At 43.9% G+C, this 70,981-nt stretch overlaps 2 protein-coding genes across 14 annotated transcripts; both read left to right on the forward strand.

The window, feature by feature from the left end:
• The first annotated feature begins 1,206 nt into the window (after positions 1 to 1,206).
• ctc1 (CTS telomere maintenance complex component 1) lies at positions 1,207 to 32,098 on the forward strand. 3 transcript variants are annotated; one of them, XM_078164208.1, is made up of 24 exons: positions 1,207 to 1,358; positions 2,037 to 2,136; positions 2,226 to 2,313; positions 2,397 to 2,619; positions 2,804 to 3,048; positions 6,485 to 6,614; positions 6,707 to 7,015; positions 7,098 to 7,220; positions 7,454 to 7,683; positions 7,977 to 8,130; positions 8,679 to 8,881; positions 9,453 to 9,616; positions 9,709 to 9,823; positions 11,632 to 12,055; positions 12,252 to 12,341; positions 12,701 to 12,838; positions 12,955 to 13,001; positions 13,914 to 14,126; positions 14,241 to 14,309; positions 14,410 to 14,569; positions 31,020 to 31,075; positions 31,160 to 31,316; positions 31,403 to 31,517; positions 31,650 to 32,098. In XM_078164208.1, exons 1-24 carry the CDS (start codon positions 1,308 to 1,310, stop codon positions 31,742 to 31,744), a joined length of 3,699 nt encoding a protein of 1,232 aa, XP_078020334.1. In that variant the 5' UTR covers positions 1,207 to 1,307; the 3' UTR covers positions 31,745 to 32,098. The 3 variants fall into 3 exon arrangements, 2 of the variants coding, with proteins under 2 accessions (XP_078020334.1, XP_078020333.1); XM_078164207.1 differs by having other exon boundaries at positions 2,037 to 2,135; positions 2,219 to 2,313; XR_013488530.1 differs by lacking the exon at positions 31,020 to 31,075 and having other exon boundaries at positions 2,037 to 2,135; positions 2,219 to 2,313.
• A 16,863-nt stretch (positions 32,099 to 48,961) lies between these two features.
• LOC117246211 (H-2 class II histocompatibility antigen, A-Q alpha chain-like) lies at positions 48,962 to 61,114 on the forward strand. 11 transcript variants are annotated; one of them, XM_078164476.1, is made up of 5 exons: positions 48,962 to 49,847; positions 49,906 to 49,993; positions 50,135 to 50,383; positions 57,027 to 57,311; positions 59,037 to 61,114. In XM_078164476.1, the coding sequence occupies exons 2-5, from the start codon at positions 49,921 to 49,923 to the stop codon at positions 59,156 to 59,158; spliced, it is 729 nt and encodes a 242-aa protein (XP_078020602.1). In that variant the 5' UTR covers positions 48,962 to 49,847; positions 49,906 to 49,920; the 3' UTR covers positions 59,159 to 61,114. The 11 variants fall into 11 exon arrangements, with proteins under 11 accessions (XP_078020602.1, XP_078020603.1, XP_078020612.1 ...); XM_078164477.1 differs by having other exon boundaries at positions 48,983 to 49,737; positions 49,900 to 49,993; XM_078164486.1 differs by having other exon boundaries at positions 49,398 to 49,711; positions 49,900 to 49,993.
• The last annotated feature ends 9,867 nt before the right edge of the window (positions 61,115 to 70,981 follow it).

The following is a 70,981-nucleotide window of genomic DNA, read 5'->3' on the forward strand; positions in this document are numbered from 1 at the left end:
GCATGAATGTAGTCAAATTAGAAGCAGACAAATTGTTACCACTTGGAGGCCATCTATCTAAGGAACCATTCAGAGCAATGTTGTAGTCGCCACCCACGAGGAGTGCAGCATTTGGGTAAACTGATAACCAGTGTAAAAACCTAGATTCTAAAGCATCAAATAAAAAATCATTTTCAGGTTTTGCGTTATATCCATACAAGTTGGTAAGAAGGATTATATTGTTGTTAACATTAAGGATTAATATAACATAGTGGCCGTCTGGGTCACTTTCTGAGTGTAAGATAACACCACTAAAGTTGTTTTTTAAGATAGTAACCCCTGCTGATCTTTTTGAGCCATGTGAGAACCACAGGTCATTTCCCCATTGAGTTTTCCAAAAAGAAGCATCATTTACCAGTGTATGTGACTCTTGAAAAAAACAAAAATCTGATTTCTGTGGTTTTGCAAACAAAAATAAAGCTTTACGCTTAACATTATCTCTTAAACCCCTAACCCATTTAGAGAAAAAACGGATACGGACAATGTAAGAAGTGTTGTGAACACAGTAAACAATTTACACTCCTTAATAAATGTTGAGTCGTTTTAACCAGGAACGATATGATAATATAAAAATATAGTAACAATATAGAAATATAATTTTACACTCTCAGGCACTAGTGCTTAGAATAACTTAGAGCAGTGTATGTGCATAAACAATCAATCAAGAGTAACAACACTATGAACTTAAATACTCAAGCACCGAAGCTGCAAATAAGGCTACACTTATTAATAGTGTAAGTAGTGCACATAGAGGAGAGTAGGCCCTCTTTTTGGAACCACCACAGAGTCTGTCATCATCTCACTGTCAGACAGGCTTGTTGTTGCCGTGGGTAACAGTATGATGATGTATGTATATATATGTATGTATACGACATACGACATCCCTCTGTCCTTAGGACCCTCACAGCTGATCAGGAAAAACTCCCCAAAAACCCTTTAACAGGGGGAAATATATATATATACATATATATATATATATATATGTATATATATTCTTTTTTTTCTGTCAGACGTTTTACTGAGTGTGATGTCCAAAGTAAAAACTTTATCACAACCCATCATTAATAAAAACGTTAATAATTAATAACATGCGGTCATAAACCTGACCGCTGTGTGGCAGCAGAGAGACATCCTGTAAGCACTCCGCTGTGGACCGTTTGAGCCTCTCCGGACACCGTAGTTGAACAGGAAGTCCAGTTTGAAGACTTAGTGCGGGCTGGTGTTGTTGACAGTGCGGACACGGCTCATATTAAACACCTGATGAAGACATGGACTCTGAGCAGCTGTTCCTGGATCAGTTCAAACCCAGCGGAGACGCAGTCAGTAACTTCGATAGACGAACTTCCGTTTAAAATGTGTGGATTTAATAAAGTTTAGCGTCAGAGAGACAACAGACAGAGGACAGAGGGACACTGAAGGCGGCTCTGCAGTCTCTCATGTGTCCTGTTAACATCGGCTCACATGTGACACACCGAGCTGTAAACTGCGCCGAGCTATAATAGTGTTTAACTACACTGATGACGTCAGTGATGTAATGACGTGCGGTGGTTCAGATTTACCTGTGACCGTGTCAACAGGTGACTCAGCTGGACGTGTCTGTGGTTCATCCAGGTAGAGGACACGAAGCTGTCCTCGAGATGTCTCTGTGTCCTGTTTTTCATTATGTCAAACACAGCTGACCTGATCTGTCTCCATGGACTCATGTCAGAGGACACCTGGACACAGGTGATTGGTGGAAAACAGCTGTTGTCACCATGACAACCACAGACACATTCAGCTGGAAGTCACCAGGTAAATCTGACACAGCGAGGTTAACAGGAGTATGTATGGTGTAGACAGGTAACCTCAGGTGACTGACTGATGATGTCAGCAGACTGATGATGTCAGCAGATATTCAGGCTCATCCTGTAACAGACGTGGCGGCAGCGCTGTGTGTCAGACGTCAGGGTGGAGCCACACTGACCCTCTGTGTATCTAACCCTCTCTTCCTCCTGCAGGAGGCGCTCTGGTTAAAGGACATCTTCAGATTCATCACACTACACCTGGTTCCTGTCCTCTATGGCTCCGCCCCTCCTGCTGCTGACCACTTATCGACAGGTGAGTCAGCCAATCAGCTCATAGAGTGTTGTGGCAGTGAGAGGTTCAGGTACAGGTGTCGTCATCGGTCTGTTGTGTTCCGGCTGCAGGTGTGTGTGCTCATCAGCTGAGTGTGTGTGTGGTGAGGAAGATACAGGACAATATGGCCGTCACACACACCTTACCTGTCAGCTACAGGTATGACCATAATCATCATCATCATCAACAGAATAACTGTGGCTTTTATTTTGACCTCTGACCTCTACCGACCTCATCACCAGGCTGGTGTCCGTCTCTGAGCTGTGCTCCCGGCAGCACCTGGCCTGTGTCAGTAACCTGTCCTGGAGCACCAATCAGCAGCGAGCATGGGTCAAGGAGGCGGAGCTTTCGCTGCCGGGTCACCAGGCTCTGCCACGAGTCAACCTGCTGCTGATTGGCTGTCTGAGAGAGGGGCGGGGCGGAGAGTGGAGGCTGATGGATGCCAGTGGCAGCGTCAGGTGTGAGGTGAGTGTGAGGGACACCTGAGGTGTGATGTCATCAGGTGAGTGTGAGGGACACCTGAGGTCTGATGTCACACAGGTAAGTGATACTGATGATGAGTAAATACTGATTATAGATTTGCTCCTCCACTGTTTATTGAACGTCTGTCTGTCTGTCTGTCTGTCTGTCTGTCTGTCTGTGTCTCCAGTGCCTGTCTCCATGTCCTCTATGGATGAATTGTCCTGTCTTCCTCCCTCACTGGAACTACATCCCCCACAATGCCCCAGGGCAGGACCAGGACCAGGATGGGGGCGGAGGGTACATGGAGCTGATTGGTTCTCCCGTTCTGCTGTGTCCCGGTCCTGAGCAGGGATTGGCTGTTGGTCCTGGAGGAGGGGCGGGTCTTAGCAGAGCAGTCGGAGTCAGAGAGGCTGCTGGTTTACTGCACAACAGGTGAGTCACCTGTCACAGGTGACCTCTGACCTCTGTATGAGGACTGGAGGGAGGGAAGCATCGGGGAGCTGCACTGTGACTACCTGTCTCTGTCTCTGTCTGTCTCTTGTTATGACCCAGGCCTAGGGGCACCTGGGCCACACATGATAAAGTGCCCCCGCTCTTCCCACTCCCAAGAAGGTCAGCCAGCTTCCATGTAGAAAGTTTTAGTAGCAGTTTTATTTTTATAACTTCAGAGAGGAGCAATGCCAAAAATAACAAACAAAACAACTAAGTCCAGATCCCTACCTTACCTGTCAGAAAATAAATGTGGAAACAAAAGACAATCAAACTAACCTACCTCCCAACTGAAATAAACAGGAGAAAAGGGGATCAACAAAAATGGCTTCTCCCTCCTACTTTAAGGTTGCTACTGATTTGAACAAGATTATTTACAATATTACAATGCTTAAAATAAGCTGTTCTAATCACAGTCACAGGTAGCTTTAACACACAACTAAAGTTCAAGGTAACAGCTTCTGCAGGCAGATGCTCTAAATCAAAAATGCTACTGCAGCACATACAAGATCATAACACAGAATACCGGCTGCTGTCATGTTGGGAATGGGGAGAGTGAGAGGCCGAAGGCCGGCGTCAGGTAGAGTTTAAAACTGAGCAGTCAGCCAATCAGCGGCAGCAACCCGGTCACGTGGTTGATTGGGGAATCACACCTCCTGCAGCTCATCGCACACACACAGACAGGCTGATTGCTACTGCAGAATAGGGGAGGAGAGAGAGAGCTGTCAGTACAGACAACATAAACAACCAAGTAAATGACCACAGTCATAACACTCTGTGTCTGTGTCTGTCTGTGTCTCTGACTCTGTCTCTGTCTCTCTCTGTCTGTCTGTCTGTCTTTGACTGTCTCTGTCTGTCTGTCTGTCTCTGTCTCTGACTGTCTCTGTCTGTCTGTCTCTGACTGTCTCTGCTTGTCTGTCTGTCTCTGACTGTCTCTGTCTGTCTGTCTGTCTTTGACTGTCTCTGTCTGTCTGTCTGTCTCAGTTTCAGTTTTATTTTATTTATTTTTAGCATCATAGTATAAAATAACAATGACATAACACAGAACAGAATCCAGTCCAACAATGTACTATAGCCATATTGGACGCACAACACAATGATAAATAAGGTGCAGAAGCATAGCAGCACAGACAGTACATATCATGAGTAACATAGTAGCAGTAATATAGTTGCACAGATAGCAGCAAGCACAACAATTCACAAGAGTCATGCAGAAGCACACAATAGCAGAAGAAAGGCAAGCAGCACATAATCAGCCATGCAAATCAGAAGATGTACAGAGAAAGAAAGTTAGATGCAGAGCTAGACATGGCCGGCGACAAAGACACAGTAAGACTCCATTGGGATGACAATACATACCAAGCTGTATATCTGGTGGCCTATTAATAGATAAAAAACATTCAACAAATTAACAACATGTTAAAACTAGTGAAAAAAAGGTCATACACTTGTTACAGATGCTCACATATTTGGTTTTTTAAACACCATGCCTTAAGATTTTTTGTTAATGTATGATGCGTGGCACAGTTTCTGATGTCAGTTGGAAGTGTGTTCCAGAAATGTGCAGCTCTAACAGAGAAGCAAGATTGGCTAAAAGAACTGGACCTGAAAGGCACACTGCATTCCCCTCGCTCACTTGATCTTGTGGATCTCAGGCCAGATGTTTTTTGTTTTAATAAAGGCATTGAGAGGTGGGGGGGCAGTCCATGCAAGATCTTAAATATTAGACAGGCATCTGAGTAGTTTGTCAGGTTCTCAAAGCTGAGAAGGTTATATTTCTGGAGAATATTGCAATGGTGATAGGTATTTGGTTTTCTGTCTAGCACTTTGAGAGTCTGCTTGTAAAGGGAGAGAATGGGCTTCAGTGTTGTGCCCTTTGCATGTGTCCAGCTTGTCATGCAGTAAGTTAAATGAGAAATTATCATTGCGTTCATAAAAAGAAGTGCAGCCGTGGGTGTTAGACAGTTCCTCATGTATCTAAAATTGGATAGGTTATACTTGACTGACCGCATTACTTTATTTACCTGTGTTTTGAAGGATAGATTTGGGTCAAGAATAACACCAAGATATTTAAATTCAGTTAGTATTTCAATAGACTCTCCAGCTATAATAATTTCATGATTATTAGCTGGTGTCAAGTTTGATTTTGTGAAGTACATACCAACTGTTTTCTTCACATTAAGAACCAGTTGTGAGTCATTGAGCCAGGCATTGACATTTTCCATAACTGCATTCAGTTTAGCAGCTGCCAGTTCTTTGGGTTTTCCATGCGCATAAATGACCATGTCATCTGCGTACATCTGAATCTCGCACCCTTTGCAGACTGAAGGAAGGTCATTTATGAATAGGCTGAACAGAAGAGGGCCTAAGATGGATCCCTGGGGAACACCCATTCCATTGCTAAGGAAGGGTGATGTCTCGCTGCCAACCTTTACACACTGGACTCTATCACTAAGATAGGACTTCATCCAATTCAGTGCACCCGGGGAGAAGTTGTAGTTTGTGAGTTTGCGGAGGAGTATCTGATGGTTTACGGTGTCAAATGCCTTCTTAAAATCCAAGAATACAGCACCAACAGTTCCTCCTTTGTCCAGTTTGTGTTTGATGTTCTCTAAAAAGAAGCAGTTTGCCGTCTCGGTGGAGTGGTTGGTCCGAAAGCCAAACTGCATTGGGTCCAGAGTGTACGGGCTACAATTAAGGTGGGAGATTAGCTGTTCCGCAACACATTTTTCTGCAATTTTGGATATAGTGGGCAAGATGCTGACTGGCCTATAATTGCTCACCACGGTTGGGTCTCCTGTTTTAAAAATTGGTACAACAATGGCTGACTTCCAGTCATTGGGATATTTAGCTTCATTAATAGAGGCATTAACTATTTTTGTTAATGGGTCAGTGAGTGAATCTGCGTTCCTTTTTAGAAAAAGCGAGTCCAGTCCAAATATATCTTTGGATTTAGAATTTTTCAGGGAGGTCATAAATTTATTTATTTCAGATTTAGTGACTTCCACCAGGGAGAAGACTGGCTGGGTCTTATCTACTGGAGGTGGGACAAGTGGTCTTGTTTGACCGATGGGCACTGTCGCCTTAACAGAGTTAACAAAATATGTGTTGAAGAAAGTTGCGGTTTGTACTGGGCTTTTAATAAAGCAGCCATTATTTTTAATTTCTGGTTGTTTTTTTGTGCTTTGCCAGTTCCCAGATAGCCTTTTCAGGTTGTCCCAAATTTGTTTTGGGTTTCCCTTAGCTTCCCTCAGCATGTTAACAAAGAAGGTTGCTTTAGCAGCTCGAATATCTCTTGTAACCTTGTTTCTCAGAGAGGTGAAGATATGCCCATCTGTCACCAGTTTAGTCTCTGTCTCTGTCTGTCTTTGTCTCCCAGGACTCGTGGACAGCGTGTCTCAGTCTATGGACAGGTGGCTTCAGTCTGTCCTCTGCTGGATGTAGCAGGAACAACCTTCTTCTGCTTCTCGCTGACGGACGACGTCCACACTCTTCCTGTCCTCGTCAAGGTGAATGATGTCACTTCCTGAGAAGTTAAACACAGTGACAGTCTAATACCTGAGAGTCAAACTGAGGTCTCTGTGTCTCTGTCTCTCTGTAGGACAGCAGCAGGCTGTGGTGGACTCAGTGTATGTGTGTTGGTCAGAGTGTGTGTGTGACGGCACTGCGTGTGTGTGTCCTACGAGGCTGGAGAGGAAACAACGTCCTGTGTGTGACAGACCATTCTGAAATACACACAAACTACACACACACTCCTGCAGACGACACACACACTGACTCACCCACAGACACGCCCCCTCCGCTGATGATGTCACATGTCAACGATGACGACTGTGAAGAGGCAGAAGCTGACAGAGACGTCGTCCAATCAGCTGTCAGGATGAAAAAGTCCAGAGTCATCAGTTACCAGGTGAAGTACATAAAAACACTGAGCTCTGATTGGCTGTAAAAATGTTACCTGTGCTGTAAGCCCCACCTCTCTCCTCTGATAGGGTACTGTGACTGAGGTGGTGAGTGCGGGGGCGGGGCTGTACGTCATCGACAGGAAGGTGGGACTGTGCCTGGCCTATCAGCCGACTCTGAGGAGGAAACTGAGAGCAGGAGACTCTGTGGAGGTGAGTCACAGTACAGGTGAGTCAGAGTACAGGTGAGTCAGAGTACAGGTGTGAGTCACAGTACAGGTGAGTTACAGTACAGGTGAGTCACAGTACAGGTGTGAGTCACAGTACAGGTGAGTTACAGTACAGGTGAGTCACAGTACAGGTGTGAGTCACAGTACAGGTGAGTCACAGTACAGGTGAGTCACAGTACAGGTGTGAGTCACAGTTATTGTTTGCTCCCCCTGCAGCTCCGTCACGTCCACTTCCTGTACCGGCCCTGTCCTGATTTTCCTCCCAGCATGCTTTGCACCTGTCTGCGCTCCACCCTCAGGGTCACCACCTTCAGCAGGGTGGTGGGCTCATCGCTGGACTCCAGCTGCCCCGGTGATGGAGTGTTACCACGGTTACTGCTGGAGAAGAACATGGGCGTGTCTGAGTACCTGTGGACCTGTCACCTGAGCTCCCAGCTCACACACAGGTGAGGAAGCTGGTACAGTGAACACCTGCACAGGTAAATGATGACAAACAAGATCATGTGGAGTACACACGCCTGATCCTTAACGCTGTACAAACATGTCCCTCTGTCTGTCCCCTGTCTGTCCCCGTCTGTCCTCCTGTCTGTCTGTCTGTCCCTCTGTCTATCTGTCTGTTCCCCTGTCTGTCCCTTTGTCCCCATCTGTCACTCTGACCCCCTGTCTGTCTGTTCCCACTGTCTGTCTGTCCCCCTGTCTGTCCCTCTGTCTGTCTGTCTCTCCCTCTGTCTGTCTCCAGTCTGGTTCCCAGTGTGTTGAAGCAGCAGTGTGTGTGTGTGTTGTCCTGGAAGATGATGGAGTTTTTGTGGAGACGAGGAAGAGGAGGAGGAAGAGGAAGGCGGGACATCTACTCAGAGATGTTGGACGAGCCTCACACCTGTCCTCTAACACAGGTAGACAACCTGCAGTGTCCTCTGTGTCTCCACAGTATTGTGTCCTCTGTGTCTCCACAGCACAGTGTCCTCTGTGTCTCCACAGTACAGTGTCCTCTGTGTCTCCACAGCACAGTGTCCTCTGTGTCTCCACAGTACAGTGTCCTCTGTGTCTCCACAGTACAGTGTCCTCTGTGTCTCCACAGCACAGTGTCCTCTGTGTCTCCACAGTACAGTGTCCTCTGTGTCTCCACAGTGTCCTCTGTGTCTCCACAGTATTGTGTCCTCTGTGTCTCCACAGCACAGTGTCCTCTGTGTCTCCACAGTATTGTGTCCTCTGTGTCTCCACAGCACAGTGTCCTCTGTGTCTCCACAGTACAGTGTCCTCTGTGTCTCCACAGCACAGTGTCCTCTGTTTCTCCACAGCACAGTGTTCTCTGTGTCTCCTCAGTACAGTGTCCTCTGTGTCTCCACAGTACAGTGTCCTCTGTGTCTCCAGTGTCCTCTGTGTCTCCACAGTACAGTGTCCTCTGTGTCTCCACAGCACAGTGTCCTCTGTGTCTCCACAGTACAGCGTGGACCCTGCAGTGTCTCAGTCCATCAGTGTATCAGAGCTCACTCAGTCCCTCCAGTCAGAGTGCTGGTCTTCTTTGTCTCTGAGCTCTCTGCTGCCCTCTGGTGGACCCAGTCTGACCAGGTCTCAGATAAACACAGCACTGTCCTGGTCCTGTAGGACTCTGACCTCTGACCCTGAGACTGGAGACGCACTCAGGTAAAGTGTCATTCAGCTCAGATCAGTCTCTGTTTTTACCTGTGCACATCAGTCCATCAGTTCCTCAGTCCCTCGGTCCAACAGTCTGGCTGTTCGTCAGTCCATCACCCCTTCAGTCCGTCAGTCCTTCAGTCCATCAGTCTGTCAGTCCTTCAGTCTGTCAGTCCATCAGTCTGTCAGTCCTTCAGTCTATCAGTCCTTCAGTCTGTCAGTCCATCAGTCTGTCAGTCCTTCAGTCTGTCAGTCCATCAGTCTGTCAGTCCTTCAGTCTATCAGTCCTTCAGTCTGTCAGTCCATCAGTCTGTCAGTCCTTCAGTCTGTCAGTCCATCAGTCTGTGGAAGTTTTTGAAATTAGGCACAAACGTCTACTTTGACTCAAAAATGAACTGATTAGATTTTGGTGGTCAAAGGTCACTGTGACATCATCATGTTTTAACAGGTGCTGAGTCTGTGACTCTGTGTAATGAACCCTGTTTATCTCCTGATCAGAGAAGATCAATACCTGATCAAGAAGGACGCCTCCCTGTGTGTGTGTGTGTGTGTGTGTGTGTGTGTGTGCGCTGTGATGCAGGCAGCGCCCCCTGCTGGTGGTCGGCGTGTTGGAGCTGCCGTCACAGACATCTGAACACACTCTGCAGCTCAGAGACAGGACGGGAGCTGTGGCCTGCGTCGTCACGGAAACCAGCCAGGAAGAGGAGGGAGGTCAGAGGGCGGCCTTCAACACCGCCTGGATAGGTACCACACACACACACACACACACACACACACACACACACACACTGGTCAAAGGTCACTGCAGGTTTAGTAAATGTTTGTGTGTGTTGCAGGTTGTCTGGTGTGTGTACATCAGTTCACCATGGTAACAGAAAGATTCCTCCAATCAGATTTCCCCTCCCACCAACACCTGGACCAGGACCAGTACATCACACACAAACACTGCAGGTACACACACACACACACACACACACAGAACAATAATAATAATAATAATAATGATGCATTTTATTTGTAGGCACCTTTCAGGACACTCAAGGACACCTGACAGGACTCAGTAAAACACAAAACAAGCAGCAGTGTATCCATCGATCATAAAATCAAACAATTCAGTGATCTATGATAAAGTTAAAATAATGACGAGACAAAATCATGGTTATAAACATTAGTTATAAAATAATCATCATCAATATGTGAGTGTCTGTTAAATCAGACCGAATACGGCTGCTTGAAAAGGTGTGTTTTCAGACGAGGTCTGAAAATGGTGAGGGAGTCAATATTGTGACTGTCATGTTGGAGAGGTCGTCCAGAGGTGAGGAGCTGAGCGGCTGAAGGATCTAGAACCCATGGTGGTCAGGAGAGCAGATGGTGATGTGAGCTGGAGTGCAGAGGAGGATCTCAGAGTACAGGAGGGTGTGTAGATATGAAGGAGTTCAGACAGGTAGGTCTGGTGGACAGGTAGAGCTGGGAGTCATTGGCCTAACAGTGGAATTGAATACTACATTTTCTAAAGATATGGCCCAGAGGTAGATGAAAGGGGACCTAGGACAGAGCCCTGAGGAACACCACTAGTAACTGGAAAAGAGTTGGATCTGAATTTGCTGATTTGAACAAAATGAGTGCAGCCAGAGAGATGTGCCTTAAACCAGTTTAGAGCAGCGCCAGTGATACCAGTGGTAGCTAATCTTTCTGGGAGGACATTATGTGAAATGGTGTCAAAGGCTGCACACAGATCGTTAATGATTTTGACCAGCTGTCTCAGTGCTGTGACAGGAGCAACAACCAGCAACAACCAGACTGAACTTGTTCAGATTGTTGTGTCTAAGGTGAGTGTGGACCTGAGCTGCAACTGATCCTTCAAGTATTTTAGAGAGGAATGGTACATTTGAATTTGGTTGGAAGTTGCTCAAATTGTTGGGATCTGCACCAGGTTTCTTTAGTACTGGAGTCATAGCAGCAGTTTGAGAGATGTGGGCTCAAGACCAGAGGAAAGGGAGGAAGGAACAGTCACAGTCAGAAGGGGGTCTAACAGGCAGGTAGATGATTTGGATTTACGAATCGGACAAGATATTTCAGCAACAGTGGGAAGTTTCAAACTATATAGGGAAGCAAGGGGGAGCACAGAGAAGCAAATCAGGTGAGCTGTAGTTAGTGTTGTTAGACGTGGTCAGCTGCTGGTGAATATGTTCAGTTTTGGCATTAACAAAGTTGATAAAGGTGTTAGACTGGGCGGGACAGAACAGGTGAGGAGCCAGAGCATTAGGTGGATGTAGAAGGTTGTGAACAGTGGAGAGAGGGATCGAATGTTTCCTTCAGCTGACTGGATTAAATGTGCATCATGTGTTGATCTAGCTTCAGATAGTAGAGAAGTAAGTAAGTGGCTAGTGTTCATGTGTCTGTGCTCCACAAAGCCAGTTTATGCACAAAGGCGTTCAGGTGACGGCCTTTAGCTTTAAGTTGGTGTAACTCTGGTGTAAACCAGGAGGCAGAGTGGGTGAAAGAGACAGAGGAGCAAGAACATCTAGAGACTATGAAGACCATCATTGGAAAACAGAACCAGTTCATCAGGGTGGACAAGTTACCTCTGCTGGTGATGGACTCAGATGAAACAAACACACCCCACAGGGTCGACAGGTGTGAACAAACCCCAGGTTGAGCTGAGAGAAGTCACGGTGTCACTGCCACGTCTGTTTCACACATTAAATCATGTTGTGTGTGTGTGTGTGTGTGTGTGTGTGTGTGTGTGTGTGTGTCAGCGCGTACCTGCAGTTCTCTCTGGACCACGTCCACATCCTGAGTCCATCTGTTGCCATGGTTACACACCTGGGACAGAGGGGGGCGGAGTCAGGAGGTGAGGTCACAGACAGGAAACAGACTGCAGGGAGGAGGAAGAGAAGAAGAGAAGAAGAAGAAGAAGAAAGCTCCTCCCCCTCTGTCTTCTCCACGGTCACCATGACGGGCGGCGGCTCCCAGCCCTGCGTCTCCATGGTGATCCGGGTTGAGCAGAAGGACGGCGTGGCCTGGAGGAATACAGGGGCGGGGTTAAAGGGGGATGAAGCCGGGCTGTCGCAGTGTTTCTCTGTCAGAGCAGCTGTGATTGGTCCGGTGGTCAGCTGGGGGTGGGACCCGAAGAACGGACCAATGACAGACAGAGAGGTGGAGTCAGAGAGACAGGAGAAGGTGAGACATCTGAAGCATCCCATAATGGCCCTGTGTTCAGCGGGTTGTAACAAGCTCTGAGGTCAGCTGATGGGTGTGACCCAGCAGACGTTTGAATAAGCCCCGCCCTCTTAAGAAGAAGAAGAATACATCCCATAATGCCCCTGTGCTGAGTGTGTGTGTGTGTGTGTGTGTGTGTGTGTGTGTGTGCGTGCAGGTGGTCCTGGTGCTCTCAGGTGTGTCAGCTCGATGGTTTCCTCTCCTGCAGCCTGGATGTTTCTACAGACTCATCGCCGCTAACACACAGGTAAACACACCTGTGGTGATGTCACTGAGGGGGCGGGGCTGATGTCCTCTCACCTGTCGGTTCTGTTATTATTGTTATTATTCTGTCCAGCCCATGAATACAGGGTTCCTACAGTCCTGGAAAACCTGGAGAAGCAGCTCATTTTCAGACCTGGAAAACACATGGAATGAGTCAGGTCCTGGAAAGTTTTGGAAAGTCACTGAATATTGTTGCTGTGTAAAGAAGGTCATGGTCACAGTGATGTCATCAGCCCGTCATCACTCTGAAGTCCACAGATAACGTTGCTACGTCTTGTAGGTGTTTGTAGCAGTGAGACAAATACCTGACAGCTGATTGGTCCGTGTGTGTCTGTGCCTCAGGATCCCACCGTTCTGATTGGCTGTGGTGTTTCTGGGCGGAGGGGGGTGGAGCTCCACACTGACCCCACCCTGCAGGTCCCATCTGAATGGAGGTTCCATACTCTGATCCGCCCACTGCGGCTGCACACCTGCACACAGGTAACACACACACACACACACACACACACACTGAGAGCTGGAGCATCAATAATCAGTCATGTGTTATTGATCAGGTGATCATTGAGGTTTAACTGTGTGTTTCTGTGTGTGCTCAGCCTGTCCCGCCCTCTGTCCTGTCTGTCTCTGATGTGCTGGACTGCAGGTAAATCTTCATCCTCCTCCTCCTCCTCCTCCTCCTCCTCCTCTGACTGGTCTCTGATCTCTGATTGGTCGATGTCCCACTGTCTGACAGATTCACTTTAATGTGTTCAATAACATGTTTACATCTTCTACTTTGAGTTAGCGGCTAACTGCTAACAGCTGCTGCTGTTCTTCTTCTTCTTCGAGTTAGATGCTAACTGCTAACAGCTGTTGTTCTTCTTCTTTGAGATAGCTGCTAACTGCTAACAGCTGCTGTTCTTCTTCAAGTTAGCTGCTAACTGCTAACAGCTGTTGTTCTTCTTCTTTGAGTTAGCTGCTAACTGCTAACTGCTGTTGTTTGTCTTCTTTGAGATAGCTGCTAACTGCAAACAGCTGCTGTTCTTCTTCTTTGAGTTAGCTGCTAACTGCTAACAGCTGCTGTTCTTCTTCAAGTTAGCTGCTAACTGCTAACAGCTGTTGTTCTTCTTCTTTGAGTTAGCTGCTAACTGCTAACAGCTGTTGTTCTTCTTCTTTGAGTTAGCTGCTAACTGCTAACAGCTGCTGTTCTTCTTCAAGTTAGCTGCTAACTGCTAACAGCTGTTCTTCTTCTTTGAGTTAGCTGCTAACTGCTAGCAGCTGTTGTTCTTCTTTGAGTTAGCTGCTAACTGCTAACAGCTGCTGTTCTTTGAAAAAAACATCATGATTTGGCTCTTAACTCATACAGGAAGTGAAGAAGTGCAAGTTGCACACTGATGACACAAACTGACGCCACCCAGAGGTGTATCACCACCATGACAGCTTAACTGTCAGTGTCAGAACGAGAAGCAGCTGGAGTGTGACTGAAACATCTCACCTGGTGTGTGTGTGTGTGTGTGTGTGTGTGTGTGTGTGTGTGTGTGTGTGTGTGTGTGTGTGCGCACTTGTGTGTGCGCAGCTCAGAGCTGGTGTGTGTTCAGGCTCAGGTGTGTGACAGGATCAGTCTGAACGACAGGACCACTGACTCTGCTGCAGGTGTGAGACTCACAGTGTGTGACCACAGTGGGAGGAGCCTCCAGGTGTACCTGGACCTGAGCCACACCCCCTACCCACCTGGCTTGTTGCCTGGCAACACACTGCTGCTGTCTGCTTTCCAGAGGAGAGTGTCCAGGTAACATACACACACACACACACACACACACACACACAGGTTACACATTGTATATAATATCACTTGAGTGTGTTACCATGTGTGTGTGTGTGTGTGTGTGTGTGTGTGTTCCAGGTCAGGAGGAGTGTATTGCAGTTCTCTTCCTGTCAGCTCAGTAACAGTTATCTCACTGGGAGATACGAGGTAACCACACAGACACACAGATCAATGACAGTATTGATAATGTTATTGATTTACTGATTGATCCATGTGTGTGTGTGTGTGTGTGTGTGTTTCCTGTCAGCTCCACCATGCCTCCTCCTGCTCCCATGATGCACCTGGGTGTGTGGGCAGTGAGCAGGGAGCAGAGGAGCACTGTAGGTCGGGTCAAAGGTCACGTGGTGTGTTTCCTGTTCCTGCAGCTGCAGTGGAGCTGCTCGCTGTGTGGGAGCGTCTACACACAGGTGTTCTACTGAGTTCTACTTTGTTCTACTGTGTGTTCTACTGTGTGTTCTACTGAGTTCTACTTTGTTCTACTGTGTGTTCTACTGTGTGTTCTACTGAGTTCTACTGTGTGTTCTACTGCGTTCTACTGTGTGTTCTACTGTGTGTTCTACTGTGTTCTACTGTGTGTTCTACTGTGTGTTCTACTGAGTTCTACTGTGTGTTCTACTGCGTTCTTCTGTGTGTTCTACTGTGTGTCCTACTGTGTTCTACTGTGTGTCCTACTGTGTGTTCTACTGAGTTCTACTGTGTGTTCTACTTCGTTCTACTGTGTGTTCCACTGTGTGTTCTACTGTGTTCTACTGTGTGTCCTACTGTGTGTTCTACTGAGTTCTACTGTGTGTTCTACTTCGTTCTACTGTGTGTTCCACTGTGTGTTCTACTGCGTTCTACTGAGTGTTCTACTGTGTGTTCTACTGCGTTCTACTGTGTGTTCCACTGCGTTCTACTGAGTGTTCTACTGTGTGTTCTACTGAGTTCTACTGTGTGTTCTACTGCGTTCTACTGTGTGTTCCACTGTGTGTTCTACTGCGTTCTACTGTGTGTTCTACTGTGTGTCCTACTGTGTGTTCTACTGTGTGTTCTACTGAGTTCTACTGTGTGTTCTACTGTGTGTTCCACTGTGTGTTCTACTGAGTTCTACTGTGTGTTCTACTGTGTGTCCTACTGTTTGTTCTACTGTGTGTTCTACTGCATTCTACTGTGTGTTCTACTGCGTGTTCTACTGCGTTCTACTGTGTGTTCTACTGTGTGTTCTATTGTGTTCTACTGTGTGTTCTACTGAGTTCTACTGTGTGTTCTACTCTGTTCTACTGTGTGTTCTACTGTGTGTCCTACTGTGTGTTCTACTGAGTTCTACTGTGTGTTCTACTGCGTTCTACTGTGTGTTCCACTGTGTGTTCTACTGCGTTCTACTGTGTGTTCTACTGAGTTCTACTGTGTGTTCTACTGCATTCTACTGTGTGTTCTACTGAGTTCTACTGTGTGTTCTACTGCATTCTACTGTGTGTTCTACTGTGTGTCCTACTGTGTGTTCTACTGAGTTCTACTGTGTGTTCTACTGTGTTCTACTGCGTGTTCTACTGTGTGTTCTACTGCGTTCTGCTGTATGTTCTACTGTGTGTTCTACTGAGTTCTACTGTGTGTTATACTGTGTTCTACTATGTGTGCTACTGTGTGTTCTACTGTGTTCTGTGTGTTCTACTGCGTTCTACTTTGTGTTCTACTGTGTGTTCTACTGTGTTCTACTGTATGTTCTACTGTGTGTTCTACTGTGTGTGCTACTGTGTGTTCTACTGTGTGTTCTACTGCGTTCTGCTGTATGTTCTCCTGTGTGTTCTACTGAGTTCTACTGTGTGTTCTACTGCATTCTACTGTGTGTTCTACTGTGTGTTCTACTGAGTGTCCCACTGTGTGTTCTACTGTGTTCTACTGCATTCTACTGTGTGTTCTACTGCGTTCTACTGTGTGTTCTACTGTGTTCTACTGTGTGTTCTACTGCGTTCTACTGTGTGTTCTACTGTGTGTTCTACTGAGTGTTCTACTGAGTTCTACTGTGTGTTCTACTGAGTTCTACTGTGTGTTCTACTGTGTGTCCCACGGTGTGTTCTACTGTGTCCTACTGTGTGTTCTACTGAGTTCTACTGTGTCCTACTGTGTGTCCCACAGTGTGTTCTACTGTGTGTCCTACTGTGTGTTCTACTGAGTTCTACTGTGTGTTCTACCGAGTTCTACTGTGTCCTACTGTGTGTTCCAATGTGTGTTCTACTGTGTGTTCTACTGAGTTCTACTGTGTCCTACTGTGTGTCCCACAGTGTGTTCTACTGTGTGTCCTACTGTGTGTTCTACTGAGTTCTACTGTGTCCTACTGTGTGTTCCAATGTGTGTTCTACTATGTGTTCTACTGTGTTCTACTGTGTGTTCTACTGCATTCTACTGTGTGTTCTACTGTGTGTTCTACTGAGTGTCCCACTGTGTGTTCTACTGTGTGTTCTACTGTGTGTTCTACTGCGTTCTACTGTGTGTTCTACTGTGTTCTACTGTGTGTTCTACTGTGTGTCCTACTGTGTGTTCTACTGCGTTCTACTGTATGTTCTACTGTGTGTTCTACTGTGTGTTTTATGGTTTTCTACTGTGTATTTTACTGTGTTCTATGGTGTTCTACTGTGTGTTCTACTGCGTTCTACTGTGTGTTCTACTGTGTGTCCCACTGTGTTCTACTGTGTGTTCTACTGTGTGTTCTACTGCGTTCTACTATGTGTTCTACTGTGTGTTCTACTGAGTTCTACTGTGTGTTCTGCTTTGTCCTACTGTGTGTCCCACTGTGTGTCCCACTGTGTGTTCTACTGCATTCTACTGTGTGTTCTACTGTGTTCTACTGAGTTCTACTGTGCGCTACTGTGTGTTCTACTGTGTGTGCTCTACTGCGTGTTCTACGGTGTTCTACTGTGTGTTCTATGGTTTTCTACTGTGTGTTTTACTGTGTTCTATGGTGTTCTACTGTGTTCTACTGAGTTCTACTGTGCGCTACTGTGTGTTCTACTGTGTGTTCTACTGTGTGTGCTCTACTGCGTGTTCTACTGTGTGTTCTACTGTGTGTCCCACTGTGTGTTCTACTGTGTCCTACTGTGTGTTCTACTGAGTTCTACTGTGTCCTACTGTGTGTCCCACAGTGTGTTCTACTGTGTGTCCTACTGTGTGTTCTACTGAGTTCTGCTGTGTGTTCTACTGAGTTCTACTGTGTCCTACTGTGTGTTCCAACGTGTGTTCCAATGTGTGTTCTACTGTGTGTTCTACTGAGTTCTACTGTGTCCTACTGTGTGTCCCACAGTGTGTTCTACTGTGTGTCCTACTGTGTGTTCTATTGAGTTCTACTGTGTGTTCTACTGAGTTCTACTGTGTCCTACTGTGTGTTCCAATGTGTGTTCTACTGTGTTCTACTGCGTTCTACTGTGTTCTATTGTGTGTTCTACTGCATTCTACTGTGTTCTACTGTGTGTTCTACTGAGTGTCCCACTGTGTGTTCTACTCTGTGTTCTACTGTGTGTTCTACTGTGTGTTCTACTGAGTTCTACTGTGTGTTCTACTGCGTTCTACTGTGTGTTCTACTGTGTGTTCTACTGAGTTCTACTGTGTGTTCTACTGTGTTCTACTGTGTGTTCTACTGCGTTCTACTGTGTGTTCTACTGTGTGTTCTACTGTGTTCTACTGTGTGTTCTACTGTGTTTTACTACATTCTACTGTGTGTTCTACTGTGTGTTGTACTGCGTTCTACTGTGTGTTCTACTATGTGTTCTACTGTGTGTTCTACTGTGTTCTACTGTGTTTTCTACTGCGTTCTACTCTATGTTCTACTGTGTGTTCTACTGTGTGTTCTACTGCGTTCTACTGTATGTTCTACTGTGTGTTCTACTGCATTCTACTGTGTGTTCTACTATGTGTTCTACTGTGTGTTCCACTGTGTTCTACTGTGTTTTCTACTGCGTTCTACTGTATGTTCTACTGTGTGTTCTACTGTGTGTTCTACTGCGTTCTACTGTGTGTTCTACTGTGTGATCTACTGTGTGTCCCACTGTGTTCTACTGTATGTTCTACTGTGTGTTCTACTGCGTTCTACTATGTGTTCTACTGAGTTCTGCTGTGTGTTCTGCTGTGTCCCACTGTGTGTCCCACTGTGTGTTCTACTGCATTCTACTGTGTGTTCTACTGTGTTCTACTGAGTTCTACTGTGCACTACTGTGTGTTCTACTGTGTGTGCTCTACTGCGTGTTATACGGTGTTCTACTGTGTGTTGTATGGTTTTCTACTGTGTGTTTTGCTGTGTTCTATGGTGTTCTACTGTGTGTTCTACTGAGTTCTACTGAGTTCTACTGTGCGCTACTGTGTGTTCTACTGTGTGTTCTACTGTGTGTGCTCTACTGCGTTTTCTACGGTGTTCTACTGTGTGTTCTATGGTTTTCTACTGTGTGTTTTACTGTGTTCTATGGTGTTCTACTGTGTCTTCTACTGTGTTCTCCTGAGTTTTACTGTGTGTTCTGTGGTGTGTCCTACTTTGTGTCCCACAGTGTGTTCTACTCTGTGTTCTACTGTATGTTCTACTGTGTGTCCTACTGTGTGTCCTACTGTGTGTTCTACTGTGTTTTCTACTGAGTTCTACTGTGTTTTACTGTGTGTTCTACTGTGTTCTACTGAGTTCTACTGAGTTCTACTATGTGAAGCCAGTGTCTGGTGATTTGTTTTAGAACGGTTATACGCAGCACCCTAAGCAAGTAGTTATCATTTTCCTCATGAGGTGTGTCTATGGTCCTTCCTAACAACATATAGTCTGTGTTTAATTGAACAGCACATCTTAAAATATGACTGATTTCTTTCTGTACATTTTCCCAGAATATTTGCAGTACAGGACATGACCAGAATTATGTTGAACATTAGCGTATGATTCGCCACATTCCCTCCAGCAGCTTGATGATATTTTATTGTTATATTTAGCTTGCTGCACCGGTGTTATAAAGTATCGTGATTGTATTTTCCATGCATATTCTCTCCAGTACGGCGATACAGTAGTTGTATGGACATTCTGATTCATTTCCCTCCAGCTCTCCTCTGATATGCCTATATTCAATTCTTCTTCCTATTTCAGTTTTGCCTTTGTATCTTGATGTTCACAGTTATTTTCCAAAATGGTATATACAGCCGAGATTTGATGTGGGACTTTAATTTTATCATAATTCTTTATCAAAAATTGTACCAGTGGATGTAAATCTCTGCTGGTCTTGCTTTTTATTTCACTGTTTTGAATATAGCTTCTTATTTGTAAATACAGGAAGAAGTGGGAATGTGGCAAATGATACTCTTTGCTTAAAGATTCAAATGATATTAATCCCTTCTCGTTTAAGCACTGTCCAAAAATGGTCAATCCCTTTTGTGCCCAAATGTCAAAGGCTTCATCAGTTTTGTTAGGCATGAATTCGGGGTCTTCTTTTATCTCTCTCAGAGCCACTAAATCTTTCTTTATTTCAACAGTGTTTTTAATTCTAGCCCAAATTTCCAGAGTGTTTCTGATTGATGTATTATCTTTTACTGGTACTTTTCGTTGGTATTCTGTACAGAAAGGAATCGTTTTTATTGGACCCTGACACATAAACATCTCCATCGTTCTCCACTTTGCTTCTGAGTTATAATTTAACCAAGTGCGTATGTGCTGCATTTGCGCTGCCATATAATAGTGCTTCAGGTTTGGGAGAGCAAGTCCCCCCTTCTCTTTGGCCATTTTCAAGGTCTTCATTTTAACTCTCGGTTTTTTATCATCCCATATAAATCTACCAATCATTGTATCCCAGATTTTGAAAGTGTTTGCACATACATATAGTGGTATTGTCTGGAATAAAAACAGAAAACGAGGGAGTACATTCATTCTAATTGCCTCTACCCAAAGACCATATGGCTGATTTCCACCTATTCATGTCCTGTCTAACATGTGCTTCCAAACATTTATAATTCAGCTGGTACAATAATTTGTTATTCTCTGGTAGCACAGTTCCCAGGTATTTAATTCTGTCCATATCCCACTGCCATAAGTAATTACTCTTCACCTCTCTGCTTACTGGGGCTCCTATAACCATTGCTTCACACTTCTGTATATTTAGTTTATATCCTGACACATTACTATAGTTATCAATGACATGCATAAGAGCTGGTAGTGATTGTTCTAGGCTTGTAAGATATAAAACCACGTCATCAGCATATAAAGCCAGTTTTTGAGATTGCTCTGCTATTTTCACACCCTCAATTTCATTAGTTGCTCTAATATATGCTGCCAGGGGTTCAATACAAATTGCAAAAATTAAAGGGGATAGAGGATCGCCCTGTCTTGTTCCCCATTGTAATTCGAAACTGTCAGACAGAGTCCCGTTTACTCTAATCTGTGCTTTTGAAATACTGTACATAGCTCGAAGCCATTTGATAAAGGTGTTATGAAAGCCAAATTTACTGCAAGTTTCAAATATAAAAGGCCATGACACCCTATCAAAAGCTTTTTCGGCATCTAGAGTAAGAATCAGCGTTTGAATGTTCATTTTCTTTGAGAAGTCTATTATATTCAATGTTCGTCTTACATTGTCTGATAAATATCTATCTGGAATAAAACCAGTCTGGTCAGGATCTATGATGAGTGGGATAATCTTTGATAATCTATTTGCTATGATGCTGCTTAGTAGCTTCTGATCCACATTTAATAAAGTTATTGGTCTATAGGATCCACAACTTGTAGGGTCTTTCCCTTCTTTATGTATAACTGTGACTATGGAGTTACACCACGTATTTGCCCAATGACTATGATTTAACGCCCAATTGAAGGCTCTCTCCAAAACTGACAATAGTTCTTTGCTAAATTCTTTAAAAAAATTCACCTGTAAAACCATCACTTCCTGGGCATTTTCCCTTTTTTAACTTTTTTATCACCACCATAATCTCTTCTGGGGTAATCGCTGCTGTCAAATTTGCATTTTGTTCCTCAGTTACTTGCGGTAAGATTATTCCAGATAGATATTCTTTAACTCCATTTTGCTGAGTCAAATTATTGCCTGAACTATACAGTTGTTCATAATAGTTTGCAAATTCTTGTGCGATAGCCCTCTTGCCTTTAACAATTACTTCCCTTGTTTGATTTTTGATTGCTACTAGATTTGATTTTTCCTGTTGTTTTTTTAATTTATAGGCCAGGTTTTTCATTGCTTTTGCCCTGCTGTCAAAGTATTTCTGTTTTGTAAAAGTCAGAGCTTTCTCTGCTTCAGTAGTTAATTGTCCATCCAGTTCATTTCTAAGTTTATTTAGAGATTGCAAGTCAGAGCTACAACCTGTCTCCTTGTGCTTAAGTTCTAATGTCTTAATTGATTGCTCTAGTTCCTTTGTTCTTTTCTCCCTTTCTTTCTTCTTGTACGAGGCAAATGATATAATTTCCCCTCTCAAAACAACTTTCATTCCCTCCCACAATATAAGTGGGTCTACTTCCCCTGTATCATTGATCTCTAAGTAATTTTTGCTGACTGATTTTATTTTAGTCTTGAAGTCATCTATTTGTAGCAGGGAGTTGTTTAACCTCCATGTCCTCTGACCTTTCTCTAAGTCAAGGTTTAGTTTTAGAGATATCAAAGCGTGGTCAGACAATGTAATTTTGCTTATGTGGCATTCTGCAACCATTGATATGTGGTTCTTAAACATGAAAAAGTGATCCAGCCTTGAATATTTACAAAAAGATTTTGAAAAAAAAGTGTAGTCTCTCTCTTTCGGGTGGAGGGCTCTCCATACATCTGTCAGCCCTATTTCCTTCACTGCTCCTCTCATTATTTTAGCTGCTTGATTTGAACTATGTAGTCTAAGACTGTGTGTCCTTACTTGGGTCCATTATGAGGTTGAAGTCACCTGCAGCAATAGTAACTCCTTGACTTTCCAGTACAATCATTTCAACAACCTTTTTAATTAAGTCTGGACCTTCTTCAGGAGGATTATAAACATTCATAAATGAAACCATTACATCTTCAATCATTCCCATGACCATCACATATCTGCCTTCTTTATCAGCAGTTACTTTCTTCAATATAAAACCTATTTGTGGCATTATTATATGAAGAGTAATATACCTGGGCATTTGCAAGTTTCTTAAGCTTTTCATGATCTGATTTCACTAGATGTGTCTCTTGTAAAAAAATTATATCTCCCTTTTCTTTTTTGAGCTTTACTAATAGTTTCTTGCGCTTAATTGGGTTGTTGATACCATTCACATTGTACGAGATTACATTTAAAACTTTCATTTATTCAGAGAGGGGTTTGATAAGTACAGTTGATTATCATTTTTTACATCTTCCTTGTTATTAGTTAATATATCCTTGGTCCTACTATTTTTCAACTCATTGTCATTAACCATAAAAAGTGAGCAACACACATAAATTCCCTTAACAAAAATCAAAACAAAAACCTGACTTCCAAAGGTAGCAGTCCCTACAAGACTGCCTGTAGATTGATGATTCCTAAGAAAAATATAGGAATCTGGGGCCTCCACTAAGAACTGCCTCAGTTGAAAAAGCAACAGCAGCTTACCAAACACAAGCTGCATCATTCATGTCACTGTGAATACCCCCTCCTGCCCCCCCCTCTCAAAAACAAACTCCCACGTATCTTACTGAGGTGGGTTTCAGTTTCCACACGCATAAACGTGTTTTTTTTCCCTTTTCCCTTCTTCTTCCCCCCTTCTCCTCCCTTCCTCTCTCCTCTCCCCGCTTTTTAAAGCAAAGAGAAGAAAGAAAAAAAAAAGAAAAAGGAAAGAGTTATATCCATGTCCTTTCTTCATCTTTGCGCTACCAGGTTGTGTATTTGTGTGTGTGTGTGTGTGTGTGTGTGTGTGTGTGTGCGTGTGCGTGCATGTGCGTGTCTTTGCCAATATACGTATTTGTGTGTAAGTAAGGCAAGTTCAGTCACAGTACCTTTAAGGCTCAACTTATAAGTGTTCCTCTCAACTCCTTCAGCAGGTCTTCAGCAGTCCTATATTCTTCTCTCTGCCTCCTACGCTCTTCAAACGATGCTGCAGCTGGTGCGTCTCCGGCCTGTGCCCTGGCTCCCTGGTCTCCTTGTGGGTGTTGAACTCCGCTGACGATGCCTCGTGCGTGAAGGGCTGCCGCTGCCTCCCTCGCCGAGTTATACGTCTGCGATCCCTCGTTGTCAAAGACCTTTAACTTTGATGGGTAGATAATATACGATTTCACCCCTTTTTCTCGTAACTCTTTCCTTATTGGGGCATACAGGCTTCTCTCTTTTTGTATTTTAGAAGAATAATCTTGATCAAAGAAAATCCGGCTGTCCTCATACCTTATTACTCTCTTGGCCCACGCCGCACAGAGGACTCTTTGACGTGTGTCCCATGTCAGAAATTTGGCTATGATTGAGCGTGGAGCTGCTCCACTGTGTGTAGGTTTCCTCTGAAGCGATCGGTGTGCAGCGACAATGTCAAGTTGTGCCGCTGGTATCTCCAGCTTCTCCGATATCAGTATCTTTAAAAACTTAACAATGTCGCCTCCCTCTGCTCCCTCTTTCACCTGGTGGATCCTGATGTTGTTCTGTCTAGATTTGTTTTCCAAGTATTCCATTTTTCCACCAAGTGCTTTTCTTGCTGCAACAGGTGGGTTAATGCTCTGGCGTTAACCATCTCGTTCTCCTCCAGCTTATTCACTCTTTGTTCAACAGCCAGGATATTTTCGTTTGCGCCGTTAAGCGCTGTTTGCATCTCTCTCACCTCTGTTCTTAAATTCTGGAGCTCTTCTTTCGTTTCATCTGATCGTTGATGAAAGTCCGACCTGAAGTCCTTGATTTGTGCAGCAATATCATCTTTTATACTCAGCACCAGTCTTTCCAAACTTTTCCTGGCGTCTTCCTTCACGCTCGCCATTCTGATTGTTTGCTGTTGTCCGTGTTTGTCCTTTCTCTCTTTAATTTTTGCCACCTCGGTGATCGCACCGGAGCGCAAATTCATTCCACCTTCTTCCAGATAAGCAACTGCTAGTTTCTCATGGGAAAAGTTCAAGCAGATTTCCAAAATAACAAATCTTTGGGGGGGTTATGCCGGAGAGTATCATCACAGCCGCATATCCCGCATGTGCTCATCCGGAAGATCTGCTACGGTGTGTTCTAATGAGTGTTCAACTGTGAGTTCTACTGTGTGTTCTACTGTGTGTCCTACTGTGTGTCCTACGGTGTGTTCTAATGAGTGTTCAACTGTGAGTTCTACTGTGTGTTCTACTGTGTGTCCTACTGTATGTTCTCCTGAGTTCTACTGTGTGTTCTACTGAGTTCTACTGTGTGTTCTACTGTGTGTCCTACGGTGTGTTCTAATGAGTGTTCAACTGTGAGTTCTACTGTGTGTTCTACTGTGTGTCCTACTGTATGTTCTACTGAGTTCTACTGTGTGTGCTACTGAGTTCTACTGTGTCTTCTACTGTGTGTCCTACTGTATGTTCTACTGAGTTCTACTGTGTGTCCTACTGTGTGTCCTACTGTATGTTCTACTGTGTGTTCTACTGAGTTCTACTGTGTGTTCTACTGTGTGTCCTACTGTATGTTCTACTGAGTTCTACTGTGTGTCCTACTGTGTGTCCTACTGTATGTTCTACTGAGTTTTACTGTATGTTCTACTGAGTTCTACTGTGTGTTCTATTGTGTGTCCTACTGTATGTTCTACTGAGTTCTACTGTGTGTCCTACTGTGTCCCACAGTGTGTTCTACTCTATGTTCTACTGTGTGTCCTACTGTGTGTTCTAATGAGTGTTCAACTGAGTTCTGCTGTATGTTCTACTGTGTGTCCTACTGTATGTTCTACTGAGTTCTACTGTGTGTTCTACTGAGTTCTACTGTGTGTTCTACTGTGTGTCCTACGGTGTGTTCTAATGAGTGTTCAACTGTGAGTTCTACTGTGTGTTCTACTGTGTGTCCTACTGTGTGTCCTACGGTGTGTTCTAATGAGTGTTCAACTGTGAGTTCTACTGTGTGTTCTACTGTGTGTCCTACTGTATGTTCTCCTGAGTTCTACTGTGTGTTCTACTGAGTTCTACTGTGTGTTCTACTGTGTGTCCTACGGTGTGTTCTAATGAGTGTTCAACTGTGAGTTCTACTGTGTGTTCTACTGTGTGTCCTACTGTGTGTCCTACGGTGTGTTCTAATGAGTGTTCAACTGTGAGTTCTACTGTGTGTTCTACTGTGTGTCCTACTGTATGTTCTCCTGAGTTCTACTGTGTGTTCTACTGAGTTCTACTGTGTGTTCTACTGTGTGTCCTACGGTGTGTTCTAATGAGTGTTCAACTGTGAGTTCTACTGTGTGTTCTACTGTGTGTCCTACTGTATGTTCTACTGAGTTCTACTGTGTGTGCTACTGAGTTCTACTGTGTCTTCTACTGTGTGTCCTACTGTATGTTCTACTGAGTTCTACTGTGTGTCCTACTGTGTGTCCTACTGTATGTTCTACTGTGTTCTACTGAGTTCTACTGTGTGTTCTACTGTGTGCCCTACTGTATGTTCTACTGAGTTCTACTGTGTGTCCTACTGTGTGTCCTACTGTATGTTCTACTGAGTTTTACTGTATGTTCTACTGAGTTCTACTGTGTGTTCTATTGTGTGTCCTACTGTATGTTCTACTGTGTGTCCTACTGTGTCCCACAGTGTGTTCTACTCTATGTTCTACTGTGTGTCCTACTGTGTGTTCTAATGAGTGTTCAACTGAGTTCTGCTGTGTGTTCTACTGTGTGTCCTACTGTATGTTCTACTGAGTTCTACTGTGTGTTCTACTGAGTTCTACTGTGTGTTCTACTGTGTGTCCTACGGTGTATTCTAATGAGTGTTCAACTGTGAGTTCTACTGTGTGTTCTACTGTGTGTTCTACTGTATGTTCTACTGAGTTCTACTGTGTGTGCTACTGAGTTCTACTGTGTCTTCTACTGTGTGTCCTACTCTATGTTCTACTGAGTTCTACTGTGTGTCCTACTGTGTGTCCTACTGTATGTTCTACTGTGTGTTCTACTGAGTTCTACTGTGTGTTCTACTGTGTGTCCTACTGTATGTTCTACTGAGTTCTACTGTGTGTTCTACTGAGTTCTACTGTGTGTTCTACTGTGTGTCCTACGGTGTGTTCTAATGAGTGTTCAACTGTGAGTTCTACTGTGTGTTCTACTGTGTGTTCTACTGTATGTTCTACTGAGTTCTACTGTGTGTCCTACTGTGTGTCCTACTGTGTGTTCTACTGTGTGTCCTACGGTGTGTTCTAATGAGTGTTCAACTGTGAGTTCTACTGTGTGTTCTACTGTGTGTTCTACTGAGTTCTACTGTGTGTGCTACTGAGTTCTACTGTGTCTTCTACTGTGTGTCCTACTGTATGTTCTACTGAGTTCTACTGTGTGTCCTACTGTGTGTCCTACTGTATGTTCTACTGTGTGTTCTACTGAGTTCTACTGTGTGTTCTACTGTGTGTCCTACTGTATGTTCTACTGATTCTACTGTGTGTCCTACTGTGTGTCCTACTGTATGTTCTACTGAGTTCTACTCTATGTTCTACTGAGTTCTACTGTGTGTCCTACTGTGTGTCCTACTGTATGTTCTACTGTGTGTTCTACTGAGTTCTACTGTGTGTTCTACTGTGTGTCCTACTGTATGTTCTACTGAGTTCTACTGTGTGTTCTACTGAGTTCTACTGTGTGTTCTACTGTGTGTCCTACGGTGTGTTCTAATGAGTGTTCAACTGTGAGTTCTACTGTGTGTTCTACTGTATGTTCTACTGAGTTCTACTGTGTGTCCTACTGTGTGTCCTACTGTGTGTTCTACTATGTGTCCTATGGTGTGTTCTAATGAGTGTTCAACTGTGAGTTCTACTGTGTGTTCTACTGTGTGTTCTACTGTATGTTCTACTGAGTTCTACTGTGTGTGCTACTGAGTTCTACTGTGTCTTCTACTGTGTGTCCTACTGTATGTTCTACTGAGTTCTACTGTGTGTCCTACTGTGTGTCCTACTGTATGTTCTACTGTGTGTTCTACTGAGTTCTACTGTGTGTTCTACTGTGTGTCCTACTGTATGTTCTACTGATTCTACTGTGTGTCCTACTGTGTGTCCTACTGTATGTTCTACTGAGTTCTACTCTATGTTCTACTGAGTTCTACTGTGTGTCCTACTGTGTCCCACAGTGTGTTCTACTCTATGTTCTACTGTGTGTCCTACTGTGTGTTCTAATGAGTGTTCAACTGAGTTCTACTGTGTGTCCTACTGTATGTTCTACTGAGTTCTACTGTGTGTCCTACTGTGTGTCCTACTGTATGTTCTACTGAGTTCTACTGTATGTTCTACTGAGTTCTACTGTGTGTTCTACTGTGTGTCCTACTGTATGTTCTACTGAGTTCTACTGTGTGTCCTACTGTGTGTCCTACTGTATGTTCTACTGAGTTCTACTGTGTGTCCTACTGTATGGTCTACTGAGTTCTACTGTGTGTCCTACTGTGTCCCACAGTGTGTTCTACTCTATGTTCTACTGTGTGTCTTACTGTGTGTTCTAATGAGTGTTCAACTGAGTTCTACTGTGTGTTCTACTGTGTGTCCTACTGTATGTTCTACTGAGTTCTACTGTGTGTCATACTGTGTGTCCTACTGTATGTTCTACTGAGTTCTACTGTATGTTCTACTGAGCTCTACTGTGTGTTCTACTGTGTGTCCTACTGTATGTTCTACTGAGTTCTACTGTGTGTCCTACTGTGTCCCACAGTGTGTTCTACTCTATGTTCTACTGTGTGTCCTACTGTGTGTTCTAATGAGTGTTCAACTGAGTTCTACTGTGTGTTCTACTGTGTCCTACTGTATGTTCTACTGAGTTCTACTGTGTGTCCTACTGTGTGTCCTACTGTATGTTCTACTGTATGTTCTACTGAGTTCTACTGTGTGTTCTACTGTGTCCTACTGTATGTTCTACTGAGTTCTACTGTGTATCCTACTGTGTGTCCTACTGTATGTTCTACTGAGTTCTACTGTATGTTCTACTGAGTTCTACTGTATGTTCTACTGGGTTCTACTGTGTGTCCTACTGTGTCCCACAGTGTGTTCTACTCTATGTTCTACTGTGTGTCCTACTGTGTGTTCTAATGAGTGTTCAACTGAGTTCTACTGTGTGTTCTACTGTGTGTCCTACGGTGTGTTCTAATGAGTGTTCAACTGTGAGTTCTACTGTGTGTTCTACTGTGTGTTCTACTGTATGTTCTACTGAGTTCTACTGTGTGTCCTACTGTGTGTCCTACTGTGTGTTCTACTGTGTGTCCTACGGTGTGTTCTAATGAGTGTTCAACTGTGAGTTCTACTGTGTGTTCTACTGTGTGTTCTACTGAGTTCTACTGTGTGTGCTACTGAGTTCTACTGTGTCTTCTACTGTGTGTCCTACTGTATGTTCTACTGAGTTCTACTGTGTGTCCTACTGTGTGTCCTACTGTATGTTCTACTGTGTGTTCTACTGAGTTCTACTGTGTGTCCTACTGTGTGTCCTACTGTATGTTCTACTGATTCTACTGTGTGTCCTACTGTGTGTCCTACTGTATGTTCTACTGAGTTCTACTCTATGTTCTACTGAGTTCTACTGTGTGTCCTACTGTGTGTCCTACTGTATGTTCTACTGTGTGTTCTACTGAGTTCTACTGTGTGTTCTACTGTGTGTCCTACTGTATGTTCTACTGAGTTCTACTGTGTGTTCTACTGAGTTCTACTGTGTGTTCTACTGTGTGTCCTACGGTGTGTTCTAATGAGTGTTCAACTGTGAGTTCTACTGTGTGTTCTACTGTATGTTCTACTGAGTTCTACTGTGTGTCCTACTGTGTGTCCTACTGTGTGTTCTACTGTGTGTCCTATGGTGTGTTCTAATGAGTGTTCAACTGTGAGTTCTACTGTGTGTTCTACTGTGTGTTCTACTGTATGTTCTACTGAGTTCTACTGTGTGTGCTACTGAGTTCTACTGTGTCTTCTACTGTGTGTCCTACTGTATGTTCTACTGAGTTCTACTGTGTGTCCTACTGTGTGTCCTACTGTATGTTCTACTGTGTGTTCTACTGAGTTCTACTGTGTGTTCTACTGTGTGTCCTACTGTATGTTCTACTGATTCTACTGTGTGTCCTACTGTGTGTCCTACTGTATGTTCTACTGAGTTCTACTCTATGTTCTACTGAGTTCTACTGTGTGTCCTACTGTGTCCCACAGTGTGTTCTACTCTATGTTCTACTGTGTGTCCTACTGTGTGTTCTAATGAGTGTTCAACTGAGTTCTACTGTGTGTTCTACTGTGTGTCCTACTGTATGTTCTACTGAGTTCTACTGTGTGTCCTACTGTGTGTTCTACTGAGTTCTACTGTATGTTCTACTGAGTTCTACTGTGTGTTCTACTGTGTGTCCTACTGTATGTTCTACTGAGTTCTACTGTGTGTCCTACTGTGTCCCACAGTGTGTTCTACTCTATGTTCTACTGTGTGTCCTACTGTGTGTTCTAATGAGTGTTCAACTGAGTTCTACTGTGTGTTCTACTGTGTGTCCTACTGTATGTTCTACTGAGTTCTACTGTATGTTCTACTGAGTTCTACTGTGTGTTCTACTGTGTGTCTACTGTATGTTCTACTGAGTTCTACTGTGTGTCCTACTGTGTCCCACTGTGTTCTGCTCTATGTTCTACTGTGTGTCCTACTGTGTGTTCTAATGAGTGTTCAACTGAGTTCTATTGTGTGTTCTACTGTGTGTCCTACTGTATGTTCTACTGAGTTCTACTGTGTGTCCTACTGTATGTTCTACTGAGTTCTACTGTGTGTTCTACTGAGTTCTACTGTGTGTTCTACTGTGTGTCCTACTGTATGTTCTACTGAGTTCTACTGTGTGTCCTACTGTGTGTTCTACTGAGTTCTACTGTATGTTCTACTGAGTTCTACTGTGTGTTCTACTGTGTGTCCTACGGTATGTTCTACTGAGTTCTACTGTGTGTCCTACTGTGTGTTCTACTGTGTCCTACTGTGTGTGTTCTACTGAGTTCTACTGTGTGTTCTACTGTGTTTTCTACTGAGTTCTACTGCGTGTTCTACTGTGTGTTCTACTGTGTTCTACTGAGTTCTACTGTGTGTTCTACTGAGTTCTACTGTGCTCTACTGTGTGTTGTACTGTGTGTTTTACTGAGTTCTACTGTGTTCTACTGTGTCCTACTGTGTGTTCCAATGTGTGTTCTACTGTGTGTTCTACTGAGTTCTACTGTGTCCTACTGTGTGTTCCAATGTGTGTTCTACTGTGTTCTACTGAGTTCTACTGTGTTCTACTGTGTTCCAATGTGTGTTCTACTGAGTTCTACTGTGTCCTACTGTGTGTTCCAATGTGTGTTCTACTGTGTGTTCTACTGAGTTCTACTGTGTCCTACTGTGTGTTCCAATGTGTGTTCTACTGTGTGTTCTACTGAGTTCTACTGTGTGTTCCAATGTGTGTTCTACTGTGTGTTTTACTGAGTTCTACTGTGTTCTACTGTGTGTTCTACTGAGTTCTACTGTGTTCTACTGTGTGTTCTACTGTGTTCTACTGATTTCTACTGTGTGTTCTACTGTGTCCTACTGTGTGTTCTACTGTGTTCTACTGTGTGTTCTACTGTGTCCTACTGTGTGTTCCAATGTGTGTTCTACTGTGTGTTCTACTGAGTTCTACTGTGTGTTCCAATGTGTGTTCTACTGTGTGTTCTACTGAGTTCTACTGTGTGTTCCAATGTGTGTTCTACTGTGTGTTCTACTGTGTGTTCTTCTGAGTTCTTCCTTCACTGTGTGATGAACTCTGCAGCCACCAGAGGACACTTCCTGTCCCTCACTGACTGATGTGTCTCTGTGTCTCTGTCAGACTTGTTCCTGTCCTCAGTGTCCTTCAACATCGTCCGTCTTTCAGTCCAAAGCAAAGTAAGTGTCTTCTCCATGTGTGTGTTAGTGTGGGTGTGTGTGTACTTTACTCGTGTGTATAATGTGTGTGTGTGTGTGTATCAGGCTGGTGATGGACGACGGGACAGGTGAGGCTCACGTCTGGTTCTCCGGCGCTCTGGTTCGTCCTCTGCTGGGATTGGCTGATTCTCAGTGGGAGGGGCTTCAGAGAGCGCTCAGGGTCAGAGGTCACATCAGAGTGTACCCTCGGGGGCGGAGCCTGGTCAGTACCACTTCCTGTTTGACATCACAGCAGCTGTCAGTGGACCAGTCACAGCGTGTGTGTATTTACCTGTGTGTCTCTCTCAGGTGTGTGACTCCGATGACCCTCTGGTCCACTTCCTGTTGTGTGTGTGCGGCAGTGATGTCACGTGTCGTCAGCTCTGTGTCACCTGCAGGAAACACAACACCCAGAGATCAGAAGGTAAACACACGCGCAGCACAGCATTGGTTACCATGGCGACAGAGATGAACCTCCATTCCCTGACACACGGCCGTCAGGTGAACACCTGCAGAGCGGCGGCCATCTTGACCAAGTTCCTGTTGTTTGTTTCAGAGGTGAAGAGGTTCAGTCGAGGAGAACGAGACTTCATGACCAGAGTGACTCCGCCCCTACAGCTCACCTGTCTGCACCTCAACACCTGTCTGTGACACACACTGATCTCACCTGTCTGCACCTCAACACCTGTCTGTGACACACACTGATCTCACCTGTCTGCACCTCAACACCTGTCTGTGACACAGACTGATCTCACCTGTACACACACTGACACACAGACAGGAAGAGGCGGAGCCAGCTCACCTGTACCCTGACTGGAGGGAGCAGGTCCTCCTATGAGGAGATCACCATGTTTGTACAGTAGCCCAGAGTGGACAAACCAAACACTGGCTCTGTATGAGGACATTCATGTGTTCATATCACACAGCAGTTCTACTTCCTGTTTGACAGATGATGATGTCACAGACTGAACCTCCAACACACTGTTATTAAATCTGTTTCTGATCAACTCTGTCTCAGCTCTGATTTCACTCACAGATACCTGTCGTCATGGCAACACCATCATCCATCATATTGAAATTACCTTTATCATTATGATCATTTTTATTGGTTATCAATATATTATCATTATTAGTATCAAATTATTGAAAATCTTCACTGATTACATCGTGTAATTCGTTGAGAACAAAATAATGTGAGAACAATCCATGGAAACCAAAATCATGAACTCATTCAGGACTGAATTCAGAATCAAACCCAAAATCAAAGTGGAAAAATCACAGGCTGATCCAACTTGTGTGAATTTCCTCAGGACAACTGATGATGTGGCTCAGTACTGTGTGGATCTGGATCTAGACCTGGATCAGGGCATCAGTCAGCTCCTGGACAGTCTATGGTGCAATGTGGCGGCGGTGGATGCTACGATACATGATGTCCCAAAAGTGCTCAATTGGATTTAGGTCTGGGGAACGGGCGGGTCGGTCAATGGCATCAATGCCTTCATCATCCAGGACCTGCTGACACACTCAGCCACATGAGGCCGGGTCCTGCACCAGGAGGAACCCAGGGTACGATCATTAGTGACTGAAATGTTACATTCTCTATATCATAACTTATTAAGATGCGACACAGCTGAAGTGTTGATGTGTTTATACCTGCAGATGATGATGATGATGATGAAGATCCAGCAGGGGGCGCTGCAGCTCCGTCACTCTCTGCTGCTCTTCAACATCAACATCCTGCTGCCTAGCAACAGATGACACAACCAGCAGCTGGTTTTTGATTGGCCAAGCTGACTGTGAATAAACTGATGAACCATGTTAAAATGTTTTGGTTTGATGACGTCACCTATACATGATATTATATTGTATTGATTACAGAGGAGATCAATAAACAGGATCAATATGATTCCAGATCAATATGAAGCCACAGTGTCACAGTTTTACTCCAACATGTTTCAGACACTCTGAATAAATCTCAAGGATCATTTTAGGAAGATTAAAAATGTTTTCATGAAGAGTTTGAACTGACTTTGATTTAAAACACACTGACTGTTTTGATTTCATGTTTGTAGAAAAACTCTGAGGAGATTAAAACATGTGCTGATGTTTCTGCCTCATCATCATCATCATCATCATCGTGTGTTTGAACCACGTTTACAGAGTTATTTTTTATGGCTGTGTTTCTGGTGATTTCCCTCCAGACTGCCTCACACACCTGAACAGGTGAGACACACTGAAGGTACCAGGATGAACCTGTAGGAGGCGTCTCAGCTCCTTCTGTCTCTCTGTCTGTCTCTGCTGGTCAACTCCAAACTTCTCCTCCTGGTAACTGATGACTCATCAGCAGCTCAGCCTCTGATTGGCTGCTGACTATCTAATCTTCCCTTTATGTCAAAGATCCTTGAGAAAGTAGTCGCAGACCAGCTGTGTGATTTTCTCCATGATAATAATTTATTTGAGGAATTTCAGTCAGGATTTAGAGTGCATCATAGCACTGAGACAGCACTAGTTAAAATTACAAATGACCTTCTGATTGCTTCAGACAAAGGACTTGTCTCTGTACTTGTTTTATTAGATCTTAGTGCGGCGTTTGACACAATTGACCATCAAATTCTACTGCAGAGACTGGATCACTTAATAGGCCTAAAAGGTTCTGCACTAACCTGGTTTAAATCTTATTTATCTGATCGTTTTCAGTTTGTTGACGTTCGTAATGAATCATCCTTACGTACCAAAGTTTGTTTTGGAGTTCCGCAAGGTTCTGTGCTCGGACCAATCCTATTTACTCTATATATGCTTCCTTTAGGTAACATCATTAGAAATCACTCTATAAATTTCCATTGTTATGCGGATGATACACAGTTGTATTTATCGATGAAGCCAGAAGAAAGTAATCAATTAACTAAACTCCATAACTGCCTTAAAGACATAAAAACCTGGATGAGCACCAATTTCCTGATGTTAAATTCAGACAAAACTGAAGTTATTGTTCTTGGCCCCAAACAACTCAGAGACTCTTTATCTGATGACATAGTTTCTCTAGATGGCATTGCTCTGGCCTCTAGCACTACCGTAAGAAACCTCGGAGTAATATTTGATCAAGATTTGTCTTTTAATTCTCATTTAAAACAAACCTCACACACTGCATTTTTTCATCTGCGTAATATTGTGAAAATTAGGCCTATCCTGACCCGAAAAGATGCAGAAAAATTGGTCCACGCTTTTGTTACCTCAAGGCTGGATTACTGTAACTCTCTATTATCAGGTAGCTCTAGTAAGTCCTTAAAAACTCTCCAGCTAATTCAGAATGCAGCAGCACGTGTACTAACAGGAACTAAGAAACGAGATCATATTTCTCCTGTTTTAGCTTCTCTGCACTGGCTCCCTGTAAAATCCAGAATTGAATTTAAAATCCTACTGTTAACTTATAAAGCTCTAAATGGTCAAGCTCCGTCATATCTTAGAGAGCTCATAGTGCCATATTATCCCACCAGAACACTGCGCTCTGAGAACGCAGGGTTACTCGTGGTCCCTAAAGTCTCCAAAAGTAGATCAGGAGCCAGAGCCTTCAGCTATCAGGCTCCTCTCCTGTGGAATAATCTTCCTGTTACGGTCCGGGAGGCAGACACCGTCTCCACATTTAAGACTAGACTTAAGACTTTCCTCTTTGATAAAGCTTATAGTTAGGGCTGGCTCAGGCTTGCCCTGTACCAGCCCATAGTTAGGCTGACTTACTGCGCGTTCACACCGGGCACGAATGAAGCGAATTACTCGTGCGTAACGCGAGTAACGCGCCGCGCGTAACGAGTGAGTTCAGACGCCGGACCATTTTGTTAATTCGCGTTATCACGTCAGTCGCGTGAGTAGCGAGCCTGCCCATTTTCACTAGATAACAACATCTTGTCCGCCATTCTCTCCTCAACCATGGCTGAGATATCCATCCACCATCGCTGCTTTGTACCTGCTCTGGAAGTCCCAGATGCGTCGGAGGGCCAAACGCCATCGTTTTTGGGTTCACCCTATCCTGCAGAAGCGCATCCAACTCGGCGAGTTTCACCACCTCCTCCAGGAACTCCGTCTGGATGATAGCCGCTTTTAGCGGTACTTGGGGCTGACTGGGGCCCAGTTTGAGGACCTGTTGGTGAGGGTTGGTGCCAGGATTTCCCGGCAGGACACGAACTACAGGCGCTACATTTCAGCTGCGGAGTGCCTGTCCATCTGTCTCCGGTGAGTAGCAGTTTATTGTTGTGTCAACAACTAGACGTCAACCAGTGACGTCGGGAGAATCTCAACGCTGATTGGCTTTCACGGCTCAGCATCACGCGAATTCGCCTCAAAAGTTCAATATTTTCAACTCGAGCGATGAGGCGATGGACGCGAATTTCGCGTCTATCGCGCCGCGTCCATCACGTCCATCGTGTCTATCGCGTCCATCGCACCGCCCAGCGCAAATTCGCGTCTAATCGCGTCTTTACATTGACTTTGTATGTAATCTCGACGCGCGAATTTGCGAATTCGTGTGAACACCACTTTAGGCCTAGTCTGCAGGGGGACCCCTTATAATACACTGGGCACCTTCTCTCCTTCTCTCTCTCTCTCTCTCTCTCTCTCTCTCTCTCTCTGTCATGTCCTGTTACTGCATGTCACTAGAGGGATCCCTCCTCAGTTGCTCTTCCTGAGGTTTCTACCATATTTTCCCCGTTAAAGGGTTTTTTGGGGAGTTTTTCCTGATCAGCTGTGAGGGTCATAAGGACAGAGGGATGTCGTATGCTGTAAAGCCCTGTGAGGCAAATTGTGATCTGTGATATTGGGCTTTATAAATAAAACTGAATTGAACTGAACAGGTGTGACACACTGAAGGTACCAGGATGAACCTGTAGGAGGCGTCTCAGCTCCTTCTGTCTCTCTGTCTGTCTCTGCTGGTCAACTCCAAACTTCTCCTCCTGGTAACTGATGACTCATCAGCAGCTCAGCCTCTGATTGGCTGCTGACTGAACAGGAAGTGAAAGTAAAGAGTTGGGACTTTCCAGAGACGCTGCTGCGTTCAGGCGTCTGATGGTAAACAGAGAAGAAGAGACTAAACCACAAAGTGCTGAACAGAGACGCTGCTGCTGAGTCTGATCACATGACCCATGACTCAAACAACACACACACACACACACACACACACACACACACACATACACACTGTACAGTGAATGAATCAGACAGGAAGTGTGTGATGAACTTCCTGTGAACATCACAGACGTCATGTCAGCAGGTAACACAGGATAAAATCATCAGTGTGTCGTTGTCACATGAAAACATCCATGTCTCTGATCGATCGACCCGATCAGGTGACTAAATGTCACCAGGCCGTAAACAAGCTACACCACGGTCACATGACTTAACGTCAGCACCACAACCAGGCCGTAAACAAACTACATCACGGTCACATGACTTAACGTCAGCACCACAACCAGGCCGTAAACAAACTACACCACGGTCACATGACTTAACGTCACAGCCACAACCAGACCGTAAACAAACTACACCACGGTCACATGACTTAACGTCACCGCCACAACCAGGCCGTAAAAAAACTAAACCACGGTCACATGACTTAACGTCACCCCCACAACCGGGTTGTAAACAAACTACACCACGGTCACATGACTTAACGTCACCGCCACAACCGGGTTGTAAACAAACTACACCACGGTCACGCGACTTAACGTCACCGCCACAACCAGGCTGTAAACAAACTACACCACGGTCACACGACTTAACGTCACCGCCACAACCAGGCCGTAAAAAAACTAAACCACGGTCACATGACTTAACGTCACCCCCACAACCAGGCTGTAAACAAACTACACCACAAGGACACACGACTTAACGTCACCGCCACAACCAGGTCGTAAACAAACTACACCACGGTCACACGACTTAACGTTACCGCCGCAGTGAGGTATTTACTGACGTCTCTTCAGCTTGTGTTAACCACAGACCTTAAGTTTTCCAACCAAAAACACCAGGGAACAGGAAGTGCTAACATGCTAACATGCTAACTTCTATCCCGTCAGGTTTTTAATAATAATTAAACTTTATTAATAACCATTTAATTTAGTTTTCTTCACAGAAATGAATAAAATGCTGAGTACAGGTCTACTGTATGTAAAATCAAGGGGACCTCCTGTGAAGCTCTGCTGACCCTGAGTGGGGTAAGGACCCCTGTGTTGGGAACCAGTGGTCTCAAGTCATAGTTTTTCTGGATGTCTCAACTGGTCTTTAAACGCTCCAGCTGATCCAGAACGAGGCGGCACGAGTACTGACAGGAAGTAAGAACAGAGATCATATTTCTCCTGTTTTATCTTCTCCTCACTTACAGAGCTCTAAATGTTGCGTCACATCGTAGAGAGCTCATAGTGCCCCATCATCCCACCAGAACACTGCGCTCTGAGAATACAGGGTTACTGTGGGTCCTGAAGAGGAGCCAGAGCCTTCAGCTATCAGGCTCCTCTTCTGAGGAACCAACTTCCTGTTTTGGTCCTAGACGCAGACACCGTCTCCATATTTCACTCAGTGAGGAACCTTCTAAAGACACAAACTCTGCTCCACCACAGACAGAATAAAATAACGGACCCAGCTGCCGTGACATCACCCATTGGTTTGTGGCCCTCTGTTCTGCAGCCTTGATTTTGGCATGTCAGCTGTCGCCATCTTGTTTTTTGGAGCCAGAAGTGATCCTGTGTCCCCTGTGAAGATGGACATTATAACATGGAGGTCTGCAGGGATTCATTGGCTGTATGAGCCAGCCTCAGCTGGTGTGGGCTTCCCTGCAGGTTGCTGCTCGGTTCCACCACAGCCTGAGAATGATGGAGGTCTGCAGGGGTCAAAGGTCATCTCATGGACTCCACCTGTAGGGGGCGTCTGACCTCTTCTGTTCCTGCTGCTATTCAACAACACACCTCTCCTCCTGGTAACTGATGACTCATCAGCAGCTCTGCCTCTGATTGGCTGTTGATGTCAGAGTGAACGTAAAGAGTTGGGACTTTCCAGAGACGCTGCTGCGTTCAGGTGCTGCAGGAAAACTCAGTGTCCTCATATTAACTTACAGTTAATCCTCAGTATCAGAGGTGAAGGTGGTGAATTCCTGGTTTTACAGAGACACCTGAAGGCATCGTGTGGTCAGACTGGTTTTGGTGGTGAACAGAGAACGAGGAAACTGGAACACAAACTGTCCCAGTTCACTGAACAAACTGGTTTTCACAAGAAGAAGAAATGTGTCTCAGTGTTTGTCTTTTCTTTGTACAGAACACAACTTTATTTAAATGTGTCATTGAATCAGACGACTTTATGAGTTCCTACACAGCAGCAGTGACACAAACACATCATGTGAACACTAAGAACCACAGATACAGTGATGTCAGAGTGAACCAACAGAAGACAGTCTGGACAGTAATTTATTATGGATTGCTGCAGTTGTGTTTCATCTCCTGTGACTTATATCATTAACAGATGTCTATGTGTATGCAAATGTCCTCTGTTGTGGAAGACAGCTAAAATGATCCCAGTACCCAAAGATAAACAATCTGTTTTTAATGAGAGCAACTCCAGAGCGATTGGCATTATTCCTGTCCTGAGCAAAAAGTTGTATATATGCAAATTCATGATTATTTCTTTATGAATAATTTAATAACTATGTCTCAACATGCACACAGAACTGGCCCCTCCACATCTACTGCTTTGATCAAAATGACTGATGACTGGTTTAGAGCCACTGATAATTCTCTGATGGGGGGGGGGGGGGGCTGTGTTGTTAGATTTCACTGTTGCCTCTGATTTACTCGACCGTTCTTTCTTGGTAAAGAAACTAGAATGTTATGGTTTTGGACCACTGGCGCTAAAGTGGATCCATAATTATCTGTCTTCTAGATCACAACAGGTGTATTTGAATGGTGGCATATCGAACAGCGGGGATCTAGTGTGTGGTGTGCCTCAGGGCAGTTGCCTTGGACCATTACTGTTCACTGTATTTATTAATGATCTTGCTTGGGCTACTAAAAGTGCAAAAATATTTTTTTATGCTGATGATTCAACCTTGTATTCTGCTGCCCCTTCATGCACGGAACTTAATGATGTCCTTAATATGGAACTGCAAGTCGTGCACGATTGGGTTCTTTGTAATAAGTTCGTTCTTAATATTCCCAAAACAAAAAGCATTTTATTAGGTTCAAAACTTAAATGATCTTGTAGCCCAAAGCTGGATTTAAAGTTATGTAATGTGTCTGTTGAACAAGAGTGTCAAACCTCTTGGTGTATGGTGGAGGGAGGCATTGATCAGGGTCAATTCTACATCTTCTTGTGCTCGTTTTAGTTTAATCCAATTTAAGGTTCTCCACAAAATTCATTTCACAAAAAATAGACTTAGTAAGCTATTTCCAGGCACAAATGATATCTGTGATAGATGTGGTTTATCTCCAGCAGACCATGTTCATATGTTTTTTTCTTGTCCCAAACTAGTCAACTTCTGGTCATGTTTTTTTAAATAATTAAACAAAGCCCTAAACATCATGTTAGAACCCTGCCCGCTGATATCCATCTTTAGGATACCTCGTACTCCAACTAGTCTCACTAAGAAGAACTCTGATGTTGTTGCTTTTGCCTCGCTCATAGCCCGCAGACGTATTCTATTGCATTGGAAAAACCCAAATGCTCCTCCTGCTACTTCTTGGTTGAGTGATTTAATGTCTTTTCTGTCTTTGGAAAAAATTAAATATTCCTTAAGAGGCTCAGCAGCCAATTTTGATAAAAGATTGCAACCCCTCATCACATATGTAAACACCCTCACCTCTCTGGACCCCAACTGAATTGATTTGATGCATCCAATCTTCTTATTTTATCTAATTTTTCAGTGAGCACACTGGGTATCCTGTATGTATTTTTCTACTGTTATTATTATTATTATTATTATTATTATTTCTCTCTCGCCTCCCTTTATATTACATATTTTATTTTATTTTATTTATGTATTTATTTTTACTTATTTGTTTATCTTGTTAATTTTTCTCTCCCTCTCTGTTCTTGGGGGATGTTCTTTTTTTGGTTCTTTGTTCACCATATATGTATATATATATATATATATATATATATATATATATATACATATATACATATATATATATACAGTACAGGCCAAAAATTTGGACATACCTTCTCATTCAATGCGTTTTCTTTATTTTCATGACTATTTACATTGTAGATTCTCACTGAAGGCATCAAAACTATGAATGAACACATGTGGAGTTATGTACTTAACAAAAAAAGGTGAAATAACTGAAAACATGTTTTATATTCTAGTTTCTTCAAAATAGCCACCCTTTGCTCTGATTACTGCTTTGCACACTCTTGGCATTCTCTCCATGAGCTTCAAGAGGTAGTCACCTGAAATGGTTTCCACTTCACAGGTGTGCCTTATCAGGGTTAATTAGTGGAATTTCTTGCTTTATCAATGGGGTTGGGACCATCAGTTGTGTTGTGCAGAAGTCAGGTTAATACACAGCCGACAGCCCTATTGGACAACTGTTAAAATTCATATTATGGCAAGAACCAATCAGCTAACTAAAGAAAAACCAGTGGCCATCATTACTTTAAGAAATGAAGCTCAGTCAGTCCGGAAAATTGCAAAAACTTTAAATGTGTCCCCAAGTGGAGTCGCAAAAACCATCAAGCGCTACAACGAAACTGGCACACATGAGGACCGACCCAGGAAAGGAAGACCAAGAGTCACCTCTGCTTCTGAGGATAAGTTCATCCGAGTCACCGGCCTCAGAAATGGCAAGTTAACAGCAGCTCAGATCAGAGACCAGATGAATGCCACACAGAGTTCTAGCAGCAGACCCATCTCTAGAACAACTGTTAAGAGGAGACTGCGCCAATCAGGCCTTCATGGTCAAATAGCTGCTAGGAAACCACTGCTAAGGAGAGGCAACAAGCAGAAGAGATTTGTTTGGGCCAAGAAACACAAGGAATGGACATTAGACCAGTGGAAATCTGTGCTTTGGTCTGATGAGTCCAAATTTGAGATCTTTGGTTCCAACCGCCGTGTCTTTGTGAGACGCAGAAAAGGTGAACGGATGGATTCCACATGCCTGGTTCCCACTGTGAAGCATGGAGGAGGAGGTGTGATGGTGTGGGGGTGTTTTGCTGGTGACACTGTTGGGGATTTATTCAAAATTGAAGGCACACTGAACCAGCATGGCTACCACAGCATCCTGCAGCGACATGCCATCCCATCCGGTTTGCGTTTAGTTGGACGATCATTTATTTTTCAACAGGACAATGACCCCAAACACACCTCCAGGCTGTGTAAGGGCTATTTGACCAAGAAGGAGAGTGATGGAGTGCTGCAGCAGATGACCTGGCCTCCACAGTCACTAGACCTGAACCCAATCCAGATGGTTTGGGGTGAGCTGGACCGCAGAGTGAAGGCAAAGGGGCCAACAAGTGCTAAACACCTCTGGGAACTCCTTCAAGACTGTTGGAAAACCATTTCAGGTGACTACCTCTTGAAGCTCATGGAGAGAATGCCAAGAGTGTGCAAAGCAGTAATCAGAGCAAAGGGTGGCTATTTTGAAGAAACTAGAATATAAAACATGTTTTCAGTTATTTCACCTTTTTTTGTTAAGTACATAACTCCACATGTGTTCATTCATAGTTTTGATGCCTTCAGTGAGAATCTACAATGTAAATAGTCATGAAAATACAGAAAACGCATTGAATGAGAAGGTGTGTCCAAACTTTTGGCCTGTACTGTATATACATATAAAAAGGTGGAAAACAGCTAAAATAACTTGATACCTTGTATTAATGTCTGTGAAATGCTGATCTCCAATAAAAAAAATATATATAAAAGAAAAAAACCTCTTGGTGTGATGTTGGACTCCAGGCTTTCCTTCAGTCATCATATTAACCAGATCATCTTAAAGATGGGAAGAGCTGTTGGTATCTCCAGGAAATGTGCTTCTTTTGTTGCTCGCCCCCTCTTGTGTCAGATCCTGTATAGTTTAGTATGATGTCACCTTGACTCTTGTTCTGAGGTCTGGGCATCTGCTGCTACAGGTGAGCTCAGAAAGCTGCAGATTGCCCAAAATAAGGCTGCACGGTTGGTGTTGGGTTGCTCATCCAGATCAAACATTAGCCTCATGCATGATTCCCTCTCATGGCTGACGGTAGAAAACAGGTTAGCAGTAAACACAGCTGGATTGTTTCAGTCAGTCTTGATCAGTAGAACACCTGATTTTATATCTGAACAAATTGTTTTCTAAACACAGTGCACGATCACAGCACTAGAGGGTCCAGCAACGGTCAGCTGGTGCTGCCTCGCCCAAGAACAAATGCTTTATCACGACCTTTTATTTATAGAGCAATAACTCTCTGCAATAATCTGCCTCATCATCTCTGTTGTACAGAAAGTAAACAGGTATTTAAAAAGACACTTCAATCTCATTTAAGACTGTAAAGCTAATGGGGATCATACTAAACTAAACTAAACTAAACTAAAGATGTCACAGATGAGACCACTGGGACAGTTTGTCATTGATTCACTGATGCACTGTGTTTATATTTTCTCTTTGTCCTGTTGGGTTGGTTACTCTCCGCCGCCGTCCATCACCATCTGTCAGCCCAGGTTCTGCAGCGCGATGACTCAGCATCTGAGACGACAGTGACCATCTGTGAATGAAACCATGTGATGGTCAGTTTCAGCTCAGAGCACCAGAAGAGAAACATCAGAGAGTTCAGTCAACACAGAGCTGAAGTCCAGACGCACTGAGACCACAACAAACTGCTGACATGTTTGGAGCTCTAACATCAGTCGCATGTTGCAGCAACTTGTTTCCAGATAAACATGGAATCAAGTCAACGTCTTTATTTATTTTGTGAATATGAAACTCTTCTCACCAAATTCAGACAATAAATAAAACAGTGAAGCTTGAACAGACGTGATGACGAGCTGTGAACACTTGTCAGCGTCACTCTGTGTCCCTGTCTCAAAGTATGAATCAAAGACTTAAAACCTGTCACAATATTCAAACCTCTTTAAACACTCATTAGCATCCTGAGCTAGTTAGCTCTAAGTAGCTTAGCATCACACGTCACAAGATGAAGTTAAAGGTTTAAACTGTTGTCAACATGAAGATGCTACACATCGTTAGCTCAGTTAGCGTCTCCATAATTCACTCGTTCATCGACTCCGTTCATGTTCCCACTCCTCCATTATTTACATTCCTTCAGTCTGTGAGGCTCCGCCCACCAAAACAACCAAAATTAGTTTTCATTAAATGAATCTAAGTTGTAAATGTTGTGTCCTTGTGCTCACTATGTCCTCACTGTTAGCTAACTGTGTGCTAACTGTATGCTAACTTTGTGTTAACTGTGTGCTCACTGTGTGCTAACTGTGTGCTAACTGTGTGCTAACAGTTAGCACCAGGGGCGTCGTTTCGGGTCCATGTCATTGGTTCGACAGCCCATTAGTCCAACTGTCTGCGGTGCTGAACGGCTCCCGGCAGGCGTATTTCTGCCTTGATGGTGCGCCGCGACCGGCTCTGGGTCAGCTGGGAAAGGCTTGAGGCGGAGCAGGCTCACGGCTTATGTGTTTTCACTTTCTTTTTCATTTTAACCCACACCATGATCTTTTCCTGACCCTAACCAAGTGGTTTTTGTGCCTAAACCTAACCAGACCTTAACCACAGGGCATCATGATGATTTCAGAACAATGAGTTTAATATGGTCGGAACAATGGGATGTCGAACTAATGGGCAGTTCCTGTCGTTTCAGCAGAAGCTAAGGTATGGCAATATGACATGACGTCACAGAGCTACTGATGATGGAGTTTCAAAAATATGAACTTATATAAAACTTCACTTTGGTCTTTGACCTGTCAGAAGTACATACTATGCTATTGAAAACTGTTTCAAAGGACACAAAGCTGTTTAATACCTCATGTCTGCATGTAATGCACGACTTGGTGAGAGCAGTGAAAACATCGGACCTATTTCGGCGCATATTCCAGCACCACGGACAGCGAGCGGACGTTTAATTATCATTAGTCATGTGTTTCAATCAATCAATCAATCAATCAATTTTATTTATAAAGCCCAATATCACAAATCACAATTTGCCTCACAGGGCTTTACAGCATACGACATCCCTCTGTCCTTATGACCCTCACAGCTGATCAGGAAAAACTCCCCAAAAAACCCTTTAACGGGGAAAAAACGGTAGAAACCTCAGGAAGAGCAACTGAGGAGGGATCCCTCTTCCAGGACGGACAGACGTGCAATAGATGTCGTACAGAAAATTAAAAAAGTAAATTAATTACAAGCTCATTTCTAAAAGATAACCAAGGGGTCCAGTGTATGAAACACAGTAAAACAAAGGCCAATTTGGTACAATACTGTATAGGCGAATTTATTGGAGTGTCTCCAGAGACCGAAAATACAAGCTTAACATGCCGACATGAAGAAAAAAACCCACATTAGAGGGTGACACTGGAGTGGATTTTCAGTCCCGTCCCACTCCCACAAAAATAATCCCATCCCGTCCCAATCCCATGAAAAAGGAAAAAAAAAAAAATCCCGTCCCGTCCCGCTCCCGTGTTGTGTTTCAGTTACAGTATAAAATAAATATAGTACATGGATGACACAATGCCTACCTTAGTTGAATATAAACCCAAATATGACATCTAATGTTGTGTTTTGATGTTTATTGCCTAATTATTTTAACATTCACTCCACCTTGAAGCTGAAACATGAAACACATTTGATTTCTGATGTGGTCAGACAACACGTCATAAGAACCAGTTCTGAGAGAGAAAAATGTCGTTAAAGTAGTGTTTGGTTCCTCTGACTGATATTATTATATATGACATCATTATATTATTTAACCTGAAGCATCAGTGTCAGAGCAGCATGTTACTGTTGTAGCAGGTGTGCAGTTAAGTTGGTCATATTCGCTCTTTTTGTTGAGATGGTTTTAGAACAAACCCCGCACAGCGGCTCGTCCTAATTACTGGGCTGCCCTCTGTCATTTGGTTTAAATCCAAAACACTCCCACACAGGGGCCGTGGTGATTGGTTTAGGAACAAGTTCCCTGTCTTTCTCTTACGCTCAACTCTCTGTTCTCTTCTCCGCCTCGTCTCCCCCTCACGAAGATCGCACTGTGTGTGTGTGTGTGTGTGTGTGTGTGTGTGTCTGTGTGTGTGTGTCTGTGTGTATGTGTGTGTGTGTCTGTGTGTCTGTGTGTGTGTGTGTGTGTGTCTGTGTGTGTGTGTGTGTGTGTGTGTGTTTGTGTGTGTGTGTGTGTGTGTGTGTGTAGCCTGTAGCCCCGCCTCCCCCACAGAGATAAAGACACTCGATGACTAGAGCTTTCCCTCCGTTCATTACGCTAATGAACCAGCTCACCTGGCTGCCAGACGATGCACGAAAGTGAACGCTCTTGTCGTCCAGTCTCTTTGGTGGAGAGAGATGAGGAAAACAAACACGCATGAATATGGTAATTAATCCCTTTTAATTTACTGTGCAATTAACAGACTTATCGCATATCACAACAGGCCTAATTTTGATTCCCAGTCCCGCCCGCTCCCGTTGACTTTTTTTCCCATCCCGTCCCAATCACGTGAAGAATAGTGAAACTGATTCCCATCCCGTGGGAGTCCCACGGGAATCACGTGACCCGTGAAAATGTCAGCCTCTACCCCACATTCAATCAGACAGGCTTCAAGACATCATTTAGACACGCTGTCTACAGCAGCAGAGCAAAATGCTTTTACAACACACAGATAACTCACATAACTCATAACTCATAACGGAGGAGCAAAGTGGCGAACAATTTGATTCACTAACACTCATATTCACTGATGAGCATATTATTGACCTACCGTATTTTTCCAAATAGTAGCCTGGGCGTTTATTTCACAAAATGGATTTTGACCCCAGGCGTTTAAACGAATCAGGGGCTATTTGCTCAAGGCTTTTTTTTTTTTTTTTTTTTGCACCGACCTGCACCAGGCAGTTATTTGGTTACAGTTCCTGTCCAGTATGTTTTCAGTGCAAAAATACTGTATAATGTAGGGGTGAGTTCATGTACAAAAATCTCTAAACATTTAGAGTGGGTCATTTTTTTCGTGTAACGTGTACACGGGTTTCACCGCTGGGTGGTGCTATTGCATTATACCAGTATATATACCAGACATCTATTGCACATCTGTCCGTCCTGGAAGAGGGATCCCTCCTCAGTTGCTCTTCCTGAGGTTTCTACCGTTTTTTCCCTGTTAAAGGGTTTTTTGGGGAGTTTTTCCTGATCAGCTGTGAGGGTCATAAGGACAGAGGGATGTCGTATGTTGTAAAGCCCTGTGAGGCAAATTGTGATTTGTGATATTGGGCTTTATAAATAAAATTGAATTGAATTGAAAATTAAAGCTCCAGTTATCTGAATACTAACCGAACGGACCATTTAACCAACAGTTACAGGCCGCCACACCAAAATATCGCCATCCCGACGGTCCGCCATCCCGAATTCTGGTCCCTGAGTCCTGACAGTAAGCTATAGCGAGCCTGTAGAAGCTGTATTCCCCATGCATGTCAACGATTTTCACCGGGGACGCACGTGAGTCATTCAGGCTGACATTACCTGTTTTTCAGCGAACTCTTCTGGTAATTTTATTAAAAGGCATGGCATATAGGTCCACAGTAACTTATTATTATTATTATCATTATTATTATTGGGTCTTATAAGAGTGAGCTACAATGAGTACCAGGCCATCAAATCACAGCATCCGCGGTGAGAGGACACGGAATTGTGTGCGCTTTGACGCATGCAGGTCAAGGCGATCACAGATATTTGATGTGGGAAAGATGTAGCCAGATGTATTACCTGTTTTAGATACGTGGCTGTCTGTCTGTCCGTCCGTCTGTAGCACAAGTCATGTGCACCACTTCACCACCGACCCGTGCGTAAAGACGCAAACAGTCCCTGAAGAAGGGACAGCCATGAGGCAATGAATGAGGAAATAATCGCCCGGACGTTTAATCGACCGGCATTTAATATGCATAATGGGGTCAAACCCCCGGGGGCTATTGCCCGGCGACTATTTGGAAATATATGGTATCTAAGTGCAATACAATGAAAACAACCAGCCAGTGCGCCTCGGACTATCTAACATATCACATCTGATCACTTACAACAAATATGAAGGACACTCACAAGTAAGATGACTACAGAACCTCTCTCTTTTTTTTTTCCTCCCGATTCCAAGGTATGGCAGCTGCCATACCTCGCCATACCTAAATGACGCCTATGGTTAGCACACGGTAACTGCTAACTGTGTGTGTGAGCTCACTGTGTGCTAACTGTATTGTAACTGTGCTAACTGTGAGCTAACTGTGTGCTGTGTGCTAACTGTGTGCTAACTGTGAGCTTGCTGTGTGCTAACTGTGAGCTAACTGTGTAGATCACAATGAAATCTTTTAATGTCCTCACTGTATTTATTCTGCACTGATGTTCTATGTTTAAACTGTGTTTTTATTCTATGTACTGTACATGTGTGAGGACATCAAAGGCGAATTTCTATTGCTTCTTGCAAGGGACAATAAAGGTTTTCTGATTCTGATTCTGATGGCTGTTGTCATTCCATGTGTCCTTTATGATGTCATAGATACAGCCAATAGATGGCACTGGAGGGCGGAGTCAACAGTTTGACCCAACAACAAGGCGAGGGTGGAGGAGGTCGTACTAATGTTTCTTTAAAGAGAGGCAGTGGTGCAGACGGCGGCGGCCATTAAACACATCCTGTCATGTGGACGGACAGTCTTTGTGTTCATCGTTATTTAAATGTCTTGATGTTTCCAACATTTAAAGAGACGGATCTACTTTGATACGTAAAGAGAGAATCAATGAGATTACAGCTGACACACCTGATATTAAACCGTGCGGAGCATTCTGACCTAAAATAAAATGGCTTAGAACCCAAACAGTTGGTGTAAACACAGCCGGCTCATGAACCAGCACCGAGGTTCTGAGAGTCCTGAACAGACCTGGTCCAAGAACCAGAGCTACTGTGGTGGACCAGTGAGGTCATTAGACTGAAGAGGTTCAGACGGTGGTTTGATGTGACAGGTGGAACTCTACAGACGGACCCTCTGTTCCTGATGTGGACTTTAAAGAGGAGCTCTGGTCCAGATGTGAGTGGAACCTGCTCCACATGTTGATGCTAAGCTAACAGTTTGTAGCTAAGTGTTGCTCAGAGGGACCTTTGTCTCTTCACAGTGGACCGTCCAACAGTGTTTGGTTCTCCATGTAGGAAACAACATGTGTGTGTCCACCCTGAACCCCTCAGAGACACTGAGACATGTGGAGGAGTCCTGGACCACATCAGACTCTGTGACAGCACGTCACCAACTCTCCAACAGGAAGTACATTTAAACTACAACTCTTATTGATTTCACCTCCTGTTAATGATCACACATCTTTATTTAAATGATCTTCATTCATTCTAACGATCTTATCGACCAGTCAGATCTAAAATGGAGACGATGAAACTGTGGCAACATTTTTTATCTCCACAGCAACCACCTGAATTAAAGACTTTTATTTTGAAAAACTCAACATTAAACAAACCTTAAAATGTGACCATCCAACAAAACACTTTATTCTGAAAAGACTCCATAAATACAGTATTGATTATTGATCGTATCGTCTGTGTGTTAAAGTCTGTGTCAGCAGCAGCCTGTCTCTACCTGGACACTGATGACGTCACATGATCTCTGCACTCTGATTGGCTGTTCAGTGTTTTAGAGTTCAGCTGCTGCTGGAGTTTCTGTCAGTCGTCCTCAGAGTGAGACACAGACTCAGACAGGTCCAGGTCTACAGAGACTCAGACAGGTTCAGGTCTACAGAGAGACTCAGACAGGTTCAGGTCTACAGAGACTCAGACAGGTCCAGGTCTACAGAGAGACTCAGACAGGTTCAGGTCTACAGAGACTCAGACAGGTCCAGGTCTACAGAGAGACTCAGACAGGTCCAGGTCTACAGAGAGACTCAGACAGGTTCAGGTCTACAGAGACTCAGACAGGTTCAGGTCTACAGAGACTCAGACAAGTCCAGGTCTACAGAGAGACTCAGACAGGTTCAGGTCTACAGAGACTCAGACAGGTTCAGGTCTACAGAGACTCAGACAGGTCCAGGTCTACAGAGAGACTCAGACAGGTTCAGGTCTACAGAGACTCAGACAGGTTCAGGTCTACAGAGACTCAGACAGGTCCAGGTCTACAGAGAGACTCAGACAGGTTCAGGTCTACAGAGACTCAGACAGGTTCAGGTCTACAGAGACTCAGACAGGTCCAGGTCTACAGAGACTCAGACAGGTTCAGGTCTACAGAGACTCAGACAGGTTCAGGTCTACAGAGAGACTCAGACAGGTCCAGGTCTACAGAGACTCAGACAGGTTCAGGTCTACAGAGACTCAGACAGGTTCAGGTCTACAGAGAGACTCAGACAGGTCCAGGTCTACAGAGACTCAGACAGGTTCAGGTCTACAGAGACTCAGACAGGTTCAGGTCTACAGAGAGACTCAGACAGGTTCAGGTCTACAGAGACTCAGACAGGTTCAGGTCTACAGAGACTCAGACAGGTTCAGGTCTACACAGACTCAGACAGGTTCAGGTCTACAGAGACTCAGACAGGTTCAGGTCTACAGAGACTCAGACAGCTTCAGGTCTACAGAGACTCAGACAGGTTCAGGTCTACAGAGACTCAGACAGGTTCAGGTTCAGGTCTACAGAGAGCTGATGAAGCTGATGAAGATGATGAAGATGATGGTGGTCCTGGTCCTCTCCTGTGTCCTCAGTGTCTCAGCTGACGGTAAGTTTCTGTCCTTTAGTTTCACATTTAAACCTCTGAAGGTTCAAACACAGGAAACACACTGTTTGTTTACTGACTCAACAACAAACAAACAAACAAACAAACAAACAGTCAGTGTGAACCCTGTGTCTCTGTTTTCAGGTCTACACCAGGACATTGCTATCACTGGCTGTTCAGACTCTGATGGAGAGGAGATGTACGCTCTGGATGGTGAGGAGAAGTGGTACGCAGACTTCATCAACAAGAAGGGGGTGGAGCCTCAGCCCAGCTTCATGGATCATACGAGCTATGTGGAAGGAGCTTATGAGAATGCTGTGGCTCAGCAACAGATCTGCAGACAGAACCTGAAGACAGCGCGTAAAGTCATGAAGGACTTCCCAGTGGACCAAGGTAAAGACAAACACATCTCAACACGTCTTCACTGCAAATATTTGACTCTCTTTAATAAATTAAAAACTGTAACTAAAAGTTTAATCAGCAGCCCCATAAAATCATGTTTAAACTCATTGATCTGTGTTTATTTGTTTCACTGCTTCTCTTTGTATTGGTGACATTTGTTTGTTCTTCTGTATTTATAAACTTCATTTTTACATGTTGTGTGTTAATCAGAGGACAGTTAGTGTGTTAATTAGAGGACAGGCAGTGTGTTAATCAGAGGACAGACAGTGTGTTAATCAGAGGACAGTCAGTGTGTTAATCAGAGGACAGTCAGTGTGTTAATCAGAGGACAGACAGTGTGTTAATCAGAGGACAGTCAGTGTGTTAATTAGAGGACAGACAGTGTGTTAATCAGAGGACAGTCAGTGTGTTAATCAGAGGACAGTCAGTGTGTTAATCAGAGGACAGACAGTGTGTTAATTAGAGGACAGTCAGTGTGTTAATCAGAGGACAGACAGTGTGTTAATCAGAGGACAGTCAGTGTGTTAATCAGAGGACAGACAGTGTGTTAATCAGAGGACAGTCAGTGTGTTAATCAGAGGACAGTCAGTGTGTTAATCAGAGGACAGGCAGTGTGTTAATCAGAGGACAGTTAGTGTGTTAATCAGAGGACAGTTAGTGTGTTAATCAGAGGACAGTCAGTGTGTTAATCAGAGGACAGTCAGTGTGTTAATCAGAGGACAGTCAGTGTGTTAATCAGAGGACAGTCAGTGTGTTAATCAGAGGACAGGCAGTGTGTTAATCAGAGGACAGTCAGTGTGTTAATCAGAGGACAGTCAGTGTGTTAATCAGAGGACAGTCAGTGTGTTAATCAGAGGACAGTTAGTGTGTTAATCAGAGGACAGTCAGTGTGTTAATCAGAGGACAGTTAGTGTGTTAATCAGAGGACAGTCAGTGTGTTAATCAGAGGACAGTTAGTGTGTTAATCAGAGGACAGTCAGTGTGTTAATCAGAGGACAGTTAGTGTGTTAATCAGAGGACAGTTAGTGTGTTAATCAGAGGACAGACAGTGTGTTAATCAGAGGACAGTCAGTGTGTTAATCAGAGGACAGTCAGTGTGTTAATCAGAGGACAGTTAGTGTGTTAATCAGAGGACAGACAGTGTGTTAATCAGAGGACAGTTAGTGTGTTAATCAGAGGACAGTCAGTGTGTTAATTAGAGGACAGACAGTGTGTTAATCAGAGGACAGTTAGTGTGTTAATCAGAGGACAGTCAGTGTGTTAATCAGAGGACAGTCAGTGTGTTAATCAGAGGACAGACAGTGTGTTAATCAGAGGACAGTTAGTGTGTTAATCAGAGGACAGTCAGTGTGTTAATTAGAGGACAGACAGTGTGTTAATCAGAGGACAGTCAGTGTGTTAATCAGAGGACAGTCAGTGTGTTAATCAGAGGACAGTTAGTGTGTTAATCAGAGGACAGTCAGTGTGTTAATCAGAGGACAGTCAGTGTGTTAATCAGAGGACAGACAGTGTGTTAATCAGAGGACAGTCAGTGTGTTAATCAGAGGACAGACAGTGTGTTAATCAGAGGACAGTTAGTGTGTTAATCAGAGGACAGACAGTGTGTTAATCAGAGGACAGTCAGTGTGTTAATCAGAGGACAGTCAGTGTGTTAATCAGAGGACAGTCAGTGTGTTAATCAGAGGACAGTCAGTGTGTTAATCAGAGGACAGTTAGTGTGTTAATCAGAGGACAGTCAGTGTGTTAATCAGAGGACAGTCAGTGTGTTAGTTAGAGGACAGTCAGTGTGTTAATCACAGGACAGTCAGTGTGTTAATCAGAGGACAGACAGTGTGTTAATTAGAGGACAGTTAGTGTGTTAATTAGAGGACAGTCAGTGTGTTAATTAGAGGACAGACAGTGTGTTAATCAGAGGACAGTCAGTGTGTTAATTAGAGGACAGTCAGTGTGTTAATCAGAGGACAGTCAGTGTGTTAATCAGAGGACAGTCAGTGTGTTAGTTAGAGGACAGTCAGTGTGTTAATCAGAGGACAGTTAGTGTGTTAATCAGAGGACAGTCAGTGTGTTAATCAGAGGACAGTCAGTGTGTTAATCACAGGACAGTCAGTGTGTTAATCAGAGGACAGACAGTGTGTTAATTAGAGGACAGTTAGTGTGTTAATTAGAGGACAGTCAGTGTGTTAATCAGAGGACAGACAGTGTGTTAATTAGAGGACAGTCAGTGTGTTAATTAGAGGACAGTCAGTGTGTTAATCAGAGGACAGTCAGTGTGTTAATTAGAGGACAGACAGTGTGTTAATCAGAGGACAGTCAGTGTGTTAATTAGAGGACAGTCAGTGTGTTAATCAGAGGACAGACAGTGTGTTAATTAGAGGACAGTCAGTGTGTTAATTAGAGGACAGTCAGTGTGTTAATCAGAGGACAGTCAGTGTGTTAATTAGAGGACAGACAGTGTGTTAATCAGAGGACAGTCAGTGTGTTAATCAGAGGACAGTCAGTGTGTTAATTAGAGGACAGACAGTGTGTTAATCAGAGGACAGTCAGTGTGTTAATTAGAGGACAGTCAGTGTGTTAATCAGAGGACAGTCAGTGTGTTAATTAGAGGACAGACAGTGTGTTAATCAGAGGACAGTCAGTGTGTTAATTAGAGGACAGTCAGTGTGTTAATCAGAGGACAGTCAGTGTGGTAATCAGAGGACAGACAGTGTGTTAATCAGAGGACAGGCAGTGTGTTAATCAGAGGACAGACAGTGTGTTAATCAGAGGACAGTCAGTGTGTTAATTAGAGGACAGTCAGTGTGTTAATTAGAGGACAGACAGTGTGTTAATTAGAGGACAGTCAGTGTGTTAATCAGAGGACAGACAGTGTGTTAATCAGAGGACAGTCAGTGTGTTAATCAGAGGACAGACAGTGTGTTAATTAGAGGACAGTCAGTGTGTTAATCAGAGGACAGTCAGTGTGTTAATGAGAGGACAGTCAGTGTGTTAATGAGAGGACAGTCAGTGTGGTAATCAGAGGACAGTCAGTGTGGTAATCAGAGGACAGTCAGTGTGTTAATCAGAGGACAGTCAGTGTGGTAATCAGAGGACAGTCAGTGTGGTAATCAGAGGACAGTTAGTGTGTTAATCAGAGGACAGTCAGTGTGTTAATCAGAGGACAGTCAGTGTGTTAATCAGAGGACAGTCAGTGTGTTAATGAGAGGACAGGCAGTGTGTTAATCAGAGGACAGTCAGTGTGTTAATTAGAGGACAGTCAGTGTGTTAATTAGAGGACAGACAGTGTGTTAATCAGAGGACAGTCAGTGTGTTAATCAGAGGACAGTCAGTGTGTTAATGAGAGGACAGGCAGTGTGTTAATCAGAGGACAGGCAGTGTGTTAATCAGAGGACAGACAGTGTGTTACTTAGAGGACACTCAGAGTGTTAATCAGAGGACAGTCAGTGTGTTAATTAGAGGACAGTCAGTGTGTTAATCAGAGGACAGACAGTGTGTTAATCAGAGGACAGACAGTGTGTTACTTAGAGGACAGTCAGTGTGTTAATCAGAGGACAGTCAGTGTGTTAATCAGAGGACAGACAGTGTGTTAATTAGAGGACACTCAGAGTGTTAATCAGAGGACAGTCAGTGTGTTAATCAGAGGACAGTCAGTGTGTTAATGAGAGGACAGGCAGTGTGTTAATCAGAGGACAGTCAGTGTGTTAATTAGAGGACAGTCAGTGTGTTAATCAGAGGACAGTCAGTGTGTTAATTAGAGGACAGACAGTGTGTTAATCAGAGGACAGTCAGTGTGTTAATCAGAGGACAGACAGTGTGTTAATCAGAGGACAGTCAGCGTGTTAATCAGAGGACAGTCAGTGTGTTAATCAGAGGACAGTCAGTGTGTTAATCAGAGGACAGACAGTGTGTTAATCAGAGGACAGTCAGTGTGTTAATCAGAGGACAGACAGTGTGTTAATTAGAGGACAGACAGTGTGTTAATCAGAGGACAGACAGTGTGTTAATCAGAGGACAGACAGTGTGTTAATCAGAGGACAGTCAGTGTGTTAATCAGAGGACAGACAGTGTGTTAATTAGAGGACAGTCAGTGTGTTAATCAGAGGACAGTCAGTGTGTTAATCAGAGGACAGACAGTGTGTTAATTAGAGGACAGTCAGTGTGTTAATCAGAGGACAGTCAGTGTGTTAATCAGAGGACAGTCAGTGTGTTAATTAGAGGACAGACAGTGTGTTAATCAGAGGACAGTCAGTGTGTTAATCAGAGGACAGACAGTGTGTTAATCAGAGGACAGTCAGTGTGTTAATCAGAGGACAGTCAGCGTGTTAATCAGAGGACAGTCAGTGTGTTAATCAGAGGACAGACAGTGTGTTAATCAGAGGACAGTCAGCGTGTTAATCAGAGGACAGTCAGTGTGTTAATCAGAGGACAGACAGTGTGTTAATCAGAGGACAGACAGTGTGTTAATCAGAGGACAGTCAGTGTGTTAATTAGAGGACAGTCAGTGTGTTAATCAGAGGACAGTCAGTGTGTTAATTAGAGGACAGTCAGTGTGTTAATCAGAGGACAGTCAGTGTGTTAATCAGAGGACAGACAGTGTGTTAATCAGAGGACAGTCAGTGGGTTAATTAGAGGACAGACAGTGTGTTAATCAGAGGACAGTCAGTGGGTTAATTAGAGGACAGGCAGTGTGTTAATCAGAGGACAGTCAGTGTGTTAATCAGAGGACAGACAGTGTGTTAATCAGAGGACAGTCAGTGGGTTAATCAGAGGACAGACAGTGTGTTAATCAGAGGACAGTCAGTGGGTTAATCAGAGGACAGTCATGAATGATTCATCCACCAACATTCTGAATTTAAGACTAGTTTGTTGTTGATTACCCAGTCTAATACTATTTGCAGTTCTTCATTCAGGGTGTTCGTAATTTCCTCAACTGTGGGTGCATTAATGTATATTGTTGTGTCATCAGAATACAGCAACATATGTGCTTTTTTAAAAGCCGATGGAAAATCATTGGTGAAAATAGAGAACAGCAATGGACCCAGCAAACTTCCCTGTGGAATTCCACTTTCAACCTGTCCAGCCTCAGAGAAGCTACCATTAAAGAATACTAAGAATACTCTTTCACTTCTATTCATTCTTTCATTGGTGGAGGGGGGGAGGGTTGACGTTGGCTCCTTGGTGGTTGTGGTGAAGGGCAGGAGGGGGGTTGTTGGATCCCTGACTGGGACAGAGACATCCTCTGAATGCCTTGGGTGATGTGGAGCAAAGGGTCAGGTGAAGGAGAGATGCAGGCTGTCTGTCTCTGTGCCACGTACTTGTCCTTGGCTCTTATCTGTCCATTCTTGTTTTGGTATGGCATTCCAAGAGCATGACCTAGGTTGGCCCCGAGTAGTCTGCATCCAGTGATGTTCGGATGAATCCCATCACGCTGAAAGCGATCCTTACAGTTCCGAAAGATGTTAAAATTGTCAATAAACTTTATCCCATGAGTGAAGCATGTCGATGTCAGCCATGTATTTAGGGCAAGGAGTCTGGTAAAAGACTCGATTCCTTTCCCCAGGGTTGGAATGGGGCCAGAAATGAACACATTTTGTGACTGACAGTCACTCAGTTTCTCCAGGAGCAGGGAAAAGTCTTTTTTCAGTTGATGTTTGTGGAAGGTTATTTGTGGTGGTTCGCCTCTGTTCCAGTGTTGATGCCAGCTCTCTGAGTACTTGGTTATGCCGCCAAGTATGGCGCCCTTGGGTGAGACTTGTCCTGCACCCTGACAGAATGTGCTTAAGGGATGCAGGTGCTTGACACAGGGAACAGGCGGGATCTTCTCCATACCATAGTTTCAGATTTGCGGGGGAAGGTAGCAGGTCGTACATGGCTCTGATGATGAAACTCAGCCGTGCTCCCTCCATCTGCCAGATGTCACGCCAACTGAGCTTATTCTTCTCCAGGGTCTCCCAGTTGGTCCATCTCCCCTGCCTAGGCCCCCACATGCTTGAGCTTTACACTGCTGACTTGTATAATCAGAACAGACATGTCCTGTGATTTTCATCCTTCTATGATTATATTTACCCTTTACAGCAGGCCCATCCTGACAGCTGAGAATATTACTGTCAGGTATTGTCCCCCCTCTATTAACTATGAAAGGAGGCTGGAAATCACAGGACATGTCTGTTCTGATGATACAAGTCAGCGGTCCTGAAGTGCGTGTTTCTCTTCTATAATACACATTCTACACTTCAGAGGTGACGTCTTTCCATATATGGGATTCCTTCGCCTTTCAAACGGGGCAGAGCTCCGTGGGAAACAGTAGGAGAGACACAGCCCGAGGGGGAACTGGGATCTGACACCGGAGGGAGAAGCAGGTCCGTGAAAGTAATGGGTTTGTGCGCGCAAAAGACGCTACATCTGAATGCACCCCATGCACACAAACATCAGGGTGCGTCTGTGCGTACCCAGTACCATGACTGAACACTGAGCCCAATAAAAAAAACAAAAAACAAAAAACTGAACACCGGCCCTCGCGGCCCAAACGTCAGACCGGCCCACCGGGAATTGTCCCGGTCCTCCCGATTAGCCACTCCGGGCCTGGATAATACTTATTATAAACTGATATGACTCATTAATCTGTGTCTCTGTTCAGATCCTCCGTCCAGTCCCATGATCTACTCCAGAGACAACGTGGAGCTGGGACAGAACAACATCCTCATCTGTCATGTGACTGGTTTCTATCCTGCTCCTGTAACGTTCTACTGGACGAAGAACAACAAGAACGTCACTGAAGGAACCAGCGTCAACGTTCCCTACCCCAACAAGGACGGTTCCTTCAACCAGTTCTCCAGACTGGAGTTCGTCCCACAGCTGGGAGACATCTACAGCTGTTCAGTGGGACATCAGACCCTGGACCAACCACTGACCAGAATCTGGGGTGAGACAACTTTATTGATACAAACACATCTGTCTCCAGATGTGTCTGTGACTTCTGTCTCCAGATGTTTCTGTGTCTTCTGTCTCCAGATGTTTCTGTGTCCTCTGTCTCCACATGTTTCTGTCTCCACATGTTTCTGTCTCCAGATGTCTGTCTCCAGATGTCTCTGTCTCCAGATGTCTGTCTCCACATGTTTCTGTCTCCAGATGTCTCTGTCTCCAGATGTTTGTGTCTCCAGATGTTTCTGTGTCCTCTGTCTCCAGATGTCTGTATCCACATGTTTCTGTCTAGAGATGTTTCTGTCTCCAGTTGTGAAGGTGAAGCTTCATGTCTCCAGATGTTTCTCTGTCTCCAGTTGTCTCTGTCTCCAGATGTCTTCTGTCTCCAGATGTGTCTGTCTCCAGATGTCTCTGTCTCCAGATGTCTTCTGTCTCCAGATGTGTCTGTCTCCAGATGTTTCTGTATTTTCTGTCTCCAGATGTCTATGTCTCCAGATGTTTCTCTGTCTCCAGATGTCTCTGTCTCCAGATGTTTGTGTATTTTCTGTCTCCAGATGTTTCTGTCTCCAGATGTCTCTGTCTCCAGATGTTTCTGTATTGTCTGTCTCCAGATGTTTCTGTCTCCAGATGTTTCTCTGTCTCCAGATGTCTCTGTCTCCAAACGTCTCTGTCTCCAGATGTTTGTGTATTTTCTGTCTCCAGATGTTTCTGTCTCCAGATGTCTCTGTCTCCAGATGTTTCTGTATTGTCTGTCTCCAGATGTTTCTGTCTCCAGATGTTTCTCTGTCTCCAGATGTGGAGGTGAAGCTTCATGTCTCTGTATTTTATGTCTCCAGATGTTTCTGTATTGTCTGTCTCCAGATGTTTCTGTCTCCAGATGTTTCTCTGTCTCCAGATGTGGAGGTGAAGCTTCATGTCTCTGTATTTTATGTCTCCAGATGTTTCTGTATGTTCTGTCTCCAGATGTTTCTCTGTCTCCAGATGTCTTTGTCTCCAGATGTCTCTGTCTCCAGATGTTTGTGTATTTTCTGTCTCCAGATGTTTCTGTCTCCAGATGTCTTTGTCTCCAGATGTTTCTGTATTTTCTGTCTCCAGATGTCTCTGTCTCCAGATGTTTCTCTGTCTCCAGATGTGGAGGTGAAGCTTCATGTCTGTATTTTCTGTCTCCAGATGTCTCTGTCTCCAGATGTCTGTCTCCAGATGTTTCTCTGTCTCCAGATGTCTCTGCCTCCAGATGTTTGTGTATTTTCTGTCTGCAGATGTTTCTGTCTCCAGATGTTCTGTCTCCAGATGTCTCTGTCTCCAGATGTTTCTGTATTTTGTGTCTCCAGATGTCTCTGTCTCCAGATGTTTCTCTGACTCCAGATGTCTCTGTCTCCAGATGTTTCTGTCTCCAGATGTCTCTGTCTCCAGATGTTTCTGTCTCCAGATGTCTCTGTCGCCAGATGTTTGTGTATTTTCTGTCTCCAGATGTGTCTGTCTCCAGATGTTTCTCTGTCTCCTGATGTCTCTGTCTCCAGATGTTTCTGTATTTTCTGTCTCCAGATATTTCTCTGTCTCCAGATGTTTGTCTGTCTCCAGATGTCTCTGTCTCCAGATGTGGAAGAGAAGCTTCATGTCTCTGTCTTTTCTGTCTCCAGATGTGGAGGTGAAGCTTCATGTCTCTGTCTTTTCTGTCTCCAGATGTGGAGGTGAAGCTTCATGTCTCTGTCTTTTCTGTCTCCAGATGTGGAGAAGACTCCGCCCAGTGTTGGACCTGCAGTTTTCTGTGGAGTGGGTCTGACTGTCGGTCTGCTCGGTGTGGCTGCTGGAACCTTCTTCCTCATCAAAGGGAACGAGTGCAGCTGATTGGTCGGGGCTGATGATCTTCATATGTTCAACTCTTATTCCTGAAACTTGGCACAGTGTGTAAAATGTAAATAAAAACAGAACACGATTGTTTGCACATCTGTTTGGACTCAGTCCAAACAGATGTGCAATCTGGATCCAGTCCAGAGATGTTTAATGTTCAGCTGATAAACTTGATTGTTCCACACTCATCCTGCAGCAGGTTCTGATGACGCTGGGACAGGAACATGTTTCCTCCCGTGTGACATCATCAAACAGATGTTTTTTTTTGTTTTGTTTTTAGCATTGAATAACTCTCCTGTGTGTTGTTGCTCTCGTCTCCACCTGGTTACAACATGTTGCAGACTGACTGCATATTTACAATAAAACACGTTTATCAGTTTGAACATTAAATATTTTGGACTCAGTGACACTGAATATCAGTCATAGTAGATTTATTTACACTTTACACAGTGCAGACTTTGTGGGATTAGAACTGGACATGAACTAATCCAGGCTTCATTTATCCTGTTAATTCTCAATGCCGTCGCTCTGATTCTTTAATCTCTGAGTTATGTTGAGTAACAACATGCTCTTATTTTGAAATAAAGGTAACGTGTAGAGGTGAGGCCATGATCAGCTCTCATATGATTGGCTGACTGGTGATCATGTGATTGTCTTCTAAAGCAGCAACAAAGTGCACATGTCATTAATGTTATTCCTCCTGTGTCCTGTGAACAGCTGAGCACCTGAAATGATGAGATACAGATTTTAATCATGGATGCTGAGTCAACAACAACAACAAGACTCTTTGTTTTTATTTCATGCTCTGTACAGAACGTTTGTTCACAGCTGAGTAACCCTCTCACCTGATGATGTCAGGTGACTCAAAGGTTACGTTCCCATAACAAGTAGGGCGGTCAGCGTGAAAGTGTTAGTCACCATGTGGTCGATGTGCAAACACCAGACGTTCATTCTTTCACATCACATTTATCACAGCCATGTGAGACCCACCAGGCCGCCGGTAATCTTGGCGAGGGAAAAACATCATGACCATTTCAACAGAGGTCCCTTGACCTCTGACCTCAAGCTATCTGAAATGAAATGGGTTCTGTGGGGCCCCACGAGTCTGCAGTGTAAGTGTGAATATTTCTGCAGACTGGACGCCATAAACAGACTTGGAATGACATAAATCAGGTGTGAGTGTGAAGCTGAGGCTGTAGTGGGTCACTGAGTGTTACTCGTGTGTTGAAGTCAGTCCCCACAGCAGCCATTTCATCACAGTGAGACCATCTATTAAACAGCATACAGTGACCTATAGTGACCTCTGGGATAATCACAGCATCATGAAACGTTAGTAGAGACCTGCAGCGTTCACAGGTGGTTTCATAGGTGTGTTGACAATAAGAGGGCTTCAGGTGAAACATAGCACTGCTATGTGACACACACTGTTGACCTGCTATCTCCCCTAAAGAACGATCATCTCTGTTCACAGCCCTTATCACATCTACTATGGCCTAGATCCAACATGTCTGCTGTCGTGACACAGGTCAGATTCTGTTCATGGTAGTGTGACACAGACACTCAGACGTTCACGTGTTTCCTCAAACATCTGTCGCTCTTCACTGCACAGGAGCAGGTCACGTATTCACACAACAACCTGCACAGCTGTCATTCAGACTGTTTGCTAAATCACAGCTGCTGTAGACACTGTGAGCACTGAGGAAAACGACCTCGTCTCTATCTGACCTGTCGACACTGAGATCAATGAGCTGCATCAAATCAAATCATGTTTGTTCTGTATGTAATGTGAGTGATCATATAACAACTCCACAGTGGCTTTAACTCTTTATTGTGGTCATGGGTTTATGATAATGAGCACTTGTTAAATGTCATTAGTTTCTTCTGCTACAGCAACATATCTGCTCTGTAAATCACTTCCTGTCTTCTCTCAGAAATAAATCACAAACCAAAAGAGACGTTTGTATTTCATGATTTTATGATTTTATCATGGCGCCCCCTGGTTTAGTATTAATTCTACAGGATACAGTTGAGTGTCTCTCTGCGTAGATGACACCTGGGCTCAGTACAGCCAATCAAATCCTACTTAAAGCAGTGATGTCATCATATCAGATGCACAGCAGATGGTCACAGTAGCTTTGTCTACACTGTTTGTTCAGGGCAGTAATATCGTGGCGTTACACATCCTCACCATGTTGTATATAAGGTACGATCACTGAATGAGGGCACAGAGTTGTGTCACCTTTAATCTGCCACAGGGGGCAGTAACAGTGCTCCAACAGTGTCTGTATGGACAGGACAGACAGCAGGACAGGATCATGGACAAGACAGACAGCAGGATGGGATCACGGACAGGACAGGTCTGTTAGCTGCTAACTGCTAACAGCTTCTTTTATATTAGGGACGTCTGCGGGTCTATGGAGCCATCTGTGTGTACAACGGGCCACTGAGCCAATCAGCTGCTACACAACACTAGAGACACTGAATTAGCTTCCTGCTAAAGTTTGACAGGTGGGTCATCAGGGCTGCCAATTTTTCAAAAAACCTTGGAGTGAGATTCAGCGGGCTGACCACAATTTTGGCGTTCACGCCTACACATTAATACCTATTGTTACCTAATAATATCATATATATATATATGTTTTGATACTTCCTTTTTCTTTTCTTCACCAAATACAGCAGGCAACCACAAAACCTTAACAGACATAAATCTACATTAAAAAATAAATGCTGTGTTGATATTAATATGAATTTGTCTCTTGCATTTGTCATGAATCATGTTTCTAATTTGCCTTGTTTTACATCACTTTAGTGTGCTGACTACCAAACTAACTCATAAGAGCAATTTCAATCACATAAACAAACAATGGCTCAATTCTGCTAAATATGTCCATCAATGAGCATATGCTCAGTTAGTGCCCAAAACTTATGACGGTGGAATTTCTGGCCTATCTACTGCTTGCTCTGCCCAGCTGCTTGACAGGATGGCTGCTGCAGCAATAGGCTGCTATTTTAATTTAGCTGCTAACATAAAGAACTCTTTGCTGCTAATTTAGCATTCTTGACATTTACAAAGCTCCAAATGTCTTTACATGCTCTCACAGCACATATAAGTTAATCAATCAATTTTATTTATAAAGCCCAATATCACAAGTCACAATTTGCCTCACAGGGCTTTACAGCATACGACATCCCTCTGTCCTTATGACCCTCACAGCTGATCAGGAAAAACTCCCCAAAAAACCCTTTAACGGGGAAAAAACGGTAGAAACCTCAGGAAGAGCAACTGAGGAGGGATCCCTCTTCCAGGACGGACAGACGTGCAATAGATGTCGTACAGAACAGATCAACATAATAAATTAACAGTAATCCATATGACACAATGAGACAGAGAGAGAGAGACAGAGAGAGAGAGAGAGAGAGGGTTGTAACTCACAACCTACATTTTTCTTTATTCATTTTTTTTTCTATATTATATATTGGTGTATTGTATTGTAGATTGGTGTATTTTGTATTATATATCATATATTTAATCTTTTTTTTTATAGTTTTCTGACTTACTTTTATTATTGTACTTTATTTGTAAATTTTTAATGTCTTTGGCAATATTGTTAATCTACAGTCATGCCAATAAAGCTTATTGAAATTGAGAGAGAGAGACAGAGACAGAGAGAGACAGAGAGACAGAGAGAGATGAGCATGAACATGAGCTCCTGAATATTTTTGCTTTTTTGGATGTTTTAAAGTGAGATAAACTACTGTTCTTCTAAGAGCTGGAAGAAAACAGAAGAGAAAACCGTTGTTTTTAAAAAAAATCTACCAAGAAGGAAAAAAAAACAGCAAAAACCTCAGAAAACAGTGATAGACTGGAAAACAACGGAACCAACTGCCAAACTGACAGTTAGCCTAACTGTCCAACCAGCAACAAAAAAAAAAGGTCAAGCAAAGAGGAGGAAAACAGCTGAAGACGCAAGTGAGTGAAACCATCAGAAAGAAAATATAACATTTAAAAAGAGGAAACAAAAAATTGCTGAACACTAAATAAACTTAAGCTAGCATAACACAGCTAGCTGTAAACAAGACCCTTAGCAACTGTTGCCAAGGAATTTAAATAGCAGCAGTTCAACAGCAGCAGAGCCTGATGGAATCCACCAAAGGCTGTACAGAGGCTGTTCCTCTCCTCTATCCTCCTGATGTAACCAATGAGACTGCCAGGAAGGCATTTAAACAAAAACTGCTAAAAGAAAGACCAGAAACCCTGTTTTCTGATCTTTACAAGACCGGGGAGGTCAGCAACCTGATCCTCTTCACAGACCAGCCGCTAGCATGGCACTCTGCCATCAGTGCCCACTACCCCTCTGTCAAAAAAGAGGGGATCTGTAACGGCTGGAAAATAAAAGTAAAAGAAGCAGAGGATTCAGATACTTTCATGATGACAGTAAACTTATACAAGAATGGGACTATCATGGTGCAGGGGAACCTCAAACTGTTTGAGATGGACTTCCTCCTTATAAAGGAAAGAGCCCAGCAGGAGAGATCTAGCTCCACTGACAGTTCCCAGGTCCCAGCTCCCAGCTGCCTAACTACTGAGCAGCCCCCTGAAGAGAAGGAGCCCACCAGCCCAGAGCAGGTCCAGGACCCCCAGCTGAACCGCACCATCACCGAACTGAAGGTGAAATTCACAGAGCTGGAGAGAGAACTAGTACAACTGAGAGAGCTGATCAGCCAACAGCCATGCCAGCCCACCACAGCTCAGCCTGATCCCTGCACCATCAGCACAGAGCTGGGCATGCTGAGGCAGGACAGGGACAGCTGCAGGAGAGAGCTGAGCCTGCTCAGGACTGAGATCAGAGAGCTGCATCAGGACAGAGAGCAGCGTCTAGCAGCACTGACAGCTCTGACAGAGGAGGTGAAGGAGCTCAGAGGAGAGAGAGAGGAGCACAGGAGAGAACTTACCTCTCTGTCAAAGGAGGTGGAGGAGCTCAGAGGAGAGAGAGAGGAGCACAGGAGAGAACTTACCTCTCTGTCAAAGAAGGTGGAGGAGCTCAGAGGAGAGAGAGAGGAGCACAGGAGAGAACTTACCTCTCTGTCAAAGAAGGTGGAGGAGCTCAGAGGAGAGAGAGAGGAGCACAGGAGAGAACTTACCTCTCTGTCAAAGGAGGTGGAGGAGCTCAGAGGAGAGAGAGAGGAGCACAGGAGAGAACTTACCTCTCTGTCAAAGGAGGTGAAGGAGCTCAGAGGAGAGAGAGAGAGGAGCACAGGAGAGAACTTACCTCTCTGTCAAAGGAGGTGGAGGAGCTCAGAGGAGAGAGAGAGGAGCACAGGAGAGAACTTACCTCTCTGTCAAAGGAGGTGGAGGAGCTCAGAGGAGAGAGAGAGGAGCACAGGAGAGAACTTACCTCTCTGTCAAAGGAGGTGGAGGAGCTCAGAGGAGAGAGAGAGGTGAGTTGTCTCCTGTGCTCCTCTCTCTCTCCTCTCTCTCTCTCTCCTGTGCTCCTCTCTCTCTCCTGTGCTCCTCTCTCTCTCCTGTGCTCCTCTCTCTCTCTCTCTCTCTCAGAGGAGAGAGAGAGGAGCACAGGAGAGAACTTACCTCTCTGTCAAAGTAGGTGAAGGAGCTCAGAGGAGAGAGAGAGAGGAGCACAGGAGAGAACTTACCTCTCTGTCAAAGGAGGTGGAGGAGCTCAGAGGAGAGAGAGAGGAGCACAGGAGAGAACTTACCTCTCTGTCAAAGGAGGTGGAGGAGCTCAGAGGAGAGAGAGAGGAGCACAGGAGAGAACTTACCTCTCTGTCAAAGGAGGTGGAGGAGCTCAGAGGAGAGAGAGAGGAGCACAGGAGAGAACTTACCTCTCTGTCAAAGTAGGTGAAGGAGCTCAGAGGAGAGAGAGAGGAGCACAGGAGAGAACTTACCTCTCTGTCAAAGTAGGTGAAGGAGCTCAGAGGAGAGAGAGAGGAGCACAGGAGAGAACTTACCTCTCTGTCAAAGTAGGTGAAGGAGCTCAGAGGAGAGAGAGAGAGGAGCACAGGAGAGAACTTACCTCTCTGTCAAAGGAGGTGGAGGAGCTCAGAGGAGAGAGAGAGGAGCACAGGAGAGAACTTACCTCTCTGTCAAAGGAGGTGGAGGAGCTCAGAGGAGAGAGAGAGGAGCACAGGAGAGAACTTACCTCTCTGTCAAAGGAGGTGGAGGAGCTCAGAGGAGAGAGAGAGGAGCACAGGAGAGAACTTACCTCTCTGTCAAAGGAGGTGGAGGAGCTCAGAGGAGAGAGAGAGGAGCACAGGAGAGAACTTACCTCTCTGTCAAAGAAGGTGAAGGAGCTCAGAGGAGAGAGAGAGAGGAGCACAGGAGAGAACTTACCTCTCTGTCAAAGGAGGTGAAGGAGCTCAGAGGAGAGAGAGAGGAGCACAGGAGAGAACTTACCTCTCTGTCAAAGGAGGTGGAGGAGCTCAGAGGAGAGAGAGAGGAGCACAGGAGAGAACTTACCTCTCTCTCCAAGGAGGTGGAGGAGCTCAGAGGAGAGAGAGAGGAGCACAGGAGAGAACTTACCTCTCTCTCAAAGGAGGTGAAGGAGCTCAGAGGAGAGAGAGAGGAGCACAGGAGAGAACTTACCTCTCTGTCAAAGGAGGTGGAGGAGCTCAGAGGAGAGAGAGAGGAGCACAGGAGAGAACTTACCTCTCTGTCAAAGGAGGTGGAGGAGCTCAGAGGAGAGAGAGAGGAGCACAGGAGAGAACTTACCTCTCTGTCAAAGGAGGTGAAGGAGCTCAGAGGAGAGAGAGAGGAGCACAGGAGAGAACTTACCTCTCTGTCAAAGGAGGTGGAGGAGCTCAGAGGAGAGAGAGAGGAGCACAGGAGAGAACTTACCTCTCTCTCCAAGGAGGTGAAGGAGCTCAGAGGAGAGAGAGAGGAGCACAGGAGAGAACTTACCTCTCTGTCAAAGGAGGTGGAGGAGCTCAGAGGAGAGAGAGAGGAGCACAGGAGAGAACTTACCTCTCTGTCAAAGGAGGTGGAGGAGCTCAGAGGAGAGAGAGAGGAGCACAGGAGAGAACTTACCTCTCTCTCAAAGGAGGTGAAGGAGCTCAGAGGAGAGAGAGAGGAGCACAGGAGAGAACTTACCTCTCTGTCAAAGGAGGTGGAGGAGCTCAGAGGAGAGAGAGAGGAGCACAGGAGAGAACTTACCTCTCTGTCAAAGGAGGTGGAGGAGCTCAGAGGAGAGAGAGAGGAGCACAGGAGAGAACTTACCTCTCTGTCAAAGGAGGTGGAGGAGCTCAGAGGAGAGAGAGAGGAGCACAGGAGAGAACTTACCTCTCTGTCAAAGGAGGTGAAGGAGCTCAGAGGAGAGAGAGAGGAGCACAGGAGAGAACTTACCTCTCTGTCAAAGGAGGTGAAGGAGCTCAGAGGAGAGAGAGAGGAGCACAGGAGAGAACTTACCTCTCTGTCAAAGGAGGTGAAGGAGCTCAGAGGAGAGAGAGAGAGGAGCACAGGAGAGAACTTACCTCTCTGTCAAAGGAGGTGGAGGAGCTCAGAGGAGAGAGAGAGGAGCACAGGAGAGAACTTACCTCTCTGTCAAAGGAGGTGGAGGAGCTCAGAGGAGAGAGAGAGGAGCACAGGAGAGAACTTACCTCTCTGTCAAAGGAGGTGGAGGAGCTCAGAGGAGAGAGAGAGGAGCACAGGAGAGAACTTACCTCTCTGTCAAAGGAGGTGGAGGAGCTCAGAGGAGAGAGAGAGGAGCACAGGAGAGAACTTACCTCTCTGTCAAAGGAGGTGGAGGAGCTCAGAGGAGAGAGAGAGGAGCACAGGAGAGAACTTACCTCTCTGTCAAAGGAGGTGGAGGAGCTCAGAGGAGAGAGAGAGGAGCACAGGAGAGAACTTACCTCTCTGTCAAAGGAGGTGGAGGAGCTCAGAGGAGAGAGAGAGGAGCACAGGAGAGAACTTACCTCTCTCTCCAAGGAGGTGAAGGAGCTCAGAGGAGAGAGAGAGGAGCACAGGAGAGAACTTACCTCTCTGTCAAAGGAGGTGGAGGAGCTCAGAGGAGAGAGAGAGGAGCACAGGAGAGAACTTACCTCTCTGTCAAAGGAGGTGGAGGAGCTCAGAGGAGAGAGAGAGGAGCACAGGAGAGAACTTACCTCTCTGTCAAAGGAGGTGAAGGAGCTCAGAGGAGAGAGACAGAGAGAGAGAGAGAGACAGAGACTGCTACTAGAGAGATTACTATGGTAACGAACTGAGCAGACATGCTTAAGAATAGCTCCTGAACAATTATTGTTTTTTGTTCAGAAATAAGATAAACACTGAAAAATAGTAAATAACTTGAATACAGAAGTCAGCACAACAAGCCAGAGAAGAGAAAGAGAGGAAAAACAGCTGGAACAGGACCCTGGAGACAAAGATCAAGACATTTAGCAGGTTGGATACAATGTTGCTAACAATGTTGCTAACCTACACTGTAAAAAAAATTCCTAATTTTACGGTAAATAACTTTAAATTTTTACAGTAGTTTTCTGTCTTTTAAAAATAGTATACAAAACTGTAAAATTACAGATATTATCTGTAAATTAAGAACCCACCTGTTTTTTTAAAGTGTCATGCCAGTAGTGACAAACTATGTTTATTTCTCATTTTTTTACTGTAAAAATTACTGTATTAATTATACATCATCTTTCTGCTTTCTTAAATTACAGTCAAATTTATGTAAAATGACAATAATTGTCTGTAATTAAACATGTAGCATATTATATAAAGGTTTATTTCTATACTAACAATCTAAAGTTTTTCTCTGTAAATTAATGATAAATCTTATTGTTTTTATATTCATATGTACTTTTACATTCATTCTCTGTAATTAAACATGTAGCTCGTTATATTAAGGTTTTTTTCTATACTAACAATCTAATGTTTTTCTCTGTAATTTAACGGTAAATCTTATTAGTTTTACATTTATATGTACTTTTACATTCAATGTCTGTAATTAAACATGTAGCTCGTTATATTAAAATTTATTTCCGTACTAACAATCTAATGTTTTTCTCTGTAAATTAATGGTAAATCTTATTAATTTTATATTTAGCCTATATGTACTTTCACATTCAATGTCGGTAATTAAACATGTAGGTCATTATATTAAGGTTTATTTCCATACTAACAATCTAATGTTTTTCTCTGTAAAGTCTAAGTCTAAGTTAGGGTTAGGGTTGTGATATTAGGGTGTAGAAAACATCTACCTGCGATAAGTTTCTACTTCGGGTGTACTTCAGCCCACATGCCCAAAACTTGACAAGATATCATTAAAAGAAAACATTAACAGAGTGAGTAAAATATTTCCGGGTGGTGATACAGCATCCACAGCAACCCATACAAACGATAGAAAGCCTGGAAAGATCCCCGTAATAACTGACAAACGAAACATCATATGCATTCATTCAACTCCATTTAATAGAGGATAGTAGTATATTTTAATCTGTCTTAGATCACTGGACAGAACTAATAAAAAAATTGTATTCATACACTGCAATGAAAAAAACATTTGGACAATCAATTAAATATAACAGCCTATGCGATGAGGGATGTAGGGAAATGTTATTTAATTTATTTATTTATTGAGGGGGGGTCTTTTTTTCTTTTTGTAATAAGAGTACAGTAGATACTAGTGTAACCTATGACTGATGATTTTGAGTTTCCTGTTATGGGCTCTTATTGTGAAGAGTGAAAGAGCGGAAGTGGTATATGCAATGTTTGCTTTTGACTGGGAAAATGGGAGAAGTCGTCCTTAAGTTACTGGAGCCTCCATGTTTATTATTTTATAGTTTCACCAAGGCAGATATAAACCCTTGGCTATACGGTAATGCAAAAATTTAGATGCCAACCGCCCTTAAACACCAAAGAAGAAGAAGAAGAAGAAGAAGAAGAAGAAGAAGAAGAAGAAGAAGAAGAAGAACTGTCCAATGACAACTCTGCGCGCCTTAATTTGAAAATACGTCAGTTTGAATGGCTGTGCTGCGGGACATCGGCGCGACTGCCCATCGAATAACGTTACCTAGATTAATAACTGGCTTATTTTACACCTGCTTGCATATTTAGTGAGTCGTGGCTTGTCATTGTTAACGGAGAACAAAAAAAAAAAAACGGAAGGGTCCGGCGGGATCTGTCTTCTAACTAACGTTACACGAACTTCACGTTATTATTATTATTCTGGCGACATCAGGTAAGAAACCATTCCCTGTTATATTTTCTGTAAGTTGATAACCTAACATAACGTTATTGTTTGTAGGTTCATGTCAATTACTGTCTGTAACCGTCAGGATACTAGCTAAATTAGCTAATGTTACAGGTAACTTAACATTGAAGTTAGCTAACGTTATAACGTTAGCTTGTTGGCATGATTAATGCCAGCAAAACATAACGTTAATATTGAATGGAGAGTAGTCGGGAGGCTTTGCTTGTTCTGTTTGACTGCGGTCTAGCCAGCCGTGATTCGCTTTTGCTTGGTCAAATCAGCCGCACGTTTTTTTCTAGTGCGCGAATCTACTAACATTTACGGTAATCGTAATGAAACGGCTGTGAAGAGCTGCTGGTAGTGACCGTGGGTCAGGCTGCAGAGGACAAGTTGAAGGATATTTGACGTAGAATAAAAACTTATTTTCCATAAGTAGTCCAAGATTCATATACCGCTGAACTTAGTACTTCCTAGACTACGTGCATGAATAATATGAAGTACTTTTACTGTGTAGTTTTCGAGTAATCCTTTGTCAAAATCCTTAACAGATCACAAGATCAAGGATATTTCACCCAACTTTGATGTGGAATAAAAAACTTATTTTCCATAAGTAGTCTATGATTCATATACCGCTGAACTAAGTACTTCCTAGACTACGAGCATACATAATATGAAGTATTTTTACTGTGTACTTCTCGAGTAATCCTGTGTCAAAATCCTTAACAGAGGATAAGATCAAGGATATTTCACCCAACTTTGATGTGGAATAAAAAACTTATTTTCCATAAGTAGTCCAAGATTCATATGCCGCTGAACTAAGTACTTCCTAGACTACGTGCATGCATAATATGAAGTATTTTTACTGTGTACTTCTTGAGTAATCCTGTGTCAAAATCCTTAACAGAGGATAAGATCAAGGATATTTTGCCCAACTTTGATGTGGAATAAAAAACTTATTTTCCATAAGTACTCTGTGATTCATATACCGCTGAACTTAGTACTTCCTAGACTACGTGCACGCATAATATGAAGTACTTTTACTGTGTAGTTTTCGAGTAATCCTTTGTCAAAATCCTTAACAGATCACAAGATCAAGGATATTTCACCCAACTTTGATGTGGAATAAAAAACTTATTTTCCATAAGTAGTCCATGATTCATATGCCGCTGAACTAAGTACTTCCTAGACTACGTGCATGCATAATATGAAGTACTTTTACTGTGTACTTCTTGAGTAATCCTGTGTCAAAATCCTTAACAGAGGATAAGATCAAGGATATTTTGCCCAACTTTGATGTGGAATAAAAAACTTATTTTCCATAAGTAGTCCATGATTCATATGCCGCTGAACTAAGTACTTCCTAGACTACGTGCATGCATAATATGAAGTACTTTTACTGTGTACTTCTTGAGTAATCCTGTGTCAAAATCCTTAACAGAGGATAAGATCAAGGATATTTTGCCCAACTTTGATGTGGAATAAAAAACTTATTTTCCATAAGTAGTCTGTGATTCATATACCGCTGAACTTAGTACTTCCAAGACTAAGTGCATGCATAATATCAAGTACTTTTACTGTGTAGTTTTCCAGTAATCCTTTGTCAAAATCCTTAACAGATGAC

Source organism: Epinephelus lanceolatus, chromosome 22 (genome assembly GCF_041903045.1).
Source record: "Epinephelus lanceolatus isolate andai-2023 chromosome 22, ASM4190304v1, whole genome shotgun sequence".
Classification (NCBI taxonomy): Eukaryota; Metazoa; Chordata; class Actinopteri; order Perciformes; family Serranidae; genus Epinephelus; species Epinephelus lanceolatus.

Coding starts and splice junctions, on each gene's coding strand:
- ctc1 (XM_078164207.1), top strand. CDS start 1,308: ATGGACTCTGAGCAGCTGTTCCTGGATCAGTTCAAACCCAGCGGAGAC. Junction 2,136..2,218: donor CTGCTGACCACTTATCGACA/GGTGAGTCAGCC, acceptor TGTTGTGTTCCG/GCTGCAGGTGTGTGTGCTCA. Junction 9,617..9,708: donor CTTCAACACCGCCTGGATAG/GTACCACACACA, acceptor TGTGTGTTGCAG/GTTGTCTGGTGTGTGTACAT.
- LOC117246211 (XM_078164476.1), top strand. CDS start 49,921: ATGAAGCTGATGAAGATGATGAAGATGATGGTGGTCCTGGTCCTCTCC. Junction 49,994..50,134: donor CCTCAGTGTCTCAGCTGACG/GTAAGTTTCTGT, acceptor CTCTGTTTTCAG/GTCTACACCAGGACATTGCT. Junction 57,312..59,036: donor ACCACTGACCAGAATCTGGG/GTGAGACAACTT, acceptor TTCTGTCTCCAG/ATGTGGAGAAGACTCCGCCC.